The 67,772-nt window shown below is 56.2% G+C and overlaps 2 protein-coding genes across 2 annotated transcripts; one reads left to right on the top strand and one right to left on the bottom strand.

The window, feature by feature from the left end:
- The first annotated feature begins 8,212 nt into the window (after positions 1-8,212).
- SLC1A7 (solute carrier family 1 member 7) lies at positions 8,213-41,049 on the top strand. Its single transcript, XM_056122343.1, has 11 exons — positions 8,213-8,389; positions 18,530-18,609; positions 27,824-28,039; positions 32,527-32,569; positions 33,371-33,590; positions 37,396-37,495; positions 37,937-38,170; positions 38,836-39,030; positions 39,618-39,752; positions 40,065-40,167; positions 40,831-41,049. Exons 1-11 carry the CDS (start codon positions 8,213-8,215, stop codon positions 41,047-41,049), a joined length of 1,722 nt encoding a protein of 573 aa, XP_055978318.1.
- Positions 41,050-42,561: 1,512 nt separating this feature from the next.
- PODN (podocan) lies at positions 42,562-57,535 on the bottom strand. Its single transcript, XM_056122324.1, has 11 exons — positions 57,446-57,535; positions 52,370-52,686; positions 51,584-51,677; positions 50,280-50,344; positions 49,507-49,616; positions 48,399-48,555; positions 48,093-48,208; positions 45,990-46,647; positions 43,832-43,980; positions 43,540-43,721; positions 42,562-43,464 (listed from the first exon to the last, which is right to left on the bottom strand). The coding sequence occupies exons 2-10, from the start codon at positions 52,679-52,681 to the stop codon at positions 43,547-43,549; spliced, it is 1,836 nt and encodes a 611-aa protein (XP_055978299.1). The 5' UTR covers positions 52,682-52,686; positions 57,446-57,535; the 3' UTR covers positions 42,562-43,464; positions 43,540-43,546.
- Positions 57,536-67,772: the final 10,237 nt, after the last annotated feature.

Consider the following 67,772-nt stretch of genomic DNA (forward strand, 5'->3'; position numbering starts at 1 on the left):
TACATGACATTTTTAGCAAAAAAAACCCACCTGGGGCTATGATCTAGCTAAGATGGTAGAAGATGAACTCAGACACAGGTGCAGCAGAAGGATCTACTTCGTTTCCTGTGAAGAGCATAACTTCCTCTCTGATAGAGAAACAATGTTCCCCCCAATTGTGGTTGATAGGGACCAGTCCCCACAGTGTGTAGATCAAGTGTGTTTAAAATTTTATGTTGAGGGTTTTTGGGGGGGGGGCACACCCAGTAATGCTCAGGGCTTACTCCTGACACGTAACTCAGGAATTACTCCTGGCAGTACTCTGGGGACAATATGGGATGCCGAGGATGGAACCGCAACCTACCAACTGTAAACACCCTACCAACTGTACATCTGACCCTTGATGGTCGTTTTAATGAGGCTTGAAGGACTTTAGTGTTCATGCTGTGTAAGACTTTAATCAGTCCTGCCCTACTAGCATGCTCCTTTACTGCTAACTTTGTGGCGAGCCAGCCAGGAGGAGGTTACACTCTATTGCAGCTACTTCTATCTGCTCTGTAACTCTCCTTTGAACTTTCCAACATTGGTTATAATAGCCCAACATGTGGAATCATTGGGTATCAAAAATACTGATATGGTAGAAACATCAAGAAGATATTTTTAAAAAACAAACTGCTGTTTTGGTGAAGCTTTCTTAACCTGCACTGTCGTCCCATAGTTCATCGATTTGCTGGAGCGGGCCCAGTAATGTCTCCATCGTGAGACTTGTTGTTACTGTGTTTGGTATATTGAATACATCTCGGGTAGCTTGCCAGGCTTTGCCATGAGGGTGAGAGACTCTCTGTAGCTTGCCAGGCTCTCCGAGAGGGGCGGAGGAATTGAACCCAGCTCAGCCAGGCTAGCTGCACGCAAGGCAAATGCCTTACCACTGTGCTATCGCTCCAGCCCTTTCTTAATCTATATCTCTATATTACAACTATTTAGAATACAACAAACTCTGTATTGATTCTGTTTTATTAAGAGACCATTTAAACTTCCCCTAAACCTTGTGATTTAGGTATCACTAACACTCTCATTTCATAGATCAGGAAACCAACAATCAAGGGGCAAAAGACTTCAAAGGCACATGCTAATTAGTGGGGGTGGGAGCAGTGCTAAAATCCTGTTGGAATTTTGACTGTGTGACACTGGCACTCAGGCCCTCCTATGTTTGCCTGTCTCCTAGACCCATCAAACCCTTACCAGGGCATCATTTCTGGGCTAGAACACTGGGGCTCAGAGAGGTCAAGGACTTTCCCAAGAGCCTTCAGAGCAACTGAACAAGAACTTGAACATTTGCCCTTCACCTGACTTACTTACCTTCTGTCCAGAGACTTTAGTCACTGGCCCAATCTTGTCTCACCTTTTCCCAAGGCTGAGTTCATTCTTTGTTTATTCCTTAACCTGATTTCTGACATCAGTGGTCCCAACTGTCCGAGATCAAGTCAGTCCCCTATCAAGGGCTTCTCTGTCCACTTTTCCTCTCCATTCAGCAGCCGCCAGCCCTCAGTTGCTTCCAAAAAGAAATGAGCTTCTGGAAACAAGAGAGAGCAGATATAAAGAGAATTGACACAGGTTATATGAGTGGGGGGTGGGAAGGTGCGGGAGGGGGGTTACTCTAAAAGAGAGCTCATGGGAGGATGCTGTGCAGGATCAGAGATGGAGGCAAACGAAATGAAGCTGAGTTTACAAATAGCCAATGGGGAGATAATTCTTTGAGGTTTGTGCCAGGATTTAGGGAGAAACGTAGAATGAGGGAAAGGCCAGGTCTGGTAATGTCTTGGCGTCTGGTTTCCATGTGGCCTCACCAAGTTCTTTTCTAACTCTGGAACTCAGAGAGTGGAGCAGCATAGCTTCTGGGCTCCGTTTGGGTCTTTGGCCTGTTCCTGTTTTTAGGACCACCCCCTGTCACACTCTCAGTAGTACTTGGGGAAAAAAATGATGCCTGGGATCAAACCTGGTTTTCCAGGTGTGCAAAACCTATATTTAGATCCTTTGAACTGTCTCCCTGTCCCTTGTTTTGTTTTCATTTGTTTTAATGTAGTTCATTTCTTTTCTCCTTCAATATTGTTGATGTTATTGCTGCAGAGACTTGGGGCCATAGTACTTGCATCTCATTCCTCTGGGGGTTGCACATCAGATCATGGTGCTCCCTGAGGTTTGCACTCCTTTTAGCTGCCATGTCTTCAGGCATACTCTCCAGGTCTCACACTCTGTAGTGAAAGCACAAGTGTTCTGGTTATAGTGCCTGCTGGGTGGGGCAGAAGTGCTGATCAGGATTATACTCTTTTCCCAATGTTGTCTCATCTTTTCAGAGCTGGAGGAACCACCTCTCTGTGGTGCTTGCCTTGCTGTGGTGTAGTCAGGAACTGCCCTTGGAGCAGGATCACAGGCAACAAAGCTTCCATTATCCTGGGTTGGTTTGAGTTTGCAGTGCCAGGGATAGAATCTGGGGCCTCACGAGTGCAAGGCAAAAGATTTACCACTGAGCTACCCCCCTGGTCCTGAGCCTGGGCATTGAATTCTGGCGCCCTGAATTGGTGGCTGTGTGGGTCCAGCCAAGTGAGAAACAAGGTACCAGGAAGCGTTAGAATCACCTAGGCTGGACAGTGGCTGCAGTCTGTTCTGTGTCCATCGAGGCCAGGACTCAGGTACTTTCTCTATAAAGGGGAGAGGTGGATGTTAAAGAAGGCAAAAAGGTACTTGGAGCCCTGATCTTAATTTCCCACATCTTCATAATCTGTTTATCTGTCCTTGGACACCAAGGTTGGTTCAGTATCTTAGCTATTGTCCTGAGTGTAGCAATGAATAATGTACACGTCTTTTTGCTTTTTATTTTATTTTTTGGGGTCACACCCAGCTTTGCACGGGGGTTACTCCTGGTTCTGCACTCAGAAATTACTCCTGGCGGTGCTCAGGGGACCATATGGGATGCTGGGAGTCGAACCCAGGTTGGACGCATGCAAAGCAAACACCTTACCCACTGTGCTATTGCTCCAGCCCCGCACATGTCTTTTTGAGAGTGTTTTTATGTCCTGGGATAGATGCTCCAAAAGTGAAATTGCTGGGTCATATGAAAGTTTAATTCCAAGTTTACTGAGAATTCTCCATATTGATATCCCATAGTATTTGTACCATACAAAATTCCCACCAGCAGTGGATGAGAATCCCTTTTTTACCACATCCCCGCCAACACAGATTGTTTCTAATAAATGATATGTATCATTCTTGCTGGTGTAAGATGGTATTTCGTTGTCATCTTGATTTGGATTTCTCTGAGGATAGTAATGCTGAGTATGTTTCCATGTGCCTTCTGGCCCTCCAGCCTGGCTTCCTCTAAGGAGTGTCTCTTCATTTTCTCTCCCCATTTTTTTTATTAAAAATTTTTAATAGTGAGACATCATGAGGTCCAGTTGCAGACTTACACATTTTTGTGCTTGGGTTTCAATTATACAATGATCAAATACCCATCTCTCCACCGGTGCCCATTTCCCACCACCACGGATCCCAGTATCCCTCCCACCCCCCCATCCCCCCCCATCCCACCCCGCCTCTGTGGCAGGGCATTCCCTTTTGTTCTCTCTCTCTCTTATTGGGTGTTGTGGTTTGCAAAAGAAGCAATGGGTGACAATCATGTTTGGTCTATAGTCTACTTTCAGCATGCATCTCCCATCCTGGGAGGATCCTCCCAACACCTTTATTTGGTGTTCCCCTCTTTATCTGAGCTCTCTTTTCCCCTAGTACGTGTAATTGGCCTCCAAGCCATGGAGTAAAATTCCTGGTACTAATCTCGGCCACTCTTGGGTGTCAGCCTCCTACTTTGTTACTTTATGTTCCCCAGATGAATGCAATCTTTCTATGTCTATCCCTTTCTTTCTGAGTCATTTCGCTTAACATGACACTTTCCATGGGGCAGACATGGAAAGTCTGCCACTTGTATGTAAATTTCGTGACTTCGTCTTTTCTAACAGCTACATAGTACTCCATTTTGTAAATGTACCAAAGTTTCTTTAACCAGTCACCTGCTCTCGGACACTCAGGTTTTTTCCAGATTCTGGCTATTGTAAAGAGTGCTGCAATAAACAGATAATTGCAGATGTCACTTCGACTATACTTTTTTGCCTCTCTGGGATATATTCCCAGGATTCTCTCCCCATTTTTGATAGGTTTTTAGAATTTCTTTTTGTTGGTCTTTGTGAATACTTTATATATACTGGATGTCAAACCGGTCTGGAGCCATAGCACAGTGATAGGGCATTTGCCTTGCATTCAGCCAGCCCGGCCTAGCCGGGTTCGATTCCTCTGCCCCTCTCGGAGAGCCCAGCAAGCTACCAAGAGTATCTCGCCCGCACGGCAAAGCCTGGTAAGCTACCCGTGATGTATTCGATATGCCAAACAGAGTAACAACAAGTCTCAAAATGGAGACGTTACAGGGCCTGCTCGAGCAAATTGATGAACAACGGGAGGACAGTGTTTGTTGTTTGTTTGGATGTTAAACCATTATCTGATGAGTTGAATGAAAATATTTTTTCCCATTCAATTAGTTGTCTTTTGTTTTAGCCTGTATCTTTTGCCATGTAGTAGCTCTTTAATTTTATGTTGTCCCATTTGCTTTTTTTTTTTTAATTTGTTGTAAGGTGCTTGTCTTGCATGAGACAGACCCTGGCTCAGTTCCTGGCACCAGGTATGGTCCCCAGAGCACTGCCAGAGTGACTGCTGAGTGCAGAATCAGGAGTGAGTCCTGAGCGCCAATGGGTATGCCTCTATCCCTATAAGAACGTAGCTTGAATAAATTGTTATTTCCCCTAGTGAAGACAGTGGTAAACACAGAAAGAAATGCCTAGGAAGCTGGGGCACTCTCGGAGTGGGAGAAAAAGGAGGCAGGAGCAGTAGTGGGGGGGGGGCCTGTGGGGATCAGAGTCAAGGATTTGGAATGGAAATCAAGACTCACCTGCCCCATGGTTTGACCGAAGGCCACGCCTACACTTTGCTTGAAAGATAAATCAAAATCAAGTTATCTCTTCTTGTAACTTATACACTGGTTAAACTGGAAACTGGGGATTTTGTTGGAGTTGAAAGTGTAACAGAAAACTCATGGTTTTAAGTCAAAACTGGAGAGATAGCACAGTGGGTAGGACGTTTGCCTTGCACACGGCCGACCCGGGTTCGATTCCCAGCATCTCATATGGTCCCCTGAGCACTGCCAGGAGTAACTCCTGAGTGCGGAGCCAGGAGTAACCCCTGTGCATCGCCGGGTGTGACCCAAAAAGCAAAAAAAAAAAAAAATTGGAAGTGGAGAAATATCTCAGAAGACCAGGGATGTGTTGAATACAAATATTTTTTCTGTGGAAGTGCTGGGTTCACCCCCCCCCCCATTGCATCATCCCCCAAACACCAATGAGTAAGGGCCTGGAGTCAAACCAAACCAAACAAAAGCAAACCAATCTCTCAGCCTTGCTTTGCCCATCCCCACACTCCCAGACAACAGAGTTGTCTGTTTGTTGATGGGTTATTGTTGAACTTGGAGGGGGTCCTTATCATCTTGCTAATTTTCTTCAAGGAAGGCAAGATTGAGGCCCAGAACTGGTGAAGTTGGTGCCAGAACCAAAGGGTCTGGTGGGGAGTTCTGTCCATGGCCTCAGGGCCTGCGCCCAGCTTCTCCTTCCATACCCCCTATAGGTCCTTGGCCTTTCTATTCCAACCCCCCAGTGTATTTTTGAAGTAAAAACAGAATTTATTTGGAAGTTTTGAGGAAGGGGAGAGGGGGTGAGGAGGGTGGGAGATGGAAGGGAGAGAGAGAGAGAGAGAGAGAGAGAGAGACAGATACATTCAGCAGAGAACAAAACCTTCTTCAGAGTGAGGAGGAAGCGCCAGTATTCATTCCAGCATTAGGTATGAAAGTACACATCTCCAGAGGGCAGATACAGGCGACACACGTGCAGGGGTACCACATGCGCTGGGTAGCAACATGGAAACAGACAGTACAGGGACTTGGGCAGCATATGAGCATGCTACCTTTGTTCAAATCGACTTTTATAAGGTTATCAAAGAAGACCATCAACTTCTCCCAACCACCCTAGCAATGGACTCTGACCTAAGTAGAAACCCCACCTGGGCAGCTTGGGAGAAGACCTATATATATTAAAAAAAAATTTCAGGGGAGGCCCCATCCCTACCACAGGCCTCACTGGGCATGTTCGGGCAGCTGCCTGACTGCCCTAATGAGATTACAGAATCTGGGAGGAATAGCCGGAGCTAATACTCTCTGGCTTTAAAGGGCAGACCAGGCCATGTAGAAAAAAACAAAAAACCCAACTAGCAAAAACAGGTCTTCCTCCCCAGATGCCAACGTGATGCTGATGTTAAGTAGCACCTCCCCTCTCGTGCCTCCTCACTGCTACTCAGAGAACTGGAGAGCAAGCCCTACAGTGGGAGGCCAGGGGCGATGCCAAGCTCAACAGGCTGTTGCTCCCCGGGCACAAGCAGAGTGCAGGATGCCAGAGGAAAGTCAATCTCAGGCAACCGCAGAGGGGAGAGAAGCCCAGTGCTTGCCCCTCAGATGTCCTCAGGTATTTCTGCTCTCCTAGGGAAAGCCCAAGCCAATGCCAGCAACTGCTACGGTCCTCGGCAGTGGGCACAGAAACAGCTGAGCAGTCAGAAGAGTCTCTTCCTGGTCGGACTCCCAGGCTTGAGTCAGGTCCACGGCCTCCCCTGGGTGGAGGCCCACACCCAAGAAGGGGTGATAAACTCGGACAAGAGAAAATACCAGGTCTCTGCTCTGTAATGTTTGCATCTTATTTCTCCATTGAAAGTTTTCTGCCTACAATTCTCTCAGTGAATTCTTTTCATCTCCCATATGTGCTCAAGAGCCACAACATTCTGTTTTGTTTTGTTTGTTTTGGGGTCACACCCAGAGATGCTCAGGTATTACTATTACTTCTGGCAGTGCTCAAGGGACCATATGGAAGGCCGGGGATAGCATTCTTTTCTTTTTCTTTTTTTATTTTTTTTGATTTTGGGACTACACCTGACAATGTTCAGAGGTAATTCCTGGCTCTGTGCACAGGAATCACTTCTGTCAAGGACTGGGGGACCACATGGGATGCCGGGAATAGAACCTGGGATAACCGTGTGCAGAGCAAGCACTACCTGCTGTAGTCTCATTCTGGCCCCCAGTCACAACATTCTTTAGAGGGGAGGAAGTGGCACTAGCCTTGTGAAGTTGTTGCTATTTAGAAATGTTTTATAAATGGGAAAACTGAGGCACTAGACTTGCTCCTCAGGGTGGCACAGGAAGTGGATCCCTTAGACATTGTCATCTTTAAAATAACAGAGAGGACTGAAGAGAGAGCACAGGGGCTGAGGCGCAGACCTTGCAGGCAGCTAACCCCCTTAGAGCCTCAGCACCTTGTTATTCCTCCAGCATTACAGGGTATAGCCCTGGAGGGCCCGACACCACTGTGATGGCCCAGGTGAAGCCCAACACCACAGGGCCTGTGCCTGTTCTTTGTCTCCCAGGCAAATGAGGCGGGGTCTCAGGGTTGCTGGGTGACCCCCAGGAGTCGCTTAGGTAAAACCATGAACATGCTGGACACATTGAAGGCCTCCTGGCCTGTCCCTTCCTGTGAAGTGACAGTCCTGGAGGTACCTGCTTCTGAGGGCTGGCGTGAGGATTTGATGGCTCCCTGCTGCTTCCCCCAGCAGCCCGGGGACCCAGGAACAGCTGAAGGAGTGTCCGCAGGGCCCCGCTGTGCCATTCCCTCTGATACAGCGGGACTCACACTCAAGCCAAGCAGCCAAGTGGGCTGCCTCCCGCCTGCTCTGGTCTCCCCTTCTCAAGAGGGTTTCTTGGGGTGAGATGATGGCTCAGAGGGCTAAAGACTGGGCACTGAATGCAAGAGGCCTGGTTCCAGCCCTGGCACCCATGGTGCCCCTCCAACCACCAGGAGCAACCCTTGAGTGTGAGCCAGGGGTAGGCTGAGTACCCCCGAGGGGTGGCCCCCAAACGAAAATGAAAGCTCTGGGCTCGCAGGCTGGACCCCAGGCCACAAGGCCCGCTCTAATTTCCCAGCCCCTAATCCGCTAGCGCGGCCTGGTGATGCGGCTGTAATAGGATTGTGCGGCCCGGAGACAGGCGGCCGCAGCCCTCGGCTCTGGAGAAGCGGTGCCAAGCGTGTCCCCCACTGCCGGGTGCATGGAATGGTGCTGGGCGCAGTGCCCGCGGGCCGGGCTGGTCACAGCGCTGGGCACTGTGCTGGTGCGTGGCCGGGACGTGTGTCGGCGCAATGGGCTGCTCATCCTGTCCGTGCTCTCCGTGCTGGTGGGCTGCCTCCTCGGATTCTTCCTTAGGACCCGGCGCCTCTCGCCACAGGTCAGCCCCGGGTACCTCGCCGGCTCCGTAGCGGGGAGAGGGCCCTGGGACTCGGTGCTCCCCTCTGAAGCTCCCGGGTAAGGTGGCCGTGGGGAGTCATCTGGCATCTTGGCTAAACTCGGGCCTGAGCCAGAGTGAGACCCTGGAGAAGGGCCCAGAGGTGGCTGCAGAGCAGTGTGAAGGGGTGAAGGAGCCTTGTCAGGAGCACTCGGTGCAGAGCTGCAACCGAGGGAGCAGCCCCCTCACAGCGTAGAGCACCAGGGAGCCGGGCAGGAATCAAGGGCTGGCAATCAGAGGCTGTCAGGCCTGCAGACCCACCAGCAAGTGCAGACTCCGGGCCCAGAAGACACTCGATGGGGCCAGATCTACACCCTGAGATACAATGAGTGTGAAGGGGCAGTGCTGCAGGGGTGAGACTGAAGTTCAGGGCATGGAGAAGGGGGGAGGGGGGCGAACTGTTACTTCGAGATGAAGCCACGGGAGAGGGTATCTGATGGGAAGTGGCTGGGGCAGAGGCAAGCCCCAGGATCCTGAGGAACTGTGGGGGTGAGGATGCCTCATCCAGGGCCCCTAAGCCCTGGACCTGCTCTCCTGCAGGAGGTTTAAGAAATGGTTGCCTGGGGCGAGTTCAAACTTCAGGCTTAATCAAGGAGACCCTAGTGAAGGTGTCAAGACTGATGCGGGCACAGCTGGGTGGCATCTCACACCAGGACCTCTCAGCCCAGATTCTTCAAACCCCCATTTAACAAGATCCTTGCGTGGAGAGCGCAGGGGTGAATCTCATTAAACCGAGTGGCCGGAGTTTTCCTGCCTCTGGGCCAGGCAGGTGGAAGGCAAATTCCAGGGATGAGGCCTCAGGAGGGCCTGTTTTGAGTGAGTCAGGAACAGTGTGTGGGCCAGGGGACTCCCGGAAGGGTCTCTGTTCATAAAATCCCTCATCCTGAGCTCTTTCATGTCGAATACAATCCCTGTGTCCGGGGCTCAGGGCGTTCCATGTCATCTTGCATTCCAGGAAACATCCTGACCCAGTGGTGTGGCCGCAAGGTGGCCAGCCTGTGTGTAAGGTCAGAGGCCAAGAGTTCAATCCCATCCCCACAGCTGTGAGCCCCAGAGACAGAGCAACTCTGCCCAATGCATGTACCATGTACAGCATGTACCCAGTTTGGCACCCCAGATACCACAAGCCCTGCCTAAAAAACCTGTGCCCAGGGGCAGAGCCCAGCATCACTGGCCTCATCCTGAAGAGGATCGGCTTTGGGTGGGTTCTAGGAGGAAGCAGTAACATTGAGCTTTGGCTGTATTGTCCTGGGCAAAATCTCTCCCGGGGCTGGAGCGATCAGACAGTGGGTAGTTCACTTGCCTTGCATGTGGCCGACCGGGGTTTGACCCTAAACACAATATATGATCTCCTGACCCTGCCAGGAGGGATCCTTGAGTGCAGAGCCAGGAGTAAGTAAGCCCTGAACACCACCAGGTATGGCCCCAAAGGAGCAATAACAATAACAACAACAAAAACCTCTCTCCTATCTGGGCCTCCATCTTCTTCAATAGAGAATGGGGTGGGGTACTCGCCTAGAGTTGTTGGGAAGTGCAATAAAAGGCTTTGAGATGCCGGGCAGAGAGCTGGTGCTTGGCCAGTGTTCCTTCACCCCTCCTCCCCTTCCTACCTCCTCTTCAGTCCCAGTCCTGCCAGCATCCAGGATTATCCGTATCTTTTTTTTTTCTTTTTGGGTCACACCTGGCGATGCACAGTGGTTACTCCTGGCTCTGCACTCAGAAATTACTCCTGGAGGTGCTCGAAAGACTATATGGGATGCTGGGAATCAAACCCGGGTTGGTCGCGTGCAAGGCAAACGCCCTACCTGCTGTGCTATTGCGCCAGCTCCAGCGTCTTATCAGAACTCCCAGCCCTGCCCAGTCAGAGCTCTTTCCTCCCACTCTCCCCCATCTCCCCACAAGGGCCCAGCTGCGGGTAGCTTCGCTCCACATCTGTTCGTGTGTCTATTTTCCTCATCAGACTCAAACCTCCTGAGTGTCACCCGGGCTTCCTTGAACCAGACTGTGAGCCTAACTCAGGGGGAGAACCTCCACTATCAGATAAATTAACTTCCTAAAGATAAAAAAAAAATTAAAAATAGAAAACCTAATTTTCCTCAGCAACCAGAAATATATTCACTGCAAGACTGTTTTGTGAAAACAAACCGGAATGCCTCTTATTATAAGCCAAACACATCTGGGAAGTCTTTTGCCAAAGCGGCCTTCTCCATCTGTTTGGAGATGCAAATGTGTCCCAGTTGGGATTAACCTGCCAGATCCATTGAAGAAAGGATGTGGAGTCTTAGAACTGGTTTATTTGGCAGGAAGGGACTGAGAGCATCTTCCTTTGAAATTCAGGAGATATTTGTTTTATCTCTGGCTGTGCCTTAGAAACCAAATCTTTCTTGTTCAGTAAGGTTATGCAATAGGCAAAAAGAGTCTTAAACGGTTTGCAAAATGTCCTATTTGTTAAAACTTCTTGTTTCACATTATTCTGTTTGCTTGCTTGTTTGGGGGCCAGACCCAGTATGTTCAGAGTTGATTCCTGGCTCTGTGCTCACGAATCACTCCTGGCAGAGTTTAGGGTATAGGGATTGAACCTGGGTTGACTGTGTGCAGGGCAAGTGCCCTACCCTCTCTACTATTACTCTGGCTCCTAGATGTGAAAACTTCTTACATCACAGGATGCCTCTTTGGGAATGGACCCTCATTTCAAATGCAACTCATTGTGAAAGCTTAAGTTGAAATTTCAGTGAATTTACAGCAGCATAATCATTTTCCTCCACTTCCTGAAAATTCACTAATATTTGAGTTGAGGATTTTTTTTAAAAAATGAATCTAAATGTCTGAAAATAGAGAGTATAAGAGGTGACCGCTAAGAAGGGAAGCCTTGAACTAGAACACATCAGTCAAGAAGGGAAGTGAAGGGAGAAGGCTGGCCTAGTTAATAGAGCACAGGAAGCTAAAATCTTGTGTGTCTGCAGAAGTAAACACCAAGCCAGTTTATCTTGGAACCTTCCAGAAAGCCCTGGACTTGAAAGTAGAAGATGCTGCCAGTGTGGTTGGAGAGATATAGTACAGCAGGTAGGGCACTTGCCTTGCATGTGACCAACCTGAGTTCGATCCTGGGCATCCCATATGGTCCGCTGAAGATCTAGCAGGAGTAATTCCTGAGTACAGAGCCAGTCAACCCCTGAGCATTGCCAGATGTGGTCCAAAGATAAAAACAAAAATAAATAAAAAAAGAAAGAAACTGATGTTTCAAAATACTTAAAAGAATTTTTTAAAAAGATGCTGCTAAGGATGGGGGTGAAGTTTGGCCTAGAAAGAAAGCAGAGGCAGTGGCTGCAATTTTGTCAGCAAGTAGTTAGATTCCTAGGTCCTTTCTAACTCACAGAAAATCTTCACACATCCAGCTCTACCTCTCCATCTGCCCCAGGGAACCAGAGAACCCTAACTTAGGGCTCTATTGAATGGAGGTGGAGAGGCAAGTGGTTCAAATGAATCAGTGAACGTCTGCTCTCTGAAGGCAGTGTTTCCTTCTGCAAGACTTTATGCAGCTCAGCTCAGCCCATCCGCCATCCAGAGCTGGGAAGAGATTGCTCTGGCTGATGCCTCTGAGGAAACGTCTTCAACTAAACGTTCTGTCATGAAGGCAGTTCCAGCACCATCTTTTCTCTCCAGCATGCCAGACCAACCACCGGCCTTCGGGGAGGGGCCATCAGCCGAGAGTCACACTGAGGCTCTTGGTGGCATAGTGTCTGGCATTGATGTGTTGGCAAAAAGCCAAGTCATCAGAAACTGGAGGCACCCACCTAACATGGAAAACAGATCATGCAACAGAAAAGGGGGTAGCTAATGAAGCAAAGAGAATGCAGGGACTATAGAAAATCATCTAAAATCACAGAGTGACTATAAGACAGAGTGGGGTACAAAAGGAAGGAACACTGAAAACAAGAAAAAGCTGCTGAAGTTAAAGATAAAGGAGCCAACTGAGTACATGCTTTGCACGCAGGAGTGCATGGTCCCTCAAGCACTGTCAGAAGAGCCCCCCCCCCCAGAGCACCAATCTAGGAGTCGCTTCTCAGCATGGACATATGCTCTACCCCTCACCCCCAAGTAGTCAAGCTAAAATAAAAGCACCAATTCCTGGGATAAAGTTTCAGGGTTGTCCCAGTAAGTGAGAACAAACCAACAAACAAACCCCAAGAAAGTTTGAAGGTCCAATATCCAGCTTCTAATAAATTTCACAGTTAAAAGGAAAAAAAAATGGAAAACAAATTTCGCAAGAGAATACACGTGTCTTTCAGATAGGGCTGGAGAGAATGCACAGGAATTAAGGAGCTTGCCCTGAATGCAACTAACCCCAGTTTATTTTATATATATATATTTTGCTTTTGGGGTCACACCCAGCGATGCACAGGGGTTACTCCTGGCTCTGCACTTAGGAGTTACTCCTGGCAGTGCTCAGGGGACCATATGGGATGCTGGGAATCGAATCCGGGTTGGCTGCGTGCAAGGCAAACGCCCTACCCGCTGTGCTATCTCTCCAGTCCCAACTCCAGTTTATTTTTAAATTTAAAAAAAATTTTTTTGGTTGTTGGATCACTTCTGGCAATGCTCAACGGTTAGACCTAGCTCGGTGCTCATGGATAACTCCTGGGGGTGCTTTGCAGACTCTATGGGATGCCAGGGATTGAACCCAGGTTGGATGCATGAAAGGTAAGTACTTTACCCACTGTCCTATCTCTCTGGCCCTGCAACTGATCCCAGGTTAAACCCTTGCATCGTACTGTTTACAAGAGCCAGAATCTGAAAACAACCCGAGTGCCTGAGAACAGACGACTAGTTAAAGAAACTTTGATACATCTACACAATAGAATACTATGCAGTTGTAAGAAAAGATGAAGTTATGAAATTTACTTATAAATGGATGGTCATGGAGAGTATCATGCTAGTGAAATGAGTCAGAAAGAGAGAGACAAAGATAGAATGACTACACTCATTTGTTGTGGAATATAAAATAACATAATCTGATAGTACCAGGAATCTTGCTCCATGACTTGGAGGCCAGTCACACATGCTAGGGGAAAAGGAAGCTTAGATAGAGAAGAGAGCACCAAATAAAGGGTGTTGTGAGGATCCTCCCAGGGTGGGAGAAGCATGCTGAAAGTAGTCTATAGACCAAACATGATTGCGACTCAATGCCTCTCTTGCAAAACACAGTACCCAAAAGAAGAGAGAACAAGGGGGAATGCCTGCCACAGAGGCAGGGTGGGATGGGAGGGGTGGGGGGTGGGAGGGATGCTGGGACCCGTGGTGGTGGAGGATGGGCATTGGTGGAGGGATGGGTACTTGATCATTGTACAACTGAAACCCAAGCACGAAAATTTATAAGTCTATAACTGTACCTTGTGGTGTTTTACTAATAAAAAAAATTTTTTTTTAAAACTTAAAAAAAGTAACACAATCTGAGACTGACACCCAAGGACAGTAGAGACAAAGGCCAGGAATATTGCTCCATAGTTGGAAGCCTGTCTCATGAGCTGGGGGAGAAGGCACTGGAGTAGAGAAGGGATCACTTCGTCAATGATGGTCAGAGGAATCGTTCAGATGGGAGATGTGTGCTGAAAGTAGATAAAGAACCAAACGTGATAGCTTCTCAGTGTCTATATTGCAAACCATAATGCCCAAAAGTAGAGAGATAGCATGGGTGAAACAGTCTGCCACAGAGGCAGGGGGAGGGTTGGATGGGGGGAAATACTGGGGACATTGATAGTGGAGAATGTGCAGTGGTGGAGGGATGGGTGTTTGATCATTGTATGACCGAAACTCAAACATGAAAGTTTTGTGACTGTATCTCATGGTGATTCAATTAAAAAAAGGTAAAGGTAAAGGTAAAGGCCCTCCCGTTGATCGTCGATTTGCTCGAGCGGGCCCAGTAAGGTCTCCATTGGAGACTTTGTTGTTACTGTGTCTGGCATATCGAATACTCTCGGTAGCTTGCTGGGCTCTCCGAGAGGGGCGGAGGAATCGAACTCGGGTTGGCCATGTTGGCCGCTTGTAAGGCGAACACCCTACCTCTGTGCCATCGCTCCAGCCCTTGCTGGAGCTTTGCATCATATGCAACACCTTGCATCATATGTGGTCTCCCTAGCACTTCCAGGAGTGACCCCTGAGCACAAAGCCAAGAGTAAGACCTGAGTACTTGCAGGTATGGCCCCCAAACGAACAATAACAAAAAAAGTCTCTTAGAAACAAAAGGTATCTGATCTTTCAGTGGTTCTGGGGATATGAAACAGATTTCATGTAAGGAGTAGGCAGAAAGAGGGGCCTGAAAGATAGTGCTGTAATGCATTATATGCCTCGCATGTGCAAGCTCCTAACTTTGATCTCCAGCAGGAGGAATACCTTGCCCCCAGCACTGCTGGGCATGGTTCCTATTAAAAAACAAAGCACTGTAGCACTATAGCACTGCCCTCCCGTTGTTCATCAAGTTCTCAAGCGGCCCCAGTAATGTCTCCATTGTGAGACTTGTTGTTACTGTGTTTGGCATATCAGATACATCATGGGTAGCTTGCCAGGTTTTGCCATGCGGGCGAGATGCTCTTGGTAGCTTGTCGGGATCTCCGAAAGGGGCGGAGGAATCGAACCCGGCTCAGCCGGGCCAGCTGCGAGCAAGGCAAACGCCCTACCCCTGTGCTTTCGCTCCAGCCCTCAAAAAACAAAAAGATTATAAAACTGGCACTTGCCTAGTGCACTAAGGAGGCAACTGTATAAAACAAAAAAGAATAGGAAGCGAGGTGTCCAATATTCTCAAGTAACACTGGAACACACAGAGTACACAAAAGGGATAAGTCTTGAAATGTGGAAGAGATTTTTTTTAGAATAGGGGCTGGATTGGGCCATACTGGCAGTGTTCAGGTCTTACTTATGACTCTGTGCTCAGGGATTGCTCCTGGCAGTGCTGGGGAGGGAGGGGAACCATATGTGGTGCCAGAGGATAGAACCAACGCTGCATGTGCAAAGCAAGCATCTACAAAATAGTGTAAAACTTGACGACTAACGAAAACTAGTATAATGGTGATACATGTGGAGCGAAAGCACAGTGGTAGGGTGTTTGCCTTGCAAGCGACGGATCCGGCAGACCCGGGTTCAATCCTTCGCCCTCTCGGAGAGCCCGGCAAGCTACAGAGAGTACTTCATCCGCAGGGCAAAGCCTGGCAAGCTCCTCGTGGCATATCCGATATGCCAATCACAGTAACAATAAGTCTCACAATGGAGACGTTACTGGGCCCGCTCGAGCAAATCGATGAACGAGAGGACAGTGCAGTGCTGCAGTATAATGGTGAAAAGGAAAAAGATAGAAACTAAGCCCTCATGTATTGTGGCAAGAAAGTTAAACTCAGAAAGATAAATTGAGAAATTTGACTGTAGTTGTAGCACTGTCCTCCCGATGTTCATTGATTTGCTCGAGCGGGCACCAGTAACATCTCACAACAAATTGTGAGACTTGTTGTTACTGTGTCTGGCATATCGAATACGTCACAGGTAGCTTGCCAGGCTTTGCCAGTAGCTTTCTGTGCTCTTCGAGAGGGGCAGAGGAATCGAACTTGGGTCGGCCATGTTGGATGCTTGCAAGGCAAATGTCCTACCTGTTGTGCTATAGCTCCAACCCGGATTATAATTATATCTTTAATTTCTTTTTTTTTTTTTTTTTGCTTTTTGGGTCACACCCGGCGATGCACAGGAGTTACACCTGGCTCTGCACTCAAGAGTTACTCCTGGCGGTTACTCCTGGTGCTCAGGGGACCAGATGGGATGCTGGAAATCAAACCCGGGTTGGCAGTGTGCTAGGCAAACGCCCTACCCGCTGTGCTATCGTTCCAGCCCCAGGATTAATTTTTAAACATTAAAGATATAGGGCTGGAGCGATAGCACAGCGGGTAGGGCGTTTGCCTTGCACACGGCCAACCCAGGTTCGATTCCCAGCATCCCATATGGTCCCCTGAGCACCGCCAGGAGTGACTCCTGAGTGCAGAGCCAGGAGTAACCCCTGTGCATCGCCGGGTGTGACCCAAAAAGCAAAAAAAAAAAAAAATTAATCCTATGCTAAGAAAAGCAGGTGGAGAAGTTGAGGCTAATTGTTCTAGGAAGCTGAGAATGGTAGAGGTGGGAAGGGAAGGAGCAGCCTATTTCTCCCTAGAGGGCTATTGAAGGAACATAACATGAATGACAATGAATTAAGACACAGACATGGTAAGTCATCTTTCAAAACAGCGCTTCTGGAGCACTGAAGAGACCCCGCGGGAGGCCTGTTTCCAGTCCAGCGCGGTTGTGACTCCCTCTGTGATCAAATCTCCTCCTTCTACTGGCTCTGCTCCCCCATCTATAAAATGAGTCAGCTGGACGCTTCTTTAAAACATTCTTAGCACCAAAATTCTATGATCTGGGTGCTTTGAAAAGCATGAAACCATTAACCAAGTGTTATGCTTGGCTTTGGCTTGAAAAAAAAAAGTTGCAAATAGAAAAGCTGAAGTTGGACGCTGTGTGCAAGTCCCCACGCTGCCCTCACCCGCAGTCTAACCAGCGGTGCAGAGGGGCCTCAGGCTAGGCTTGCCACAAATAGCAACATTTAATGACATTTCATTTACACATTTTGGTTTTTTTTTTTTTCTGCTTCTTGGGTCACACCCAGCGATGCACAGGGGTTACTCCTGGCTCTGCGCTCAGGAATTACCCCTGGCAGTGCTCAGGGGACCATATGGGATGCTGGGAATCGAACCTGGGTTGGCCGCGTGCAAGGCCAACGCCCTACCCGCTGTGCTATTGCTCCAGCCCCTCATTTACACATTTTAAAACAGCAAATTCGGTTAAATTTGAATTCCAAAAATTTTTAAATAATTGCTTTTTATGTGAAATTCAATTTTTTTTAATTATTATTATTTTTTAATTTTATTGAATCACTGTGAGATAGTTACAAGCTTTCATGTTTGGGTTACAATCACACAGTGATCAAACACCCGCCCCTCCACCAGTGCACATTCCCCACCACCAATATCCCCGGGATAACCCCCTACCCCCCTTTTCCCACCCTCCCCCTGCCTCCATGGCAGACATAATTCCCCATAATCTTTCTCTACTTTTGGGCATTATGTTTGCAATACAGATCCTGAGAAGTTATCGTGTTTGGTCCTTTATCTATTTTCTGCACTAAGAAAATAATGGCTTGAGGAATCAGTCGGGATGGGAGATGTGTGCAGAAATCCAATTTTAACCGACTTTGAGGCTTCGCTGTATGGGGTTAGCAGGCAGGTTCCAGTCATGTGACCCAGCACTCTGGCCACAGCTGATTGGACAAGAATTTGCCACGCTTATCCCACCAACCCCATGATAGGCTGAGCCGACAGCCTATGAGGACCCCAGACCAGAGAACTCTGCCCAATAAGGGCTCATTTTCACCGAGCCACTCTGAGTCTCTCTCCCCAGTATTCAAGAGTGAGACCCTGGGGTCGGAAATAGACAGGCGGTAGAATTGTCCACCCTGGCTCATTTGAGCAGCATATAGGGTCCTTCCCATCACCTCCAGGAGTGATCTCTGAGCACAGAGCTAGGAAGAGTGTGCTCCATCCTCACCCCTCAAAAATAAAAAGCAAGACCCCCAGGGAATGTGAACGACCCTCCCTGGGGAGGTTTGGAAGGGAAGAGAGCCCCCAGAAATCGACCCCAATACAGAAGCGGACGTAGAAGCTTGCCCCGGCCTGTTTATGGGTCAGTCTCTTCATAACCGAGAGCGGGCGCTTGTCCGCGCAAGTTAGGAAGCCAGCCTTGTTCGTTTTGGGGTACCCAATGGGATGCTCGGAGGGTTGAGTGTGACCCCTGCCCTCCTGCCACTGACCATCCTCCAGAGACGCTTCAGTGCTGCCGAGAGTCCGTCTGATATTGCTCAAGGCGGAGGGGAGGCGGGGAGGGCAGGACTGGGCCTCCCCAGCCAGGGCTTGCTCGGCCAGGCGCTGTGCCTCTGGGCCGCCCAAGAGTGTGGGTGACGGGATGCCGGGAAGCTGACCGCACTCACTGTAACCGCACCTCTCGCTGTGTTTGCAGGAGATCAGCTACTTCCAGTTCCCAGGCGAGCTCCTGATGAGGATGTTGAAGATGCTCATCCTGCCTCTGGTGGTCTCAAGGTGAGGCTGGGGGCGGGCTGGGACCTCTGGGCGTGCTCCTGTTATGGGAGGGGGGTGCTGAGCGGCAGCTGCAGGAGTCGTTGCGGGGTCTCCCTGGGCAGTGAACTGCAGCCCCAGATGTCCTAATCCTACTCATGGTCTCAATAAGAGACTTGGATCATCACATGTGGCTCGACTCCACAGGAGATCAGGCCCCAGAGTTGGGGGGCTGCTTCCTAGAGAAGGGACTTTGGTGGGTAAAGGCAGCAAGGTCTGGGGAGAAGACGGCTTTGGGGACCTGTGTGAAGTGATAGTTTTGAGGTCCTCTGAGTGACAGCACCCACCCCAGCGTTGAGAGAACTGTGTGAGGGGATTAGCGTGCAGGGGCTTGGCACTCAGGGACTTGGGCCACAGGGCCTAAGGGGGCATTGGGAGAGGACGTTGGAGGAATCGGGCCTTTTTGCCTCTGGGTGGGGCCGGGGTGAGGGCCCAGGAAGGCAGCGCTGCCTCACTCGGAGCTGCTCCCGGCCAGGCCTCACTGTGCTTTGCTCTGAGGCCGTGGGTGCCAGGACTCAACTCTAGGCCTTCTCTGCAGGCTCCGGGCCTGGGGGTGGGTCTGGGCTGCCCCTGGGGCAGGGTACCACCTCCTGGGCCCCTGCTGCCGAGGAGTGGGGCAAGGCCAGTACTATGTCCCCCAGACCCATGCTCGGTTCTCCCGCTGTGGCCAGGGCTGCCTAGTCTCAGGCTCAGCTCCCACGGGCAGCATTTGGACCTCCCAGCTTGGCCTTCAAGGCTCTGACAGATCACCTCCTTCCAGAACTTTCTTGATCCTCGGTCCCAACTGGTTGTTGTCTCCTCTTCGAGGCCCCCTTGAGCCTTTCCTGAGCAGTAACTCTTTGGCCCTTGACCCCAGCCCATGTTGTGAATGCAGGGGATGCTCTTGGTTCTTGTCCTGCGCAGCTCTCTATGGCAGCTCATTGGCTCGGTCACCTCCCCCCGGCCCTGCCCTGGCCCCTCGATCACCTTCCCCGGACCTGCCCTGGCCCCTGATCACTCTTCCCTCTGGACAGTCTCTGGCCTCCTGGCTCCTGCTTCTGCACCCCTCTGCCTCCATCCCTGCTTCTCCCCCGCTCCTTCCCCCTCTGACCGTGGTTTGGGCCCTTTCTCATCCAACCTCTTGGCTTTGCTGCCCCCCAAAGCCTAGCATGCCCAGATATGGCCCTCCACGCCCCTCCAGCCTGCCTCTGAGCCTCCTGCTCTCAACCTGTATCTGCCATGGACCATTCCTAAGCTTCCAAGGGCAGCTCGGCCAGCCTGAGATCTCACCCAGCCAACTGGTTCCTCGGTTTCCCGCTCATTGGCACACCCAGCTCCTACTTAGTTGCTTACATCTCCCTACTTCCTCCCTCCTGCCGGTCCATCAGCAGTTCCATGTGGTTCCAGGCCCTAACAAGAACCAGCATCCTCCCCAGCACCCGTGCCCCGATCAGTCAACCCATCTCGCTCTCTGCCTTTGCTCCCCTCCCCTCTGCTCTCTGCCCAGTGGCCAGCGTGGGAGCTGTGGGAGATTGGACTGGGCCATTCACGGACCTCAGACCCGTCCAAGTAGAGTCAACTCATCTCCTGAGCCTGTCCCATGCCCCACTCTCCACCCCAGCCTCCCGAACACAGCTCACCAGCTCTGCCTCTCCTGCCCCTCTCCTTTCAATCCTGGCTTCCAGGTCATTCTTTAGGAAGCCCCCCCTAGCCCCCAGCCCACTTGCTGTCCTCATAGGTGCCTCTTTCCCTGCACAGCACCCATTTATTGTTATGTTTTGCACTCAGGGTGCTGCTTACATATTCTCCCTGGACCTAAACTCGGGAAAGGCAGGCGGTCCCCGGCCGACCCGGCCACACGCCTGGCACAGACTCAGCCCTTCTCCCTGGCCTGTGGCTCACGCACTGAGATGCCTTATCTGAGAAGAAGATGAATGAGGCTCTGCCCAAGGGCCCCTTAGCAAGGGGCTCCGGGCTGTGGGGGAGACCAAGCCAGTGATGTGTCGGCTGAGGCAGCACACGGAAGGGGGAAACCAGGACTCCTGCCGGGCAGCTCTGCCCTCCTTTACTCCTGCCTGCTAAGTGGAAACACCTCAAAGACAGAAAGCTTCGCGTGTGAACCTGGAATTAGACCGGCCCACCCTGACCTTGTCCATTTAATGTAAACCAAATCCAGGTCAATGGCCCGAGGCCCGGGTCCTAGCACTGCTGCCCCCACTAATGCTCACGTGGTCATGTAGGGCGCCACTCTGCAGCCCCCAGAGCCCTGTGAGAAGGGCCACTGCATCTCCTGGCCCTCCACCAGCTGTGGTGCGTCTTCTTGGCGGGGAATGGAATGTGGTATTAACTTGAGAGAAGCCAGTGTGTGTTTCGTTTCGTTTGTTTATTGTACTGTTTGGGCTAGCACAGAGCAACCATGTCACTGAGAAATGGAAGCAGCTTCAAATTTTCCTACTGTGGAGAGTCACACCATCATAGTGGGAGGGGGGAATGCACATTTCTCAGTCCCAAATCTTCCATCCCCAATGCTCCTTCCTTTATATGCATATTGGTCTATAATCTACCAACCCTCCGATCCATCATCCATCAACCCACTCATTCATACATCTACCACCCTTCTCCCCCATCCACCCATCCACCCATCTATCCACCCATCCACCCACCATAGACCCATCCATCCATCCATCCATCCATCCATCCATCCATACATCCATCCATCCTCTCTCCATCCATCCACTCCCCCAGATCTCTGAGCTCTTGTCCCTGGGAAGACCAAGGTTTGCTCTGTTCTCCAGGAGAGCCATGCCTGTGGTGGGTGGGTGGGGGGGGGGGGGAGTCACTCCCATAGGGCAAATCACCAAAGCTGCTTGAGGAAATTGAGAATCCAGGCATCCCCCTGGTCTTACCAAACCAGAACCCAATGGGACTTCAGTGCTCCCCAGGCCCCAGGGATGTGGTTCAGTGGGAGAGAGCCTGCTTTTCTTAGTGGCTAATTCTCCAGGCCCAGGGGATGGACGTTAGACTGTGAGAGTCCACCACGTTAACCTAATGCCACTGTTCACCGCAGTAAAGGCAGGCACAGGGGGCATGGGTGGGCAGGGGTCGTGACAGGCACAGAGTGACAGAGCGTTTCTCCTTATAGATGTACATACCATTTAGGGACCCACTGGTTAAATGTAGTTGCTGGCAGGCAATTGAACTATTTAATTGTACGACTTTCGTAGAGCCCCATCAAGATGGATTTACCTACAGAGCCTTTGATCGCATCTACTCTGAGTATGACAAAGCGACGAAGCAGGAGGCTCCCTCTCTCTGTACCCCTGAGTTAGCCTCTCCTGGGCCGAGACCAGCTACTGCAGCTCCGAGGGGAAGGGAGGATGGCTTTTGTGCGGCTTGTCTTCAGATCGTGCTCTCTAGACTCTGTTCACCTAAAGAGAGAGCAGCTCTTTCGCAAACTAGGAGGAACCTATCTGGAATGAACGTGATCACCCGAAACTCTACCTCCCGAACCTTATGCCTGACTTCGGGGATCCTCGGGGGCATATTTATTTGGGTGTTGCTTTATGTGCTGCCTTGCTGAGTCCTTTGTCTTACTGTCTTACTTGTCCGGACAAACAGAAAACCTGGCGTCTTCCTTTTGAGACTTGCCTCACACTGGCTAAAGGCAGTTGATTTCATTCCGTGGAAGCTTCTGGCCAGCTAGATAAATTTGGGGGAGGTGGCATGAGGGGTGGGGTGGCATCAGATGTGCATTAACCCTGTGGCTCTACCTCCTTCCACCGGGTGTCGCTGTGGAACATAGGTCCTGCCTGATCTGCCCAGGGTCCGTCTACCAGCTCAGGCTTCCAGGTGGCACCAAGTGCTTTACCATCATGCCCCAAAGCAGCTTCAGTTGTGCCCTGAGCTAGCCCCATGGAGTTGAACCCTGAGTCCCTTTTCCCTCCTGTTGGACCTTGGTGCCAGCGGGCATGGGTAGCCTGACATGACCTTCAAGAAAGAAACAAGGGTTGGGGAGCTCTGTCTGGGTTCTGTCTGAGGTCCCCTGAGCCTCTTACAAAGCCCGTTTCCATGACCTGAGACCCCCAGGGTCTGGGTGGTGTGGGGGCTCTCCCTTCCCTGGACAGCGTGTGCCTTCTCACAGGCAACTTGAAATCTTTTTCTGTTTGTTTTTGGGCCACACCCAGTGATGCTCAGAGGTCACTCCTGGCTCTGCACTCAGGGGTTACTCCCGGTGGTGCTCAAGGAACCAGATGGGGTGCCGGGGATCTAGCCCAGGTTGGCCATTGCAGGGCAAGCGCCCTCCCTGCTGTGCCAGCGCTCTGGCCCTCAGCCACTTGAAGTCTCTGCCAGAGACTTGCTGCTTTTGCCCATGGACACAGATACAGATATCTCCGACAAGTGCGGCAGCTTCTTCCCCGTCTGGCAACTGTGCGTGTGGTGAGCACCAGCCCCGCGGAGGCTGGAGGCTGCGCTCATGCCAGGCCAGCGAGCAAACGGGCCTTGTTCTCCCACATTCCCAGACAAGAACCACACAAGGAACCAGGGGCGGTCAGACCAGCCTCCCGGCCCAGACTGTGCCTCCGAATCCCCACTTGCTCCCTGCCAAACCCTCCTCTCCCCTCTTGCTTCAGCTTCTCCAACAAGCGTCACTCAGCCACGTGTTTGTGATTCTCCAGGCTGGCCAGGACAGCGTCTCGGAAGTGCCACATCACGGCAGAGAAATCCAAGTGCAGGCGTGGGTTTGTGTGTGAGTGCGTCTTTCCTGACGCGCGTGGTCCAGCGTCTGCATTGTTTCCCTTTCCCTTTTCTTCTAAGAATCCTAAGCTGATTTTTCTGAGAATCGGGAAATCGTATTTGGCCAGAGAAACCTCGCACCCCTTTCTCCCCCTTCCTGAGGAACTCTCATTTGGCAGAAATCTCCCCAACACCCACGTTTGGACTTACTGGAACTGGTCCTGGGCCAAACAGCCATCTGAGTCTGGCTGGAGAGCCGGGGTGCTGGGGGCGGCTGACGGGGCGTTGGAGAGGTCTTGCTCTCTCCTCTCGGCTGCCGGCCCTATTCTGAGCACTGCTTTTGATGGGAGCCTGGGGACCTGCCTTTGGCCCTTGTGCCCGGCCAGCTGAGCGCCTTACTCATCCAGAGGGGAAATGTGGCCCAGCTGTGTGTGGACTGCGGGTGGGGTCACACCCTCAGCCTAGTGACTGAGCATCTCCCCAGCTCCATCCTCGTGAGAGACTCCTGTCTGGGACCCCTTGAAAAGGCACCTCCTCCAGGAAGCCTGCCCGGGATGCTCTCTCCCTCAGGGTTTTGTGGGGTCGAGCTGCAGAGGCCCACTTGGAGAGCTCCTTGGGCTCCACAAGCCTATCTCCATGTTCTTGGAACCCCATAGCACCCTCAGCCAGGGTTCCCTGTGGGGTGGGTTGTGGGTGTAACTGAGTCTGGGGATGGCAAGGAGTTGGAAGTTTCCGTGGCCACTGAGAAGCATTGTGCTGGCGGGGTCACCTTCTGCCTGTGGGGGCCATATCTGGCAGGTACAGGCTTGGGGACCAGGCGACTGAATGGGCAGAGGGGGGCTGTGTTCATATGCACCAGGGACCCGTGGGCAGGTGACGGGCTTTCGGGGGGGCACTGCTCCAGCCTGCAACCCTCTCAGGGTCTGCACCCCCGATGGCACCCACCTGGTGGGAAGGGAAAGGAAGCTCGAGGCCCAGCAGGTAGGTTAAGCATGGGTGGGGGTGAGGGCTGGGCTCTCCCTGCCCTGGGGGGCACACGTGCCTAGCAGGAAGTGCTTAGGAAGGAGGGGGCATCAGGAACCAGAGGTCTGTGACCACCCCTAGCACTGGCTTCTAATCATTGTAAGCTGGCCGATGTCCATTCTCATGGAGCACTGGCCCAGAGTTCAGGGGCCTGGGCAGCGGCCTCCTCTGCTCCCTAAGCTGATCCACGTGATGGTCAGTATGGCAGGAGGGCGGGGCTGGTTCTGGGGAGTATTTCTGTGGGGATGGATTCTTTCTGAGCCCTTCAGGGCTTCCTGATAAGCGTGGCTCGCCCTGCGGAGAGCTGGGTCTTCCGCCTGCGAGGGGCCCTCAAGCTGTGAAGGACGTCTGCCCACTGGAGAGGGGTGTGGGCACCAACGGCTATCCCAGGATCTGGCATCTGCCTCGGTCTGAGTGGAGTTGGCTTGGGGACAGGGGTGTGGCCGGGCCGTCTGGGGACAGTTCAGCGGCACTGATGCAGCAGTGGCCATCAGCGGCAGGCGGGATGCTTGGCAGGGCTGTACAGCCCCCACAGGCCTCCAGGCCAGCCCGCCACCTCCCCGGCCCTCCTTGTGCCAGCCTGTGGCGACGGTGAGTGCTGTCAGGCGAGGGTCCAGGATTCAAATTCCACTCACTGCTGCTCCTTGCCTGGTGCGTGCACCCTCCAGGGTCCAAAAGTACTGAGCACTGTGGGGCAGGGCAGCTGGCAACTAAAAGTTGCAGGTCCGGAACTGCGCTCTGCTCCTTTGGTTTCCTCCATCTGCACCCACGGTGCCCAGCCCTCCACCTCGCCCTGGACAGGCAACTCTCCTCCCTCCCCGATGGTTCGTCCCCGTAGGTGGCAAGGTCAGCACCGGCTCCATGAATGCCCCGGGGTCTCCTGGCCCCAGATGATGCAGCAACTGACAGGGACCAAACCCCCAAGTCCCAGCCCCACGTACAGCTGCTGCACCCAGGGAGCTGCCGCCCGAGCCACTTTCCTCACACGTGTCCCCGCGGGACTCGTGTCAGAGCTGGCCCATGCACCCAGCCGCTTGGGTTCCGCTTTGTCCCGACGCCCTCATCCTGCACATCAGCTGTTGCAGCTTCCGGTCCTCCACAAATCAGATCCACATGTTCGCCAGGGCCCGGCCAAGCCATTGATGAAAAGGGCCGGAGGCGAGGAGAGGCTGGAGACGCCCCCCGAGACCCGCTCCTGTCTTCCTCCACTCACACAAGAGTGTGGGCCCGGAGCCACCGCAGAGGCTCCCTGTCCCCGACAGCTCTGGCGCTGACAGCCTGCTGTCCCCCTAGAGCTAGCGAGAGCCTCACAGCTGGCCCAGGAGACTGGCCCCGGGGTGCCCTGGGTGGGGGGCCCTGGTCGTAGAGAGCACACTCATCCTTCCAACATGTGCTGGGGGATGAGCCGCTTGGTAAGAGCTGGTGCTGCTCCCCCGCTCTGCAGTGGAGCACTTGAACCGGGGCTCTCTGCCCCCCCAAGCCCAGGGACTCCCCCAGCCATCATGGTCTCAGGCTTTACAGTTGTTCAACCTGGCTGCTGGCCAGAGGGCTGGGGAGGGGGTCCCAGGCTTTGGAGCTCCCGGAGTCTCTCTGGGGCACCCAGCCAGGTTAAATGGCCTCACTCCCCACCCTTCCCATCCCTAGTCCCCCCCCGCGCCTTCCCCCAGACCTCCATTGCCAACTGCACATCCACCCACCTCCTAATCCTTTTCATCTTCCCAGAACCAACTCAAATGCCCTCTCCTCCAGGAAGCCCTCCCTGACTCTCCAGGCTAGAAGTGACCCCTCACTCCCCTGAGGAAAGAGAGCATTTCTTGACCCCTTCCGGCAGGGACTGAGGCATCCCCTTCATCCACTGGTTCCTTGAGTCCATCTGTGTCCTGAGCATCCACGTTCTTCCCCGCACCCTCGCCAAACCAGAAGCGTGGTGAGGTTTTCTGTCTGCAGACACAGGGCAGGGCCCAGAGGGTCTGAGGAAACCTGTGAAGGGCAGGAGATAGCTTGGGGTGGGGGCCATGGCCGCCAGCAGCCCCTCCTCGCAGGACTTGCCTGGCAGTTCTGGGTGGGTTGGGGGATTGTGCAGCCTGGGCTGCCCACTGCGGATAATCCCCCTCAGGGACAGTGAACGCAGGGCAGCCCATTTTGCCCTGGCCACACAGGCCCGTTACCCCTCCAGGATGTACACTGGCGCCCTCTTCCCACCCCCAGCCACTGAGAATGGGTCGAGTCCTGGCAGAGAAGGTGCAGAGATGATCAGTGCTGGCTCAGCCCTTCCTCCCGCCCGCATGGCAGTGTGGACCCCGCACTGAAGTCAGGCCGGGCTCAGGCCTGCAGGCTCCTGAGACGTGGCTGAGGAATCCAGGGTGGTGGTCAAGGAAGGCTTCCAGGAGGAGGGGACCTTGACACTGCGTCTCAGCAGAGGCTGTGGCCAGCAGGAGTGGGGCGGGCTCCTGTGCTCAGCCTGATGTGTCCCGCCAGCCGTGTCCATGTGAACGGGACTGGGAGGCAACGTCTGCTCCTGTCTACTGAAACGAAACGGTTCATGAAGAGAAATGAAGGGCTTTGGGGGAAGCCCCTCTTATCAGCAAAGCACAACACGGCATCTCCTTCACTAACCGTGCCCCCACCCACCCATGGAGCTGGCTGGCTCTGGGGGGCTGCAAGGCGGCAAGCCTAGAGGGGAGAAGCCCACGAACCCCTCATGCACTTCTCATAAGGGCAGTCTGGGTCCAGACACTCAGCGACCCAGAATTCAGCTGGTAGCATCTCTCAGGGGCAAGCGGAATCTGAGGCCTGAAGCCAGGGATGGGCTGTGTGGGCAGGGCCGGGACTACGCCCGAGGTCTCTGGTGCCTAGTCCAGTGCCCGCCTGCCCTCCCTCCCTCCCCCCCATCCCCGCGGCCCTGCCTCTGGCAGCCTCTGCCATCACCTGCATGGTGGCCGCTGAGCTGGGCCCCGCAGGGAGCCAGGTATGTCCATCTCCGTGTCCCCAGTCTGGTGAGAGACAGGCTGGAAGGCAGGCTGCTACCAGGCTTTGGCAAGGAGTCCGGCTAATCTGCGAGGCCCAGCATGAGGGCCTGACTCAGAGGGAGAGGTAGCTCATTTGAAACAGTGCTCCCCAAAGAGATGACAGTGAGTGTGGCTTTCCCCCACGAGTGTGTGGTAGGCAAGACGGTGACTGAGAAGAGGATGCCAGGGGAAGCAGCACATGCAAAGGCCCAGAGGTCTGAAGATGGAGCTGGTGACTGCATCCGGGAAGGGCAGAGCCGAGGGGAGGGAAGGAGCAGGAATACAGGGATGCTGGTGGGGGAAGAGGGTGTCCTGTGATAACCCATACCCTGGAGCCCCCCAGGGGAGTTCTGGGAAAGCTGGTCAGGCCTGATAGGAGGTCTGCCTGAGGCCTAGACCCCCAGCACGGAACCTGACCCACACCAATCTCTCAGCCTGATGTCTGGTCTCGCCTCCCTGGACGCTAAGACCTCCAGCCGCCTGGGCCTCCTCACCGTGGCCTACTACCTGTGGACCACCTTCATGGCCGTCATCGTGGGCATCGTCATGGTCTCTGTCATCCACCCCGGGGGCGCGGCCCAGAAGGAGGCCACGGAACACAGTGGCAAGCCTGTCCTGAGCTCCGCCGACGCCCTCCTGGACCTCGTCCGGTAAGCCTCACCACACGCCCACCTCGGCGGCACTGGCTCAGCCTGCACCGCCCCGGGACTCTCGGTGGTGGTGGTGGTGGGCTCAAGCTGTGTGCTTGGTGGTTGGTGGCAAGGATGGGGGCCTGTGGGCACCCACAGCTGCCCTCTGCTCTTCAGCCCCGTGCTTCTCACAGTACCACCCCAGGAGCCAGGAGGCTCTAAGGGATGAGGTGACTTTAGGGGGCCCAGAGCTGTGCCTTCTGCCTGGAAGGGCCCTCCTTGATCCCCTACTCGGCATGCATGGCACAGACGCAGCTGGCCCCCAGAGGCCACAGCCCCACCCCACAGGCCCGTGGCCCACTCCCCATCTGCTGCGTGTCCCCTTCTGCCTCCCGGAAACTCAAACCCGACTCGAGCCCTGGAGGAGGGAGAGAGATCTCCCTGAATCACTAGGCACAGCATAGACGGGGGGTGGTGGGGGGCAGGCGAGGGCAGCACAGAGCACAGTGGGGGGGGGGGGGGTTGGGCTAAGCTGGCTCTGCAGTGAAGGACACTGGGACGGGACCACTCCTGGTGAGCAACAGCTGTGCCCAGGTGTTGGCTGCAGTGGACGGTGGCGTGGCCACCACACCCAGAAGCGGTGCTGGAGCAGGGGGGATGTGGGGGAAACACGGCAGACTGAGCAGTGGGTCTGACTCGTGGGAAATGAGCAAGTGGAGGCGCAGGGGGCTGGGGGGGCGGGGGGCGAGGCATTAGATCTGAAGACACAGGAGCGAGCAGGACCGTAGCCCGGCGGGGCCTGTGGGGGTGATCGAGAGCAGAGAGAGGCCCGGACCTGGGGACCTGGAAGCAGCGAGTCTCAGACCTTTCACTTCTAAGGTTCGTGATTATGATTCATCGTTTCTTGGACTCTGATTGGAAACAGCCTTTTCCCTGCGGTGAAAGGGCTTTCGGCACTCGGGGAGCCGCCCCTCCCCCGCTGCCACGCAGAGCTCAGCACTGACAGCACAGGACAGGACGCAAGTCGGGGCAGAGTCAGATGTTCCAGAAGCTTCTTGTTGCTTCCACGTGGCGGAATAGATGCTTCTGGTTTGAGGTCCCCCCCTCCCCCGCCACACACACACACCCAAGCCCCTCCCTGCCCTTCCCTTGTTCTCAACCCTGAGGAAAGTTGTTCTGCAAGGCGGGTGGTCAGCCCGAGTCTGGTGGGAGTGGTGCTGCAGAGATCGTGTGCCCCTGGGGAGACGCCCCTCCTCGTGCTGGCAGGTCTCAGCCCTGCCCCCTGCGGGAGTCGTGTCCACTCCCCGGGTCCTCTCTAGCCTGTGCCCCTGGGAGCAGCGCCAGCAGGAGCATCCCCGGTGGGTTCTGGGAGAGGAGGTGGCGGGTGCAAAGCTGAGGCCCACCTCACGGGCAAACAGGAGATGCTGCTGTGTCTGGGAGACAGAAGCCACTGGGACCACGGGGTGTGACTGGACATCGGAAGAAACCCTGGTGGGGGTGTGGTCACCCGCTTTGATAAACACCTGCTCTGGCCAAGACGCCATGGAAGAGCAAGGGGACGGGCTGCCAGCCCGCCCCGCTCTGCGTCCGCTTCTAGATCTAGTGGCTAGGTGGGCATGGTGGGTAGGGGGCTCCCGGGGCCCCTTATCCTGCCTCTGCCCCCAGCAGGCATCTCCCGAGGGGCAGTACTGTGGGGGAGCTTGGTGGGGGGACAGGGGAAGGGTCGGGTGTGACAAGTGAAACGGGAAGGTGGGGGCTGCTGAGCCCATGACCCACTTCGGGGGCAAAGTCTGTCTCCCCACACCAAGCCTCCCCAAGGACTCCCCAAGGCACCAGGGCAGCACCACAGCCAGAGGCATGTAAGCACCATGGGAAAATCAATGGGCCCCCACTCACCACAACTGAGAAGACCCACGAGCACCACAGGCAGGAAGCACCGGCCTGGCCAGTGTGTGTGTGTGTGTGTGTGTGTGTGTATGTGTGCATGTGTGTGTGTGCAAGTGTATGCCAGTGTGTGTGCGAGTGTGTCTGTGTGTATGTGTGTGTGAGAGTGAGTGTGTGTGAATGTGTGAGTGTGTGTGTGAGTGTGTGTGTATGTGTGTGTGTCTGTGTGAGTATGTGTGTGTGAGAGTGAGTGTGTGTGAATGTGTGAGTGTGTGTGTGAGTATATGTATGTGTATGTGAGTCTGTGTGTGTGTGTGTGAGAGAGTGAGTGTGTGTGAATGTGTGAGTGTGTGTGTGAGTGAGTATATGTATGTGTATGTGAGTCTGTGTGTGTGTGTGTGTGTGTGAGAGAGAGAGAGAGAGAGAGAGAGAGAGAGAGAGAGAGAGAGAGAGAGATCGTCGCAGCGGGAGGAGTAGAAAGTCAGGCCAGAGAGGAAGGCACACAGTGCTGGCATGCAGGTGGCACTGGCAGGAGACCTGGGCTTGAAGCTGGCCTGAGTGCCAACCAGGAGTCGCCCTGAGCACTGACAGGTGTGCCTCCCCCAGATAAAACATAAGCAAGAGGTGTAAAGCTCAGCGAGCACTGAGTGTGTGAGCACCACAGCCCGGCGAGTGTGTGACCCCCATGACCGCAGCCCTGTCAACAAGTGTCCACGAAGAGACAGGAAAGACGGAAGACAGCTGAGGAAGAGTGTGGAAGGGCCCCTCTGAGTGCGCGTCTGCACAGGGTTTCCCAGGACCCAGCAGCTCCTGCAGGAGCTGGGGCAGCCGGGAGCCGTCCCTGCCACAGGCGTTCCAGCTTCCAAGCATCAGTCAGTCTGCCAGTCAGCACTGGCTGTGAGTTCTGTGGTCCCCACCCCCACCACCGCGTTTTGAATATCCAGCGTTTCTTCTCATGCTAACTAATGCAGCCTTCCCTCTGGGTTCCCTCTAGGAATCCACCGTATAAGCCATTCGCCAAACCTCTTGGCGCTGTCCCCAGGTGAGGAGAGATTTCAGAACCATGTAACAGTCGGCAGTGCCGACAGCCCCCGTTCTGGCCCCTCGCACCCAGGGCTGAGGCTGGGAGCAGCAGGGATGCGGAGCCCCAGAGCTCAGTGGGTTTCCGTGCTGTGGGTCTGCTCCACGTCAGAGTCCATGCAGGGAGTTTCTCTTCCAGCCTCAGGAATCTTGTAACCTACTGAGAAGCCAACACCTCTTTGGAGTCTTGATGACCTCGGTTTCCAGCCCTGCTGCCTGGGCCCTCGTTTCAGCACTGGAAGCCGTGGGGAGCCAAGGCCATCCTTTCAGCTTCCTGCCTTGTTCACTCACTCTAGCCTCTTCCTCCTGCCACCACGGACCTGGTATTCAGCAGCAGTGAGAAAAATGACCAGTTCAGCTCTCCGGGTGTGGCTGCTGGGGTGTCTTTAGGAGCCAGACACCCTCACTTCCATATATACAGCTGCATGGATGTGAGGGTTGAGTCTTGGAAGAGAAGCGACTTTGAAGAACTGGGTGGAAAGGAGGAGGCAGCACCAGTACGCCCAGTGTGTGGATTAGGCCGGGATGTGCCAACCCAGTCCAGTCCAGTCCTTACATGTGGCTAACCCCAGTTCAAACCACCAACACCACAGACGGTCCTCAGAGCACCCCAGAGACCTAAGCACAGAGCTGGGAGTAATTCCTGGGCACACAAGGTGTGATCCCAACCTCACAATAGAAATTAGCCTACATTTTCTTCTTTTTGTACTTCCATCTTTTAAATCACTTTCCCCCCATATAGAATTCATTTGCGTTCAGAACACGATGTAGGATGTGACTTTAATGTTTTCTGGGAGCAGGAGGGCGCTTCCCACAGGCCCTTCTGTCCTGGCTGGCCTGGACACAGCTGGCTGGACTCTGAAGGTGCAGCTTCACTTGGTTGTTTTGGGGCTGTCACTTCTGTTACATTGATTTTCTTTCTTTTGGAGGAGGTGCTCCCAAGTAGTGCTCAGGGGGCCCATCTTGGAGGTTCTCAACCAATCTGGCCCGAGGTTCGATGCAGGAACCCGAGGGTGCCGTGCTGCTCCGGCCCTGTTGTCCCAGGGGTACCCAGGCCACCCCAGTGGTGCCATCGGTGATGCTCAGGGAGGTCTGGGATTGCCCCTGGGTGTCGCGCAGTCGGTGTCTGGCCATGCTGGCCCTGACACCCTTCTGTCTGGGAGGACAAGCCCCCTCTTCCTGTAGCTGTATGACTGGAAAGAGGGACCCCACTTAAGTGCCACAGGTACAACACGAACTCCTGAGTCCTGCCTTCTAGGGGCCACCATGGCCGCCTGCAGGAGAAGGGTCTGAGCAAAACAGGGCCGTCATTCTCGGCTGCAGGGACACAGGCCAGGAGCTGCAAGTGGACACAGCTTATTTCAGGAAAATCCAGCGTTGGTGTTGGAGCTTTAAGGACTGAGAGTGGGGAGGGCAGGTCTGCAGAGGGAGGGAAGTGGGGCAGGAGATAGCCTCGACCCCTTAAGGAGGGAGGACCCCTGCCATGACCCTGCTGTGACCTTGCTGTGACACTGGCATTCTTCACCTACTGGCTCTCTCCCCAGGAACATGTTCCCAGCCAACCTGGTAGAGGCCACTTTCAAGCAGGTGAGTGGGGTCCCTGGATGACGCAGGGGGGCGGGGAGAAGGGACCAGTCTTGGAGGTCTGTGGGCGAGTTTGACAGATGGAGCAGAGATTCCGTGGACGGCTAGGAAAGTCAGGGTTCCCACGAGCCCAGCAGGCCCCGCTTCAGGTAAGGAGCCCCCCAGAGCCATGGAGGAGGCCTTGGTGGGCATCACTGGGGTCTTTGACAGGCATCAAAGACTTACAGAGTAAGTGCCGCTGTCCTAGATTTTGTTTTGCGATGTGGAAGGCTGAGACTATGTCTGGGGTGGGGACTGATATCAGGGGAACCCTTTCAAGTCCCCTCTTGGAGGTATGGATGAATATTTAAGGCGTTCGATCCACTCAGAGCTCCCACTTCCTGTGGGAGTTGGAGCAGGTGGGATTTCTGACCAGAAACTAGGCCAGGTCCCTGGGCTGGCCAGACACCAGTCCCTGAGTCCACCAGGCAGGTTGACTGTTTAGGCAGGGTAGCGGGGTAGGAAGGGACAGCAGGTAGATGCAGGTCCTCTCAGGTCAGTGAGGACATGGCCAGCCGGAAGGTGTGACACTGAGAAGGAAGAAGATGGCAGGGGAGTGTGGCCCATGGCTGGGGAGCGTAGAGATGGAGAAAGGACCCTCCATGTTCTTCGTGGCAGAGCACTGATAAGGAGCCTGTCCTAGCTGCCTCTCAGCACTGGGTCAGCCCTGGCGCTCCTGGGACAAACACTTCCCCGGGCTTGGATTGTGTTGGTGTTAACGCACCCTTGGCCCTGACTCCTTCCCCGTGGGGTGTCACCCTCCAGTACCGCACCAAGACCACTGCCATTGTCAAGTCCCCCAAAGTGCCGTCGGAGGGGGCTTCCCGGAGGCCCCTCATCTACGGACTCCAGGAGGAGAACAGCTCCCGGGTGCACAGTTTCGCCCTGGACCTCACCCCACCGCCCGAGGTCGTCTACAGGTCGGAGCCCGGCACCAGCGACGGCATGAACGTGCTGGGGATCGTCATCTTCTCGGCCACCATGGGTGAGTGCCACCCCCATGCCCCACAGAGCCCGGGCCAACTCTCCAGCAGCCCCGTTGTCTGTGTGTTCCTACTCACCCCATCCTCCAGGCGCTTCCTGCCTTTGCTGTCCAGTAGAGGACAGTCTCCACTCCATGGCAGAGGGGTCCCCCCAAGCCTCCCCTATTGTAATTAGAGGTTCCTCACTCGGATCTTCCTGCCCCCCCCCATTCTCTCTCCCCTTGGGGCCCTCCCAGGGTCTCTCCTGGCGAGGACAGAACAGAACATGCTGAAACTCAAGCGCTGAGATCGACATGCCCACACCCCAGCCTTGGGCTTCTCCCTGGACCTCCATCCTCTAGGCATTTCTTGGGGAGCGCAGCTGGCCTCCCTGACCACCCCCTTCATACTCTGCCCCAGTTCCAAGCCCCCAGCCACAGGTTTCTAAGCCTGATGCTGGGAGAGGCGAGACCGCAGCGCGTCACTGCACAGGCCTGTCCGAGAGCTCCGGACGTGAACGTGTTTCCTTCTCCTTTGTGCTGCCCCAAACTGTGTAAGCTTCCTGTCCTGTAAGGCTCAGAGATACGCTTCTCTCTGAAGATATCCACATACGCTGGGCACGCGCGCGCGCACACACACACACACACACACACCAGTACCACCACACACATATACAACCATCACACATACCCCACACACACTCCACCACACATGCACACACAACACATGGTCACCACACATGGCACACACATACACACTCACATCACACACACCAGTACCACCACACACACCTAAGCCAGTACCACTGCACACACATACCTACTTGTACACACAAATATTACTACACACAGACATATGCACACCAGTCCCACTACACACACTCATGCACACACCAACACACACAACACACACACCAGTTCCACCACACACACATACACATACACACACGCACATACCAGTACCTCCGCACACACACACCAGTACCACCACACACACGTGCGCACACACATACCCAGTCCCACACCACTCACACCAATCACCCCCACACACACACCAGTACCACCACACACATACATACAAACAGCTTCTTTTCTTCTTGGCGCATCTCCAAGCCCTTCCAGAGCAACAGGGCTTGGCAGTCCTGACCCTGCCATTCTAGTCTGTGCCAGTTGCTGGGGGCCTTATTCTAAAACTGGTCCCAACCTCGCCCACCTAGAAGGTTCCCTACTTCCTGACTTCTCCACAGGCTTTCCTTTCACGTAGGAAGCCTCCCGTCCCCCAGGCAGGAGAGCTGAGGGTCAGTTTCGACTCCCCCCTCAGCTCGGGTCCACCTCTCTTTAGTCAGCCAGAACCTTCCCCCAGTCTCGCTTGCCTTCCGCCCCCTCCGCCCGGCCAGGCAGCCTCACTGGTTTCTGCCGAAGCTGCCGACAGGTCCGTGCTCTGCTGTGTCCTCCGAGGGGACATGGAGTTCCTGCAGAAGCCCATGGGGCTCTCGGGGCGCCTGGAAACGGGTTCGAGGTGAGACAGGCATGCAGCTGCTTCCTTCTCCGCCCACTGCGCTCCCTTCCTCTCTCCCGCATGTCCTCGTTCTGGAGGGGCCTAGGCCATGTCCTCTGGGTGCCCCCGGACCCATGTACTGGTCAGATGTCCTGAGCTCCACCATCGCTGCCTGACTTAAACGTTTGACCCCTGGCTGTTATGTAATCGCCTGAGTAATGTTTCATGTCTGCCCAGCAGCTGGGGCCTGGCCCCTCTCCCTCGGCCCTGGCCACAGTGGGGCTGGCGTCCTGCCCACCTGCACAGAGGAATGACTACATGACCGGAGAGATGCTCTTTTTTTATCAGTACATATATTTTTCATTTATTCAGGGGCCCCATCCAGAGGTATTCAGGGAACCATGTGGTACCAGGGATCAAACCTGGGGTGCCCACGTGCCAAGCATGTGCCCCGCCCTTTGGGCTCTCTCCCCAGCCCTGGAGCTTTTGTTTTCTTGGCCAGCTGCTGGGGCAGCGAGTCCCCAGTCCAGAGTCCTTCCTCCCAGCAGTGCCTCCAAGAGCATCCTTAGGCAGAGACCCTGGGGCCCCTGGCTCAGTCACTCAGTGCCCGGGCACTGTCTGGCTTGTGTCCACCTGATATGCACCCACATCAGCTGGTGCCTGTGCCTCCGTGTGCCCTCTTCTCTGCACGGGCATCAGAACCTGCCTGTGTCTGTGTGTGCCCACACCAGTGCTGCTCACATCAGTGCATGCCCACATCCACTGTGTGCCCACATTGTTGTATGCCCACAGCAGTGTGTGGCCGCATCAGTATATGCCCACATCTGTGCCTGCCCATATCAATGTGTGTCTGCACACTGGCACATGCCCACATTGGCCCATGCCCACATTGGTGTGTACCCACATTGGTGTGTGCTCACATTGGTGCATGCCCACCTTGGTACATGCTTACATTGATATGTACCCATATTGGTGCTTGCCCACATTGATGTTTGCCTACAACTGTGCTTGGCCACATTGGTGTATGCCAGTATAGGTGCATGGCCATGTCAGTGTGTGCCCACATCTGTGTATGCCCACGTTGGTGCGTGCCCACGTTGGTGTGTGGCCCATCAGTGCATGCCCATGTCTGGGTGACTGAGCATGCAGGCACAGTGGTCCTACTCGTGCTCTTTGGGCTCCTCACCTGCCTTTTTCCACCTCCCTGGTGTGGAGCCTACAGTCCCTCTGGCCCCGCCAGCAGCCCTGGTTTGCCCCTGGAAAGTCCTGATGGAGCCGATGAGCTGCAGGAACCGCCTGGGAGGAAGAGAGCTGGAGGGGCCCTGGGCCCAAGAGCAGCCAGGCTGCCCTCGGTCACATTGACCAGGCTGGGAGAAGGCTGCCCCAAACCAGGGCCTCCTTCATCCCAGCTGGGCACTGGGAATGCCCAGCCACCCTGCCACCACATGGACAGTGTGGGCTCGGGGAGCCCTTCTCTGGGGTCCCCTCGGCAGGGGTCCAGCTCTCTGCCCCTCCCTGACTGGACAAGAGCCCAGGGATAATGGCCTCATGAGGGCAGCTCCAAGGGGTGTTGCTCGGCACGTCTGTGACCAGAAGGGTGGCCGGCCACTGTCACTGCAGGAGGCAGACCTGGCGGTGCTCACTTCCATGCACAGTGCTCACTTCCCGAAGCACAGAGGGCAGAGCGGCCGTGACAGAAAGCCAGAACCTTAGGGAGCGGGAGCGGGTCTCGGGGTCTCCAGGAGAGATTCCAGGTAACTGTGTGCCCTCTCTCTGGAGACTGTTCTCGCCCTGCGGAGCTGACCGCTGGAGGAGACACAGAAGCGAGACTCGGGGAGGTGCAGGGTGAGCGGTCATAGAGGTCTGGTCCAGAGGCAGATGCTGCAAGAGCGGAGTGGGGCGCTGGCCGCGGGTGCGGTGGTCTCCAGCCCACACAGAGAGCAGGGTGGCTGGTGTTCCAGGAGCCTGAGCCCTGTGGATTGTCGAAGCCTAAAGAGGCCGGGAGTGATGTCGGGGCTGGAGAAGGCCAGAACAGGTGGGACAGGTCAAGAGGGGTCTGGAGGCGGAGGAGCTTGCGAGCCTAGTGTGGCAGAGGCAGGGAAGTGAGTTTACCTGAAGCATACAGGGACGGTGGGAGGAGAGAGATGGCAGCTGGTTCGAAGGCCACCGTGCAGGGCCGTGGAGAGAGTCGGGCATGAGGGCCTGGAGGCTGCTGGGAAATCAGCCCAGAGCTGGTCTCCACATGCCCCCGGGTGCCCCCCTGCCTCTGCCCCCTTCCTGCTGCAAGCCGCAGTGTCCATGGGCAACAGTAATGACCCTCCTGCCCCTCAGGCATCATGCTGGGCCGCATGGGTGACAGCGGGGCCCCCCTGCTCAGCTTCTGCCAGTGTCTCAATGAGTCCGTCATGAAGATCGTGGCCGTGGCCGTGTGGTAAGCCTCACAGAGGGGCCACCGCAGAGAACGGAGGGTGGGAACAGAAAGTTGCCAGGAGGCCCCACGTGTCCTTCGGGTGCCCCCTGCCCTGTCAGGAGGACAGCTAAGAGCTAAGCCTGGCCTGACTGTACCCGCCTCAGTTTCCCCATGGCCTTCTTCAGCTCAGCTTTAGGAGGAAGGGAGCCCTGAACTCGTGCCCCTCCTGGGTCAGAGGTCAGGCCTGGGGAATATTCTAGGCCAACCTTGTGGGGTTCAGCAGGGAGGACACAGAGGTCTCTCCAGAGCTGCTGGCCTCGGGCGTGGGGGGGGCGGGTACACGTGTGTTCTCTGGTCCAGAGCCCTGGGGGTGACTGGCTGAGGTGGCGGCTATGTTGTAGGGGTCCAGCCAGGCCCAGACTCTCAATCCTCATGGGCCTGAGCCTGTGGCCACTGCCCCAGGTACTTCCCCTTCGGCATCGTGTTCCTCATCGCCGGCAAGATCCTGGAGATGGACGACCCCGCGGCCGTCCGGAAGAAGCTGGGCTTCTACGCCATCACAGTGGTGTGTGGCCTGGTGGCCCACGGCCTCTTCCTCCTGCCCCTGCTCTACTTCCTCATCACCAAGAAGAACCCCATCGTCTTCATCCGCGGCGTCCTCCAGGCCCTTCTCATCGCGCTGGCCACCTCCTCCAGGTGGGGCACCAGCAGGACAGGGGTTGCCACGCTCTGTCCCCTAGAACCATCGCTGGCCCTAGGGCAGGGGGAGCCTCTGTACAGTCCGGGTCACAGGTCAGGAGTCGTCAGGGGAACGAGCCTGGTCTTTGACATACAGTGCCCAGGGGGCCGGGGACAGGATGGGCTTGGGGGCCTCTCCAGGGCCAGTACTGCCTGGAGCTGCAGGAGTCACATGGCCACCACAGTGGCAGTGGCAGCCAGTGATGGGGCGCTGGCCTTAGGCCCCCCTCTCCATGGGCCCTTCACAGCTCTGCAGTCCAGGGGTCTCTCGGGACAAGGGGACCAGGCTAGGAGGAGGCTGCCCCAAACTAGGGCCGCCTTCATCCCAGCTGGGCACTGGGAATGCCCGTGTCTGGCCCTCAGAGATGGATCGAAGCCCCATTCTCTTGGGAGTGAGGCCCAGAGGCTCCCGTGTGCCCCCTCTGGAGGTCCCTCTGGTCTCGGCCCCCCAACTGGCTCAGCTGCCCTCTCTATGAGCCAGCACGGACAAGGCACCAGAACCCCACTCCCCTGTTGGCCCACGCGTGGCAGGAGTTGAAGGAAGGCCCTGCTGGCCACCATGCCAAGGCCCCAAGGCAGCCCTGAGGGAGCGAGATGGGCACTCTTGGCCCCTCTGCCCGCAGTTCGGCCACGCTGCCCATCACCTTCAAGTGTCTGCTAGAGAACAACCACATCGACCGGCGCATCGCCCGCTTCGTGCTGCCCGTGGGCGCCACCATCAACATGGATGGGACCGCGCTCTACGAGGCTGTGGCTGCCATTTTCATCGCCCAGGTCAACAACCACGAGTTGGACTTTGGGCAGATCGTCACCATCAGGTGTGCCCAGCCCTGACCCTGGTGCGGAGGAAGAGGGACGGGGGGCTGGCGTGCTGAGAGGGGGCTCCTGACCTGCAGGTACGGGGTGGGGAGGTCTCAGAGCGGGGAGGTCTCGTTCCAGGCCACCCCTGACCTGGCCTTCGGGAACGGGGTTCTGCTCCTTGCCCGTTCTGACTCACAGAGAGGGGGTCCTAGCCAGCTGGGGGGCCCAGACTGGAGGGGCCTCCAGGGTAGCCATGAGGCAGCTCAGGGCAAAGAGAGGCCAGGGCAAGCTGAGGGCCACCCAGAGAAGGCTACGAGGGAGGGCAGAGGCCAGCGGGAGGCCTCTCATACCATACAGGGGATTCCAGGATCATTCTGGGACCAGGCTCCAGCCCCTGGGCCCCGCCAGAGGCAGCAGCTCAGACACTAGCTTTCCCAGGATTTCTTGGTGACTTTCACCCAGGCAAAGACAGGCCCATGGAGCCCCAGGACCCCAAGCAGGGGTGTGCCCACACCCACACCTACCTCCGTGGCAGGTCTGAGGTCCCGAATGGTACTCCTACAGGGAGCACTAACAGCAGCCTCCCCATTCCCCTCCACCCCAGCATCACGGCCACTGCAGCTAGCATCGGGGCTGCTGGCATTCCCCAAGCTGGGCTTGTCACCATGGTCATCGTGCTCACATCCGTGGGGCTGCCCACGGACGACATCACCCTTATCATCGCTGTCGACTGGGCTCTGTGAGTAGGGGATGGCCTCCGTGACTGGGGGGGTGGGGGGCAGCATGGGGTGCCAAACCCGCCCACACCAGCCTGACACAGGGCGCGTTCCCACCCGCGTTCACGATGTCCCTTACTTGGAGACACACTGCGGCCGCTGGGCGGCACCTACCTCCCCCTGTCTGCATGTCCACCCAAAGCACCACAGAGCGGGGATACGGGGACCAAAAAGCACCCGGCAGCCAGACCCGGGCCTGCTGGGGTGGGCTTTGTCACCCTGTCCCAGCATCCCTGGCTGTAAGGTGCCCCCCATGCCACCCATTGGCTCCCCAGGGACCGTTTCCGCACCATGATCAACGTGCTGGGGGACGCGCTGGCTGCAGGGATCATGGCTCACATCTGCCGGAAGGACTTTGCGCAGAGTGTGGGCTCTGAGGTGAGGCGGTCCTGCTCAGCCCGGCCACACCAAGGCAGCGGGCGGGTGGGAGGTGGTGTAGACTGGGGAAAGGGGTGCAGAATCCCAGTTCTTCCACCCACCAGCGGGACAGCTCAGCCTCCCTGCCTCTGCACCCCAAATCCTCTGGTTTGGGGTAACTGCGTTACCTGCTACGGTTGAGCTACCCCTGACCCCGTCCTAATCCAGATCCCAGAGCTCATATATTAGGGGTCTTGCTGACCACGCCTCTTCTTTAGTTGTTGTTGCAGGGACCACACCAGATAAAGGTCAGGGGTCATCAGGGAGCACACTTTTGGATCATGAGATGCAGCGGTTTGAATCTAGGACCTCAAATGCTGGCAAAGATGTGGGCATTTGCACTGCACATGCTTTTGTGGGCTGTGGGGCTCCTTAATGCCCATAGGAGCAAGCTGCTGCCCCCACTGCTGGAAACTACACCTGGACTGGGGTCCCCTCTATGCTAAGACAACCTAGGAGGGGAAGCAGGTTGGCACGAGAGCTCAGGGGCCCTGTGATCTCGGGGCCCCACAGGCATGTGGGAGACCACCCGTGGCACAGCCTGGCCCTTTGCTCCTTCAGTGCCCCTAGCATGTAACCTCTGCCCCCAGCCTGCCGCCACTGAGGCCTGTCTCTCTGCCTCAGAAACTGCCACCCCCTGACACCAAGCCCGTGAGCCTCCAAGAGATCCTGGCAACGCAGCAGAACGGCTGTGTGAAGATCGTGGCCGCAGCCTCGGAGCTGACCCTGGGCACCGCCTGCCCCCACCACGTTCCCGTCCAGGCAGAGACGGAGGAGGAGCTGGCCAGGGCTAGTCCTGACCACTGCACCATCGAGATCAACGAGCTGGAGACCAACGTCTGAGCCCACCACTGGGGCCTCATGCTGTCCCACCCACTCAAGGCCGGAAGTAGCTGTACTTGGTGGGAAACAGAGTTCAGAGAGATGGCGGGGGTCTGGCAGAGCCCAGCCTGGAAGCAGGGAGCATGTCGCGGGATGACAGACTCGAGACTCTGCGAGCTCAGCACACTTGCCCCTGGTCTCAGGCTCCAACGTTGGGGCCAGGAGGCTCGGCAGGACAGGGGTGGCGGCCGTGCACTTCCAGTTTGTGAAGACAGAACACCTGCTTGGACCAGCCCAGACCACTGTCTCTGCCCCAGAAAACGTTCCTCAGAGGTCCGGGGGAGTCCAACTGGTGGGAGGCAGGGGCGGGGGGCACGCTGGTCCCAGTCCTCCGCAGGTCCTGGGCAGGTTTCCCCACCGGGAGTCTTCTGGCCAGGCTGGCCTCCCACTGGGCAGGTGCCCACCAGGCCCCTTGGGGACAGCCGCCCTGGATGCTTTGGCCAGAACTCCCCCACACCTGCATGCAGAAGTGAGATGGATTTCCATTCTGGTTCAGTTTGGTTCTATTGGGCCGGACTGGGGTTCTACCACAATGGCCTGTGCTGCCCCAAGAGCAGCAGCCCTGCCCCTTCCCTCCCTCCTGTACTTGCAAACTCAGAGTTAGTCTGGTAAAGTTCATCTGTTGTCCAAGCTCCGCGGGCTTTGTGACTGCCCCGGGCTGAGGACACAGTCCATCTCCAGAGCGGACGGGCCTGTGAGTGCAGTCAGCGGGTGGACGCATCCGTCTGGGTAGCCAGCGGGCAGACACAGCTCCCCCAGTGACCGGGTTCTTTGGGTAGCGGCTTTGCTTCCAGGAGTGGGGCTGCTGAGGGTATTTCCAGGCTGTCTCCTGGCTCCTCCCTCCCTGGGTGTCTCCAGGAGGCTGGAGGGGATGTGGGGGACTCCAACATGCAGCCTATTCTAGACACACTTTGCCAAGCAATGCAGCACAGGGGCCTGAAAGCTGAGGCCAAGGGACAGAGCCCCCCACTGAGGTCATTCAGGCTGGAAGGCACCTGACTCCAGCCCCCACTCCTGAGCACTGCCCCTCCTCCCAGGCCAGTGTATGGGGTCCAGCGAGGGCCTGACCCCAGAGTGCCTGCAGGGGCCAAAGAGACGGGACGGAGGGTCACATGCAGACATACTCCATCATACCTCACGCCTGTGAGCACTGGAGTCCAGCTGCCACCGAGCTCAGCCTGCTCCTTCCTGGGCTGGACCCAAGCATGCTCCCATGGGGCCAATACGGAAGGGGCCCCACTTGCTGGGCCCCATCCACTGGGCAGCGCTGTGTGCCACTGGCATGGCTTTGCTCTGGGCTGGGGCTGCCCCCAGTGCTGGCCTTGGCCTGATTGTCCCCTCTGTGGCATCGACCTGGGACCATGTCAGCTTCGGGCCTCACACAGACCAGCCCGGTGAGCTGCTCAGGGCAGAGACCCCCCAGGAGAGCTGGGGCAGTGGCAGCCTTTGCTCACCCCGAGGTGCTGCCCGAAGCTGGTGTGCAGGGGGCTGCCGAGAGAACCGCAGGCCCTGCTGGCCAACTCCCAGCTCTCACCCAGACCCGCAGCACACACACACAGACTCTGCCAGACAGGGTGATGCTTTATATTAGCTTTTCTGTGACAAGTAACATCTTCCACATTTTTATCTTTTTTTTTCTTTTCTTAAAAAAGAGTTTAAAAAAAAAAAGGAAGGCAAAAGGAAATAGACACACAAACAAAAACACCCAGAGGTTCCCAGAATCTCCCCACAGGCCCTAAGAATACTAATAGGTATCTCACGGGTCCAGGTGGATGCTCACCTGTCCCCACTGGCCTCTGCCTCCCCCACTGGCTGCCCCCATGAATGTCCCGCCAAGTCACCCTGAGTGGCCATCACAGATGTTCTGGGCAAAGTGGGCAAGACCGTCCACCAAGGGATGGTCCTCGCAGTTGGAGGGAGAGCGGGTGGACATCCTGGTCGGGGCCAGGTGGGGGTCCTGGGCCCCAAGCGAGGGAAGGAACAAAACCCAGCTCCTCTGAGTCTGAGGGTGGTGGCCCTGGGCCACAGACCTTGGAGGTAACTGTCATTTTGGGGGGTCAGGTAGCAACTGGTGAGGGGTTTTGCCTGCCTCCAGCTGGGACAAGAGGCACCGGTGACCCCGACCATGTCACGGAGGGCTTTGACCAGTGACTGGTGTGCCCGCTGGCCCGTGGGGAAGGAGCAGCACTGTATGTGCACAGGCAGGCTCAGGGCCCTCCATCCCGCAGGCTCCGATGGACCGCTGCTGGGAGGTGTGGGTGGTGGCCGTGCAGTCAGCTGGGGAGGGTCTGGGCGTGTTGCCAGGTCTGACCGTGAGAAACACTGCAGGCAGGGGAGAGCTGAGGCCCCAGCAAGGGTGTCCAGCTGTCCATCCATCTGCAGAGCAGGGGGGGGGGGGAGAGTCAGGAGGCGGCCCCCCGTCGTGACCAATCTCGCTGGGGTCCGCCTCACCTGGTCCTTATCGTGACTCCTCATCCTCTTCGTCCTCCTCGTCCTCCTCTGCTTCCTGCTCCTGCCGGCCCGGCTCCTTGGAAGTCCCAGGCTCGAAGTTGCCTTCGATGTCCAGGACCTGCAGGTGCCTCAGCCTGCGGAAGGCGCTTTCCTCCACTGAGCCCACTGCCAGTTTGTTAAACCTGTGCCCACCATGTGGTTAGGGCTGGGGCCGCACCCGGTGTCCCAGCTCACCTCCCACAAAAGCCAGGGGAGCACAAACCCTCCCAGGTGGCCTCCCGGTGCCTCCTACCTGAGAAAGACCCCCTTGAGGTTGGGCGTGGACTGGAAGGCATCGGCTGGCACGGTGCTGATCTTGTTGTTCTGCAGGTACAGGTACTCGAGCGACTCTGGGAGCCCGCTGGGGATGTCCGTGAGCTGATTCCCCGCAATGTCCAGCAGCTGCAGGAGGGTCCAGGGGTGAAAGCTCCCCACAGCCCACGGGGCCCCTGTGAGCGCCCAGCCCACGGAAACCTCACCGTCACCCTGTGAGGTGGAGCTGGGCCCCATCACACCCTGCTGATGGGGACATGGCTCAGCACCGTGCCTGAACCCCACTATCTGTGAGAGGGGGGACACCCCCTGAGGATGGTGCCCCTCAGCTCCCTGTGAATGCACAGCCAAGGCATCTGCCCAGAGGCCTGATCCCTCACCTTCACATACTCGGCACCTCCCAGGCAGCACCTGGACTCTCTCTCAGAATCAGCCTGCAGGCCCTGGAGTAGGTGGGCAGGGGGCCTGGGGCCAGGAGTGGGAGCAGGGACCATGCCAGGAGGCAGGGCCATAGGGGCACCTCTCCAGGTGGGGACACGTCTGCAGTCCCCATATCAGCATACCCCACCCCACCCCAACACAGCTGGGTGACTTCGAGCTTTCTCTCTGCCCTGCCATGCTGGGGCCCATGAGCCCAGCACCAGGCAGTGAGTGAGGCTGTCCACGGTCCAGGAGGACACGGAGCCCCACGCCTCCTCCCACAGGCTTCTGCGCCCTCTGCTCTGTCCCCGGCTCCTGTGCTCCTCCTTAGAGCATCCTCATGGCCCAGAGGCTGGGGACTGGAGTCCAGGAGATGCTGGCATCCTGCTTTGGGGGTGCCACACACAGGAGCAGCTACACACAGAAAGATCTAGCAACAAGAGTCTCCCCCACACCCCGAATACCGCATCCCTGACTAAAGTGGCCCTGGTCCAGGACGTATCATGGGTGGCCTCCAGGAGGAAGTGAGCCCCAAGCTGATCCTAGAGACAAGCTCCAGGAAGGCGGGCAACCCTCTGTGCATCTCATTCCTCACTGGGCCTGGCACCCTAGGGGCAGCTCACTGAGGGCATCCAGCAGAGGGACCTGAGGTGCTCCCAGGACAGGGTTCGGCCTGCCCTACATCCTGTGCGGATACAGGCCTGCTTCTCGGGCACTGGGGGCTATGGAAGGTTCCATCCGGACAGGAGTGGGTGGTGGCCACATGCTTCCCACTGTTCCCTGATTGTACGGAGCAGGGATGTTAGGGCTCCTTGGAGGCTAGTGCCCAGGCCAGAAATGGCAGGAGCACAGCTGGACATGGGCAGCAGGGATGGGGAGAACAGGCAGGTTTAGTCATGGCGGGTGTTAGTGCAGTCAGAGGCCTGTGAAAGGAGAGTCGAGTCAGGGGTGCCGGTGAGCCAGGATGGCAGCAGAAACAGGTGCGGGGGCAGGGAGAGAGGGATCCAGAGTCAGCTCCCGAGGCGCCCCCAGAAGGGTGGGACCCAGGGGGCTCCCCAGGTCTGGCAGCGGGCAGGACCACCCAGTGGGAAAGCCCCTCAGCAGCGCCTGCAGGCCAGCGGCTCCTCCTGAACCCCCCTAGTGCTCCGCACACCCTCCTCTGCTCTGGGCCTATCTCAGACCCCCAATGCCGACAGCTCCCACAGCGTCATAAGCTGAGGCCCCAGGAAGGGACTCAAATACCCGCCTCTGTCCTAGGGGAGGAGCCGGTCGCCAGCCAGCCAGTAATGACCTCATGCCCAGGAGATGCTGGGGTGTGGAACCCCGCCCCTGCAAGTGACATTGGGGGGAGGGTCCCAAGGGCATGGTGGGGGGGGTCTGTAGCGGCCAGGCAGGGGAGGGCAGCCTCTGTCTCATAGTCCGGCCACTTTGTCTAAGGCAGTTCCCCTCTGGAGACCCACCGAGTGCGTATGTGTGTGTGTGTGTGTGTGTGTGTTGGGGGGAGTCTCAAACCTGAGGCCTCTTCCCCTGACCAGACATCCCTGGGCCCCTCTCCTAGCAGACGGGGCACCCCTTCTCCCCACAGCATGCCTCAGGCTGGGGTCCAGCGGTCTGGTCACACCAGCAGGGGTGGCCCAGCGTGCCTGGACCCTCTGCGTGACCCAGCTCCCCAGCAGACGGTGGGCTCCGGGTGGTGATGCCCCCGCCTCTGCCCGTACCTGCAGTCGCTCCAGGTCTGTCCAGGCCCGGGAGCCCAGGGCGCGACTGCGCAGCCGGTTGCCGGTGAGGTAGAGCTCGCGCAGCTGGGCCATGCCAGCCAGCGCCCCACGCGCCAGGGCGGCCAGCTCATTGCGCTTGACCTTCAGCACGTGCACGTTGCGCGGCAGCCCGGCGGGCAGCGTCTGCAGCCGGTTGCCCGACAGGTCCAGTGAGCGCAGCTGGCGCAGCTTGCGGAAGGCGTCGCGGTGCACCTGCGGGCTGGTGATGTGGTTGTAGCTGAGGTTGAGCTCCTCCAGGAAGTAGGTGGTGGCGAAGTCGTCGCGGCCAATGCCCGAGATCTGGTTGTGCAGGATCATGAGGGTGCGCACGCGGCGGGGCAGGCCGCTGGGCACACGCTCCAGCGCGTTGTTGTACAGGTGCACCGTGTGCAGCCGCTTGAGGCCCTGGAAGGCCAGCGGGTGGATGCCGGGCGCCCGCAGCTGGTTGCTGTGCAGCAGCAGGTACTCGAGGCTGCGGATGGGGCTCAGCACGTCGGCGTCCACGCTCCGGATGGCGTTCTTCTCCAGGTGCAGCAGCACCAGGCTCCGGGGCAGCCCCGCCGGCACCCGCGACAGGTTGTTACTGGACAGGTCCAGGTACTCCAGGCTGGAGAGCTTCCTGGGGGACCCGGGGAGCGGGGGCGCTAAGGGGGGGCGGGAGACCACGGGCATTCCTCTCACCATTATTCCCACGGACGCAGCAGGGGTCTGCCCCTGGTTCATCGCAGTGCCGGAGAGACACTGCATGGGGCTGGGTGGGGGTCCTGACCTCAGGGAGCCCCAAGCACAGGAGTTGCTCCTGGGCTGTATGGAGTGACACCCCCCCACCCCCCCGCCAACCAAAACCAAAAGAGAATAAAAATAAAGACAACGAAGGCTGGAGTGATAGGACAGCGGGTAAGGCACTTGCCTTGCACATGGCTGACCTGGGTTTGATCCCTGACACCCCATACGGTCCCCCAAGCCCTCCAGGAGTAATTCCTGAGCCCAGAGCCAGGAATAATCCCTGAGCTCAGTTGGGTGCGCCTCCCCCCCCCCCCAAAAAAAAAACAACCAACAAAAGAAAAGACAAAATTTGTGTCAGCCCTGCCATCTTCCAGCTGGAGGCCAGGCTATCCCGTCTCTCCATGACACGGTGGCTGACACGGATCAGGCCTCTGACTGACACTCAGAGAACTGGTTCTCAGTTCTGGAGAACCAACCGAGGCCTGGTGTATCTGCCCCATTCTGAAAAGTGACCACTTCTCATCCCTCAATGGGAAGACCTGAGGTTCCCTCGAGCAGGGAGTGAACCTCTACAGACCGTCCTCAGCTGTGGAACCAGGGCAGGCCATCTCCAGGCCTGACACGTGTTCTGAGGCCCTGATACGCCAAGAGGCACAGCCATGGGGAGGGATGTGGCCAGGTCAGGGAGAGGTGTGGAGGGTGGAGGAGGTCGTGGCCAGTTGGGGAGGGGTGTGGAGGGTGGGGGTGGCTGTGGCTGGGTGGGGAGGGGTGTGGCGGGGAGGGGGAGGCCATGGCCGGGTGGGGAGGGGTGGGATGGGGTGGGAAGACCATGGCTGGGTCAGGGAGAGGTGTGGAGGGTGGAGGAGGCTGTGGCCAGGTGGGGAGGGGTGTGATGGGGTGGGGAGGCTATGGCTGGGTCAGGGAGGGGTGTGGAGGGTGGTGGAGGCCATGGCCAGGTGGTGAGGGGTGTGGAGGGTGGGGTAGGCCATGGCCAGGTGGGGAGGGGTGTGATGGGGTGGGGAGGCTATGGCTGGGTCAGGGAGGGGTGTGGAGGGTGGTGGAGGCCATGGCCAGGTGGTGAGGGGTGTGGAGGGTGGGGTAGGCCATGGCCGGGTGGGGAGGGGTGGGATGGGGTGGGAAGACCCTGGCTGGGTCAGGGAGAGGTGTGGAGGGTGAAGGAGGCTGTGGCCAGGTGGGGAGGGGTGTGGAGGGTGGGGGAGGCCATGGCGGGTGGGGAGGGGTGGGATGGCTGGGAAGGCTTTGGCTGGGTCAGGGAGGTGTGTGGCGGGGTGGGGGCGTGGTGTGGCTGGGAGGGCAGGGGTGTGGCGGGCGGCTCACCAGAAGGTCTCGTTGTCCAGGCCCTCGTCGGTCAGGTAGTTGTTCTGCAGGTAGAGCTCACGCAGGTTGCTCAGCTCGCTGAAGGCACCCGGTGGGATCTTCTCCAGCTTGTTGTTCTGGAGGTTGGGGGTCATGGGGGTGGGGGTTGAGGGCAGCCCAGAGGCCAGGGCGGAGCTGCAGGAGAGGGGCCTGGGTGTGGGGTGGGCTGGGGTGCCAGCAGGTGCCCAGGCTCTGCCTGCTTCTCCACTTGCCCCTGCGCCTGTGTGCAGGCCGCCCCCCCCCCCCCCGCAGCCCCAGACCCCATACCTTGAGGTGCAGCTTGTAGAGGGCGGGCGGCAGGTGTCTGGGCACGTGGCGCAGGAAGTTGCTGGACAGGATGAGGATCTCGACGTTGCTGGAGCCGTTGAACATGTTGTCGGGCAGCCCGGCGTCCGCCAGCTTGTTGTTGTGCAGGTACACGGACCTGGGGGCAGGGGGCGGGTCCCCATAGGATGCACCCCTGCGCCCCTCCCCGCATGTCTCCCGCTGCTTCTTGGGGGAGCCTCCAAGCCTGACCCGAGTTGGGCCTGGGGCTCAGGGCCCTTCGCTCCACCCAGCCCCACAAGGGTGGAATAGGAGGCCCTTCTCGGGGGTCCTTGACAGGCTAAGCTGGGCCCTTGCAGGCCCTCCCCGACCACCGCAGCTGCCGTCCCGGCCTCCCCACCCCACAGGGGCGCAGGCACGCGGGGTTTGCTCAAGGCCCAGCTGGGGAATCGAGGCTATTGGTAGCTGCCCCGGGTCCCAAACAGGAAAACCTTCACTCTCACAAAAACTTGGCTGGACTGTCCTTCAGGCCAGTGGCCTCTACCTTGGGCGCCTGCTAGACAACTCCAGGCTCCAGGAAGGTAGGCCTCACTCAGCCACGGAGGGAGCCCTGATGTGCCCGGCTGTTCTAGGCCCTGGAGCTGGCTGTGGACATGACCCGGACCCAACCCCATGGAGCTCAGCTGCTACAGGAGAGAGAGCAGGCAGAGACACAGGTGCCGGGGCATCTCCTTCTGCTGTCTGGGCCTCAGTCTTCCCATCTGTGGGATGGGCAGTGCACCGAGAGCCTGCCCCTGGTTGGGGAATCGAAGCGGGGACAAGAACCCACCTCGTCCTGGAATAAGGCCCGGCCCCCCACACTCTTACTAGACTCTGCCTGTTGGACAGTGCCACCTGGCCCACCCCCGCTGCTCACCCCTCTGTCCCTCCCCTGGACGCTCTCCTTCCTCTGGGAGTACCCCCGCCACGGGCCCTTCAGCTGGGACTTCAGCCCACTCACCCCACAGTCTGCCTCTCCTCAGGGTTCCCTCCCGCCTGTGCCTCATTGGGGACCACCCGGCGACTCCTCACCATCCCCCAACCTGAGCCCAGGACCCCTCTGACCTCTGACCTCAAATTCGGCTTCTGGCCAAACGTGAGCCCATAGATCTTCGTGAGATAGTTGGCAGCAAAGTCCACACTGACGAGGGTGCTGGGCAGGAATCGGGGTGCCAGGGTCAGCTAGAAAGGGAAGGGTTGGCACAGGGAGTCGGGGACGGTCCCTCCTACGTCCATCTGTCCCCTCCTTCCACCCCCTCCCTTCCCTCTCTCAGTCATCAAATGGGAGCCAGTCATCCAAATGCAGACAGGACCCTCTGAGTCCCAGGGCCACCTTGTCTGGGGTCACCGGCTTCACCCTCTGCAGACCCCCATCACTCTTCCCTCGGCAGCCACGAGTCTGCCAGCTTCCAGGGGGACAGAGGCCCCTGCCCGCCCACGGCTGGTAGCTGAAACATGGTTGCAGAGATGAGCAGCGGGGGGGGGGGGAGGGGAAGGGGCATGTGACTGGCACGGGGTGCAGGCACTGAGGCCTGGGCTGGAGGGAGAGGAGGAGGGGGGGCAGCAGAGACGGGGCACGGCAGGGGGTATGGGCTCCTCTCGGTGGAGGGAGAAGCTCTGAAAGGTCCGTGATTCACTGGGGGGAGGTACTCCCAGCTCAGTGCTCGGGGGCCCCCAGCAGTGCTCAGGGTGTGACCCCTGTGCAGGGGATCATCTCCTAGGTTGGCTGGAGATCCGGTACTAGAGATGGAATCTGGGCTTCATGTGTACAGAGCGTGTGCACCCCTCTGAGCTCTCTGCATGGCAGTGTGACTTCAGAGGCCAGGCCCTGCTGGAACCCCTCACCTTGTTGTTGGCCAGGTACAGGTAATTGAGATTGTTCAGGTGTTCAAACGCCTCCTCAGGTAGCCCTTCAAAGCACAGGAACAGTGAGAGCCAGGGATGGAAAAGACGCAATAGGGACCAGGCCAACGGGACCCTGTTCCCTGCCCCGATGAGGCCAGTACGGAGACTGCCCCGCCCCACGCGTCCATCTGATCTGCTGCCGCGGGTGCCTGGGTCGGGCCCGTCTCCAGCCTGCGTGGCCTCTGACACTGCTCCCAGGCTCCTCTGAGCAGGAACAGTTACATAAACCCGAGCGTCCCTCCCGGAATGCCCTGCGCAGCCTGGAGGATGGCCAAGGAGCCTTCCTCGCAGCTGGAGGAAGGCTGGAGTGGACAAACAGCTGGACAGGGGCCTCACAGTGGATTCAGGTACCCTCTGGGGCCCAGAGGGGGCTCAGCAGTTGAGCTCATACCCATGGGGGAGTCCCTGGGTTCGATTCTTGTGCCACAACACACACACACACACACACACACACACACACACTCACTCACTCACTCACTCACTCACTGCCGGATTGAGTCATGGAGGTGGTTCAGTCACTGAAACTAAGGAAAAGCACATCAAATGATGCCTTTACAGTGAACCAATCATATGGCACACAGAGGACACTTCGTGGGAAAGAAACGCACCCGATGACCAGCTCCAAGTGGCCGGATTACGGGAGGGAGTTGTTTTTGTTTTTTTTCCTTTTCTGCTGTTCCAAGTTTTCTGCTCTAATTATAAATGATTTTCATTGTCAGAGAAAATGGTTTTCAAAGACGAGGACTCAGCTCTTTGACCCAGAGGTCTTCTGGGACTGTAGCTTCTGGGCGGCTTCTGGCTCCCCGCTGCTGGCCCCCAGCTCTCTCGCACACAGCGGGAGCCCCCACAGGGCCCGGGTGGGCGGCCCCCCACCAGGCCTCTCCTGTGTGGGCCCTCCTGTGTGTCCCAGCCCTGGCTGTGCGTCATCCTGGACTCTGCTGCCCCCATCTCGGCTGACCCCCACCTCAGCTGGTCCCGCCCTCAGCTGTCCCCCCTTAGCCACCCCCAACCCCTCCCCCCAGTTGCCCCTCTCACTGTCCCTCACCTCAGCTGCCGCAGGTTCCCCCCACTGGCCCCTGGGTGCTCCCCCTCTGTCTCTCTGGCTCCCTCCTGAGCTACCTTGCCCGCTGCCTGCCAATGTCCCTGTTGGCCCCCAGCTGATCCCCCCCATCCCAGCGACTTCCCCCTCCACTGTCTGCGCCCCAGCTGCCCCCATGCCCTCGGCTTCCCTCCACTGCCCCCACCTCGGGACGTCAGGCGGTTGTTCTGCAGGTTGAGGGTTTCCAGGGCGTGCAGCCGCGAGAGGTCCTCGGGGTAGATCTTCTCCAGCTGGTTGTTCTGGGGAGGGGAGGCACAAAAGCTGCTGGGACACCTGCTCCCGCTCATCAGGAGCCAGTGCCCCCGCAGGGCACCCTCCCGGGGTCCGCCTGCGAGGGGTCACCCCACACAGTGCATCCCCCATGTGTCACTCCCGCTGTTCCCCGCCTGGGGACAGGTGTCTGCAGCCCATTCCCCTCTCTCCCCGCCAAGGTGGGTTCCCTTTCCTGGCCCTGAGATCCCTTTCTCCTTAAGAGCTGCGAGCCCTGTGCAGGGGGCCATCTCCTTCGGCAGCCCTCCTGGGTTGGCTGGGGGGTCTGGGTCAGGAGCACTGTGTCCCCGCAACAGATCCACCCCCCTCTGTCTCCCCTGCAGACCACGAGCTCAGGGACGGGACATGTTGCGTCCTTCCTCCCTGCCCAGCCCTTCACATGGCACAGGGGCCGGAGCACAGCAGGAACCCAGCTGGGTGACTGTGGGCCAGGCCCTGCCCTCTCTGGACCCGACTCAGGGAGGGGGCACCTCTCCTGCCCCCCAGGCTACCGTGTCACCTGGAGTGACCTGGGGACACCAGCGTCCAGAATCCAGCCTGTGCTGGGGGGGCTGAGGGGGATGCTCTCTTGGAGGGCACCTCGGGCGTCTGTGCTCTCAGGCCCCTGGTCCCTTCCTCTGCCCTCCTCAGGCCAGGCTGTCCCAGGAGAGGCCTCGCTCACCTGCAGGGACAGGTGGTTAGTGCGCTGGGGCAGGTCTCCTGGGAACTCGCGCAGGTCGATGCCGCCGCAGTCCACGACCCCCTCCTGGGAGCAGGAGCACTCCCGGGGACAGTCGGCCTCAGGGGACCCGGCCACAGGCTCCTCGGGGCTCAGCACGAGCACAGGTTCCTCCTCCACCAGCTCCTTCTCCTCGGGGCTCAGCTCAGGGCCGCTGCTCCGGCCAGTCCCCTGGGCCCTGGCCACCAGCGCCCGTGCCAGCTGCAGATGCGGCGGCAAGAGCAGCAGGAGCAGCAGCACCCCACTCCGGGCCATGGTGCCTTTCGGGGACAGAGGGAGGTCTCAGAGGGTCTCCCATACTGGGTCTGCCCGCCAGCGCTCCCTTCAGAGGGGCGGGGAAGCTTGGCCGCATCCTTAAGCCCATCTGTGAACCCCCCACCCCGCCCCTGAGGCCGGGCCCGAGGAAATCAGTATCCCCATCTTAGAGAAGGGGAAACTGAGGCCCAGGATCAGCTATGAGACCTGGACTTCCTGTGGCACGGGCTGGGTAAGGCCCCCTCCACACACACACTGCCTCCAGCAGCCACAGGCCATGGTGGCCAGCCCAGTGGGGGTCTCATAGCCCCCCACTCCCCTGTGAGGATCCTGAGTTCTCTCAGCCCCTCTCACAGCCCCCTGCCCACTGCTTGCTCTAGACTGTGCTTTGGACCTTCGTGCACATGAATCCTGCTCCTGGGCCCCCTCTGGGCCTCTCAGAGCTCTCCATGCTGGTCCTTTGTGGACACTGGTACCCCAAGCTCTCCACTTCTGTGCCCCCACATCTGGCATGGCACTGGCAAGCTGAGAGCCACGTGCCTGGGTGGAGACGCAGCCCAGGCCAGCACCGGTGTGGGCAGGAGCCAGGTCCAGTCCGGTTTTGGCCTATGCCCTTCCTGTGCTCCCAGAGCCAGGCTGGGCCGGATCCCTGGCATGAGAGGCACGGGGGTCCTCTAACCATGAGGAGGAGGCTGGGGTCCCATCTTCCCTGCAGCCCTAAACCTGTGGGTTCTGGGAACACACTGAGGAAACATCTGTGTGGTCTGTAGTGGTCCATGGGCCCAAGTGCCTAGACTCTCATGGGAGTCCATTCGCCTCCTGGTGACTGACCCAGCTATTGAGGACAGTACCGCAAGCCTCCAGCCCCAAGGCACAGCCGGGACCCAGGAAGCCACCACAGGTACAGGCCCGTCCCTGCTCAGCCCAGCCCCTCCTTGAGTAGCTCCCTAGGAATTGCTGCTTCTTGTGGTCACAGTGTCTCTCAGGTACCACTCAGCCCTGGGGCTGGGATGGGGGCCACAGGGGAGCTAGATAAGGCCTTCGTCTCAGTCTGCTGGCATTTAGCTGGTCTGTGCAACAACCCAGGGCCAGGCCAGAGGGGGAGCTCAGAATGCTGAGTGCAGCCTTTACAGCCAGGTCCAATCCTCAGAACCTCGAAGTTCCCTGAACACCTCCTGGAACAGCCCTGAATTGGGTCCCAGCAGATGTGCCCTGAGACCCAACAGATGTGACACCAAACAGAACTAAATAGAATGGCAGACTGGGTGAGTCCAAAGTGTCCTGAGGAACACAAGGGCCCCCCAGAACTCCTGAGAGAAGAGGGTCAGTGGCCAGGCTTGCTCAGACCACATCTCACACACACATGCATACACATGCTGGCACACACATGACCATACCTACAAGCAAAGACACATAGTGCACACGCATGGCTGTACATGCATACACATGCACACACAATTACATTTGCATGTGCACACACACATGCATGCAAACGCATGATCGGATATGCATGTAGACAAGGGCATGATTGTATGTGCCTGTGCACACGCATGCACATACATGATTCTACCTGCATGTACACACACACCCAGGTGGCCAGGAAAAGGGGCTTCCCAGCTAACCGCTCTGACCATGTCTGGCACACACATGCACCCAAAGCATCCATACACAGGTACATGCTCACAGACCCAGGTGACCAAAAGGGACCACCCTGCTTGCCTTGCCAATTTCTCTTTCTGCCTCAGCTTCCATTTTGGACATGTAAGTGGCACCTCTACAAACATTCGCGTCCTGCTCTCATCACCACCCGCCCAAATGGACGTGTGTCAGACGCATCACCGCTCCACAGACAGGGAGCTGGGCTGGAGGGAGCAGCCAAGTGACCGCCAGTATACAGGAGGGAGTTCCCAGCTCAGGCCTTAACTACTGAGCGCTGGGCGGCCAGCCAGGCTGAAGACAGAGCACGGGCCCCAGCCCCTCAGGACCGCACACCTGCGCCGTCCAGGGTAGTGACCACACGCAGAGACTGCGGTTCATCTAAGGGAGACTGCTGTTAGCGTAGACAGCAGGAAGTGGGGGCGGTGACGGGAAGTAGGTCACATGGCACAGCACATGCCTGGCTTAGTGGAGGTCCTGGGGCTCCATCCCCTGCACTGCATGGCCCGCTGAGCAGGGGGTGACCCCCACAACCACAAGGAAAACATAGGTTTCAACAGCAACACTCAGAAGAATCTAAAATATCTTGGACATAGTATTAAGACCTCAGAAACACCTTTATATTTGTTTCGCTTACACACTAGTTTGCCTATATTGGGTTAAATATAAGTTAAAATTGATTTCAGCTGTCTCATTTTACTTTCTAACCCAGTTCCAGGAGCATGTATGCTATAAACGTGACTTGCATTTTTTATGATAGGGGCCACGCCCAGCTGTGCTCTGGGGGCCCAGGCCACGCCCTGACAGTGTCAGTCTGACAGTCTAATGCTCAGGGGCTGCCATGGCCGCCACCTGGGGGGAGGTGTGGGAGGGGGAGCAGACGGTGCTGGAGGTTGAGTGCCCAGCCTGGAAGATGGCTTGTGATTTACTACCTGAGCAAGCTCCTGAGCCCCCTGACCTGCCTTGGTGGCCTCCATTTCCAAAGCCCGTGCTGGCCTAGATACCGCATGGAACATGACCATCTCCATCCCAGTATCCTCCGCGAGATGGCAGAAGTAGGGATCGAATGGAGTCCAGAGAGGCTGAAGGTGCCGGGGGCCAAGGCTTCGGGAAGGAGTTGCCTCGTCCAACCACAAAGGTGAACCCCAGGCAGTGGGAAACAGGCCAGACAAGCGGGGGAGAGCACCTGTGTGGCCTCCTCCATGCAGCCCACTGGGGCTGGGGTGGGAGCCTTATCCACAGGCAATGAAGGGGCTTGAAACCCAGCTTACAAAGTTTCAGGGCGCTGAGGGGGCGAAACAGCATCTGCCCCATGGACGGGCACTTGCCAGGGGCTCCCCAAGGGAGGGCCGAATAGGGACACTGAGCCTGGTCTGGACAGTGGGAATTGGCTGCAGGGGTGCAGGGCAGGAGCTGGACTCTGGGTGAGGGAGGAAGGCCAGGACTGAGGCTGTCCCGTGCACTTCTCCCCTGCAAGCTGGGATGAGCAGACTGTCAATGTGCCAGTCCCTCCTGCCCCATCCGAACCCCGGTGAACCCAGCCTCCTAGAGCCGGGTATGGAAGGCGAGTGGGGGGCTGACACCTGGTCCCTGGGGCAGCCTCTTGGGAGGAGTCCCCCCAGGGGAGTAACAGCTCTCGGGGGTGTCCACCCCTGCCTGGTTAGGCCTGACAATCCCTCTGGCTATGTGTGAACCAGGGGTTTCCCCTCTGGCAGCTGTTGGCCTGGGGACCACTCTGGCTGTCCCCCTGGCTGTGGTGTCACCCCAGAGGTCACTCTTCACTGAGCCTCAGGACGGTGAAATGCAGGGGCCAGTCCAGCCAGTACCACAGGCCCTGGTGTCCAGGAAGGCCTGGCAGGCCCTGCCCACTGGGAGGAAATCTCAGGGCCCAGGAGGGTCTCCCTGGAGGCTTAAAAAAGGGGGCAGAAAGGGGATCCTTTGGAGGAGATCCCTTCCAATCCACCCACCCCACCTCCCACCTGCCCCCCTCCTCCATTCAAATACCGTGGCAGCGGCTGGGGCTGGCTCTGTGCTGGGCTCTCGCAGGCCCCGGGGCTGAGACCCCTTCTCTCCAGAGGGGGACTGAATGCCCACAGGGCCCAAACTGCTGCCTGCCTGCCCCATTCCTGCCAAAAGCTCTTGCTCCAGAGAACCTGTGGCTGGGGTATGAGGTCCCTTGGTGCTGCCTCGGCTCTCCTGGCCTCCAGGTAGGGCGCAGGGTTCAGAAATGCAGAAATGGCAGAAGGAGGAACACCTGGGAAAGGCCGCTAGAAAAGTCTGCAGCACTAGGTGGTCCGCATCAGGGCAGGGCTCAGCTCACGTCTAGCCTGGAGCCGCTTTCTGGCGACTCTCCAGGCTGATGATGGAGGAAGGGCCGGGCAGAGGGACGCGGAGAGGGGCCGGCACCCAAGGCAGAGGGCTGGAGCCAGGGGCCAGGGCCATCCGCCACGGGAGCTCAGGGTTCCCAGCGGTCCCGAGACTCCTGGGAATCCCCGCCTAGAGGCGGCACCCCTAGTCTCCCTAGTCTGCATTCAGAAGGGAGCAGCGGACTCCCACAGAGCTCGGGAGCCCCCCGGACCCTCCCCCCTGCTTCACTCCGGACTAGAGTGGGTGCGCCCGGACCCTAAGGATGGCCACGACCACACGGAGCTTCCCGTCGGTCTCCCCATGGACAAGAAGAAGCGTCGCTGTTTGTCCCGACCTCCGGCGGCACCGTCTGCGCCCCCTCCTGCACCTGCCCGGCGGGCGCCTGGCAGCCCCCAGCTCCCTGCAAGGACCGCGGTGGTCGCAGAGGATTGGCGGGGCGGGCAGCGGGCCGCCGCGGGGGTCTCGGACCGGCCCCTCTCTGACCTCAGGACCCCCAAGGGCTGGGCTTGCCAAAGCCGCAAAACGGGCGTTGGGGCGCACGGGCTCGGGGCGGCGGCTCCACGCCCCTGCCCGGTCCACCTGCCCCCCACATTCCAGCCCCGCCGCAGATTCTTTCCAGATGTGCGCGGCGGGGTGCGGGGCGGGGGGCGCGGGGGCGCCGCGGGCCGGAGACGAGCCGGCCCGGCTCTCGTCCGCGCCCCCTGGCCGCCCCCGCCCACCCTCGCCCCGCCGCGCCCCTACCTGCTGCGCCCCGCGCCGCGCCCCGCCGGCCCCGCGCGCTCCCCGACTCCCGGCTGCGCTCCGCGGGCGCGGGCTCCTTCCATGCGAGTCGGGCCGCCGCTGGGCGACGCCGGTTTTGTTTGTGGGGTTTCTCCTCCCCGCCTCTCCCCCGCCCCCGCCCCGTGCAGCCGCTGGACGCCGGCCTCCTCCGGACACGGAGGGTCCCCGCAGGGCGGCAGGGAGGGCCGGCCCGCGCCCCGCGCCCGACTTGGCGGGGGGCAGAGTCGCCACCCGAGCCCCCTCCGTCCTGGCGGGGCCCCGGCACCACGCCCCCCACCACCAGGAGACTGGAAAGGCGGGGTGTCTAGCCTAGTTCCAGCCTCCCCAGCCTCGCGCCTCGCTCCCCGGGGGGCACTGGCCTCCCGGGGGCCTCGCCACCTGAAAGGAGGCTCGGGAGGGGCCGTGCCCAGGGCGTCCCCCGCAAGGATTTGCAGCCGCTCCCCCACCACTGCCTTGCACTCCCTCTCGCACCCTGCGCTCTGCAGCCGGGCCTGCCAAGACCTTGCGGCGGCGCGGGGAGGGGGGCCTTCCCGGAAAAGTGTCCCGCCCGCCCCCTCCCCCTTCCTCCCATGCTGGCCCCGCGCCCACGCCCACGGCCTGGTGAGCCCGGGAGGATGGTGAGCCGCGTGGGCGTAGGGTGCAGACAGGCGGGGGAGTGAGGTCTGCGCCCTTGGGTACCGCACTCCCAGGGAAGGTGGTGGAGCGGTATTGGGTGGTACTTGGCACCTGCACTTCCCCATACTTGCTCTGTGGGCAGGGCACCCCAGTTACCTCACCAGCTGCGCTCCTGCAGGACAGGAAGAGAAGAAAGAATGGGATGGGGAGTTTTGCGCAGCCTCAGGGAATGGACAGCTGGACAAAGGCCCCAGCCATCCCCTGCCGCTGCAGCGACTGGCATCCTGGAGTTCCCCGGGCATCACCTGCCCTCCATCACCCACCTGGGCTGCACTGGTCTCCATGCCCAGAGGGGAAGAGCTGGAGGAAGGCCATGTAGAGTCACCAGGCTTATGGTTCCCTACATTCCAGGTCCTTTTCCTTGGTGGACACAGGCAGGGGACCCGCGAAGTCTGGCTCCACATGTGGACCTCACCCCAGGACTGTGTTTCCAAGACACCCATCCTAGTAAGAATGGCCAGGGGTAACCGTCCGCCCTGTGGACTCAATTCCAGTTCTTTGGTTTCAAACTTTGGAGCATTGGTGTGATTTACAGGGTTGGACAGCACCGCATACAGTGGCCTGTGTCATCGTTTTGAACATTGATCTTGGATCCACGTGGTGATACACAGATATCTACAGTGAACTAAGGAAACCTCCTAGAAGGCCAGCACATACCAAGGACCTACTAAGTGCAAACACCATGTCAAATCTTGAGCATCTTAGTCCCCCACCCTGTGGGAGCATCTTGTTACCTGTAGCTGCCTGACCAGCTGCCACCAGAATGCCACATCAGTCCCCACCCACCCCTCTCGGTGTCCCCACCAGCCCCAGCTCTGTGGTTGTTCTACAGAAACAAGCTCCACTGACCAGTGTGAATCTGGTTCTAATGAATCACAGGGAATGTCGGGTGAGAAAATGGTGGCAGTCCTGTATTCTCGAAGCAATCCTCTTGATAGCAGAAGAGCTGTAAAAACCACAGTTGAACTCAAGATATCAGTTTCCGAAACCTGCTTGTGCTGCCTTGGCCCCTGCGGGCTTGCCCCCCACCTTCCACTCCTGTTTCACATTCCTGCAGTGCACAATGCCAAGGTCGGGCTTTGGACTTGGGTGGGAGCTCAGATCCCAGCTGAATTCAAGGGGAAATAGAAGCGGCTACATCTCACAGCATCTGGGTTCACTGACACAACGCAAGTGCAGGCACATGGGGAAGAGCTCGATAAAGAGCAGCTGTGTCATCATCAAGCTATTGTTAAGACCCAGCAAAACGTCAGAGACATGTGAGTAAGAGGACAATCGGCAAGTGTGAAAGAGTCCTGCACGGTGCCTGGGGTTTGTGCCTGCTAGTTCAGAATTCAGCCAGAGAATCCTGATGGAGACAAGAATTATCACAATAGCACAAAAACAGCGATCGGAGAGAGAGTAGAGAGGGTAGGGCACTTGTTTTGCGTGTGGCTGACTCTGGTTCCAACCCGCTGTACCTGGTCCCCTGAGCATGGCCAGGAGTAAGTGATCTCTGAGCCCCGCAGGGTGTGGGCCAACCTCTGTGCCCCTCCCCACCAAATTATATGAAACAAAACTCAAATGTGAAAGGAATAAAGATACACAATGGTTAGAGACACCTAGGAGAGAAGGACTCTTGTTTTTGTTTTGGGGTCACACTGATGGTGCTCAGAGCCTACTCCTGGCTTACTCCTGACTCTGTGTTCAGGGATCAGTACTGGCTGTGTTGGGGGACCATATGGGGAGCCCTGGATCAAAACCCAGGTTGACCATGTGTAAGACACATGCCTTAACCACTGTACTATCGTTCCAACCCCAGAGAAGGACTCTTAGAACTCAAGGGCCAGTGGTAGCGCATTTTGCCTTGTATGTGTGAGGTCCTGGGTTAGATCCTAGGTGCCTGCGTGTGCACGCGCGTGCACACACACACGACTCTCAAAGGGATTAAAGATGAAAAGAGAGGCATGGAGAGAGAAGTTATCCTTCATCATCAGAGAGGAAATGCTTTCTTTGGGTACTGAGGACTTAAAATCTTTCCTTGCTAAGTGGAAACGTTCCACAGAGCCATGGAAGCAGCTGGCTATGCGGCATCTATAGAAAGCAAACCACGTGGCACTGTTTTGCTGTGGATTCCAGCCAGGGATCTTGATGGAAGATAGAGTTATCAAGGAACAAGCAGGTGCAACAGAAAATCCATATCCCAGTGAGGCCCAAAGTCTTGCCACTCGCTCAGCCCCCAGCCCGCCAACGCCGCCTTTCCCTGCTGCCCTTGATTTTTCTCACTTCTTCCCCTGACTGGGCTGTAAACCTTGCAGGGCTGGGTTCTCATCTCCTGTCTGGCTGGTCTCTCTAGCTCTAAAATAACACTGTATTGGCAGAGAGAATCCCCAAACCTGCTGGAACTCTCTAATCCCTGGAGCTTGTGTATTGCATTCTATGGCAAAGGGACTGAGTCCCAGTCTGGTTCTGGTATTGAGCCTTAAAAGCAGAGATTAGCCTGGATCATCCAAGGAGGCCTAACCTTATCGGAAGAATTCTTAATAGGCCAGAGAGCTAGAACCGGGGTTAAGGCACTTGCCTGGCACACGTTTGATACAAGTTCAATCTCCGACACTGCATATGGTCCCCTCAGCACCACTAGGAGTGACCCCTGAACCTAGAGCCAGAAATACACCCAGCACTACTCCTATATTCGCCCCACCACCACCACCAAAAAAAAACCCAACCCCCAAATGGGATTATCTCTGGCGGAGGGAGGAGATAGGAAGCAGAAGGGAAAATCAGGGACATGAAATACGAGGACTTGACTCGCTTTCCAGAGGAAGGCGATGCAGGTGGGTTCTAGAACCTGAAAACTTGTGGCTGGAGGGACGCTCCCAGACTCCATCCCACAGCAATGGAACTGGATTCTGCAATCTCTGGTGGGCTGGCCACACACAGAACCCTCAGGTAAGAGCCCAGGGGGACCAGCCCTGGACTCAGGCCTCGGGGGACGTGAGCAGAGCGCCCCAGACTGCTCAGCTCCAGCAAGAAAATGCACGGCCTGGGAAGCGGTGACGTTTGCTCTAGCTTGTCAGGGCAGCACTAGAAAATGAATACAAAGAATAATGTCTAAAACAGGTCCAGCGGCATTTTCCCACACATTCTCTTACCTCTTCCTCTCCCCCAGCGTGCAAGCAGTAGTGCTCCCTTATTTTAGAAACCGGTGCTCAGGGAGAGTCAGGAATTGTACAGATGATCAACTAACTAGTGCTGAGCCAGAACTCAAACACTCATGTCCAGGGTCCGATCTGCAAACCTTGTCGCCTACATGGCAGCTAGTGTTCTGGGGTCTAAGGATCTAATCCCTAAAGCTAAATCAGATTGGCCTTAAAGGGCTGGGAAAAGGGTTCAAAGGAATGGAAGTGCATAGTTTGTATGTGGGAGTCCTGGGTTCTATCCCTGGAACCAAATGACGCTCTGGTTTGTCCCCCCGCCCCTCCCCGAACCATTGTTGTGGCCTCAAATAAAATGCAAAGCAAATAAAACTGGACTTCAAAAGAGACAGAGGCTAGGCAGATCGTTAAAAGGGCTGGAGCTCATGCCTTGGCTCTGTGAGTTTGAACCCTGGCACTGAATGACCCCTGCCTTGGTGGGCCCCAGCACCTCCAGGCCTGAGGAATAAATACCCAGTCACTGAGCCCAGGCACAGCTGGGAAAAAGAGAAAAACTCAAGCTGCTTTCAGACAGTAAAAACCTAAAAGCTTTGGAAATGTTTTTAGCTTATGTCTGAAGCTCATGTCTTTCTGGTCCTTCCAAAGGTATCGAGTAAGTCCTGAGCAAGCCAGGATAAAGCACAGTTAAAGTGAAAAGACAGTGAGTCCTTATTTTCTGGCACAGAGGAGGAAAAAAAATTTTGTTTTGGTAAATAGCAAAAGGAGAAACTTTTAAAAGAGCAGCCATCAATGAACTCGTTTCCTCCCATTCAGATGTTTTAGGCCATGGGGAGATGTTTGTGGCCGTCGGCTCAGTTAACTTCACCCGCTGGGTTAGGAACTCTCTGTGATGAGAGATTCAGTTCGCTCAGGATCAGCTTTTATGGTCAGGAAATTCCATGGGTCCTCTCCCTCTCTGTTCTATCTCTCAAATATTTGTGAGCAGTTATCACACCCTGCCCTGGGTGTCCTCCTGCCAAGCTGAAGCTTTCCTCCGGACAGCTGACCAAACCTTTCTCATCTGAACTGCTTGTTCGCATGGTTTCTGTTTTGTAGGTCACACCCAGAGGTGCTTGGGGCTTGCTCCTAGCCCTGCACTCAGGGATCACTCCTGGAGGTGCTTGCAGGGAGCAGATAGATTGCTGGGAATTGAACCTGGGTCAGCTGTATGCAAAGCAAATGTCCTACCCAATGTACTATAGCCCCCAGTCCACATATTTCTGTCTTAATGAGTTATCTCTCCTGAACCAGCGTTCTGCACAGTACAGAAAGTGCCATGGTCTAGAAGGTGACATCTGTGATAGTTTTCAAAAAAGAGAAAAATTTCCATTGTTTGGTAGTTGGTTAGAAAACTGTATACTTAGTGCATCTCTGCCTGCATTTTAAATAAATAGTGGGCTACAGAATTTCTCCCCATTTTATATAAAAGTGTATGGTCACAAATTCAGGAGCTAAGAGGTCAAGTACTTGCTATATACTGCTGAAAACAACACTCTAAGTATTTATAGCTTCAATGACTGTTAGGAGAATAGATAAGACTAAACGGACATCACTTTTTACAAGTTTTGGATGTGAAACATTTTTTTTTAAAAAAAACATTCCTCCAAGAAGTCTGGCTAGAATTCCACACCAGATTAAAATTCCTGCCAAATGGAATCAGACGCCGCATTTCTTTAAGGGCCAGAAATCTGGCCCAACGTTCTGTTCTTACCAAGAACTAAAGAACTATTTGTTTGCAGCAGTCTCCAGATAGATATTAATATCGAACCTTTCCAGTAGATTTTATAACTCTATTGAGAAAAATTCTAAAATTTGGCCAGAATTGGCTGTGGTTCCTGATACTACATAAATCTCTCAGGGCCCTCATTAAATGTTTAGTACTACACCCTGTATTCCTAATTCATAGCAGCATGGTCTCTAAACAAATGCAACCCCACAGAGTAATTTACCCAGACGGACAATCTGGCTGATTACCTTCTCCCTCCCTCACTACTCAATAATAGCAGCAACTTTGTGCTCAAAAACCAACCCTACTCTGGGCAGTTAGAACTGTAATTTTTGGCTGACAAGCAAACCCTTAGAGTCAAACTAACTTCTATACCTGTTCACTTAGTTACAAAGACTATTAAACTTTAATGATTCTTGTGGAAACTGTAAGGATGAAAACAGGCCATTAAAAATATGGTTTGTCCCCAAGCCCAAAGTCAACTGATTATCTGAATTCAAGGGTTGTCAAAAAATGTTCCAGTGAATAAATATCTTCATGGTGTGATTCTCAAATAACACTATGCACCATCTATGAAGGGTTTGCTATGTACTTTGACATTTTATAGCTACAATTGCTAATCCAAGGTAGACATTACTAGTCCCTTTTAAATACGGATCAAACAGTCTTTGTTACTAGCTCAAGCTCCCAAAACATCAGAGTGCGGACCAAATCCCTAGCTCAGATTTTCTCATTTAAAAAAAAAATTGGATTGGGGGGCCCAAGTGATAGTACAGCAGGTCGGGCATTTGCCTTGCATGCAGCCAATATGGGTTCAATCCCCAGTACCATATGGTCTCCCAATCCTTGCCAGGAGTGATCCCTGAGTACAGAGCCAGATGTAAGCCCAGCACCACTGTGTGTAGCCCCTCCAAATAAAATAATATTGATAATAATAATTGGGTTGGGCCAGGGGGAAATCATACCTGGCTCAGTTCCTGGTACCACACAGTTCCAAGTGTGACTGGGTGCACTGTGGGGTGTTGACCTGGAGCCCCCTAAGCACAGCCTGGGTGGTGAGAATAATCCCCAGCTCTACAGGGTACATGCAGCACCGCATCCCCAGACCTTCCTATTGGTGGGTCCTATTGGTCCAGTATGATTGGGCCCTGCTCCCTTGAGCTCTGCTTGGGACCTCCCACCTCAGTATCTCAGGAGACAGTACAAAGGTATAGAACACATGCTCCACACGCAGGAGCCCAGGATTTAAGCCCCTGAGCAATCCCCAAGCAAAGCGCTGGGAGTAGCCCCCAACCAACACTGGGTATGGCCCCAAAACAAAAAAATAAGAAAAATCAGATGGGAGAGATGTCTCCAGATGCCTGCCAGGTTAATCCTCATTTCTGGGGCACCCAGAGCGGGGCAGGGGAGCCTAGCACCAGCCCCATTAGAGCCCTGGCAGCTGAAACCTCCGGAACCCAATCACAGCCATGCTCATGGCTGATCTCCACAGGCTTGGGATGAACCCTCATGCATGAGAATGAATCTGCTGAAAAAAAAAAAAAACAGGTATGTGGCTTTTGTGACCAAAATTTTCAGGCTCTCGCAGAGTGGGAATGGGTGAACTCCCCCCATTTCCCTGTCTTCCCAGGAGCCCGGCGGCCACACCCACAAACTACCTCTGGCACCATATAAGCTCAATCATGGCCATGATCCAGAGATCACAGATAAATCTCGGAAAAGAGCCACAAGCTGTGGAGATGTTTCTGGACCCCTTCATCTCAAGTTGTATCACCCTATTTAAAATTTTAGAATCCCTGGAGCACATGAATTCTACTCCATTGATGTGCTATGATTAGCACACCACATTTCATAGGGTTAAGGTAGAAGGCAATCCATCTCAATCAAAAAATAAATATTAGCACACACATTAAAAAAAGAAAGAAAAATCATATGGGGTTCAATGGTTAAATTTCAGCTTTAACAGTTTCAGAAAACAATGCTATTGAAGTTGAAGTGCTATGATTAGGGATTAAGGTGGTCTCCACTCTGAGCTGATCCGGGCTTGATTTCAGACACTGAAGATGGTTCCCTGAGCACTGTCAGGAGAGATCTTGGAGCATGAGCCAGGAGGAAGCCCTGGGCATGGCTGGGTGTGGTCACTTCCTCCTCAAAAAAAAAAAGAAAGAAAGAAAATGATGCTATTATAGGATATATTTTCATGTTAATTCTTTTAAGGCAACATGGGGGAAACAGGACTTTATATGTGACTGAAGCTTTTTCAAGTCAGTTTACAATTTAAAAAGAACTTGACTGACTCTGGTCTCAACCCCATTTATTGGAAAATCTTTACTGATATCCATTCTGGCAGACAGCATGTTAATACTAGAGGCACAAAGAGAAATAACTGTTTCTACCTTGAAGGTAGAAATTCGCTGTAAAAAATGAGACTTCAAACAGCAAATTAACTGTCCCCTCTGCCTGGTCTTTTTCCTCTCCCAGGTCAGTCAGTGCTCAAACCTGGGACTTCGGTTTCTCTGCATACGCGCCCCAGGCATCCTCTAGGACCCTGGGACGCTCATCAACCCTGAGCCTCTTCCTGTTTGTCCAGCGCTGTGCCTGGTCTTCTTCCTCCTCCAGGTTGCACCCCCCACCCACACACACACACACACACACACACACATACCAGGTACCCGTAGGGGGCTTGGCCTCTTCAGAAGTGGGCATGGCCTGTGTAGAAGTGGGCGTGGCCTAATTTTGGGCTGGCAGCTGCAGGTAGTTTACCCATACCCAGCAATCTCAGTCTCCATACCTCCACACCAACATGAAGAAACAACGTAAATCCCCACCAAGAGAGGAGGACAATGAAAAGAGTCCAGAAGCCTCAGTAGGTGCTACTCACCTAAGGGACCTCTCTGAGAAAGAATTCAGATATGAAGTAATGAAGATGTTCAATGAACTCAATGAAACAGTGAGACAAATATCTAGTAAATTAAAGGAGGACATGAAAGAAACAATCGAAAAATTATGGGAAGAAATGAGAGCAGAAATTGGAAAGCTACACACAGAAATGTCATGAATAAAAGATTCCGTAGCTGAAATAAAAAACTGTCTGTGCCCTCAAAAGTAGAATGGCCACAGCTGAAGACAGAATCAGTGAGCTGGAAGATCAGCTGCACCAAGCCTACAGGCAACAACGAACAATGGCAAGAGACCTCAAAATAGCTCTAGAGCAAATCAGGGTCCTAGGAGACGATTCCAAGAGGAACAACATTAGAATCATTGGAAACAATCCCAATGAAAACTGTCCCCTTCTTGTGGAGAAAGAGAACAAGCAGGACAGCAGGGCTTTGACACGACAGTGCTTCTCAATGGCAGAAGAACGTGTGCCACGTGGGCTCCAGCACCCCCACTGGCTCCTCTGCCCACCCACACACTCTGTTTCCTTGCCAGGCTCTCTCCATGACTGCTGCTCTGCTTATTGGACAAGAATTGTAGAAACCTGTGTTCTAATCCGTGTGGACAGGCCCCACCTGTGTCTTGCAATTTTATTATTTTTATTTTTAATCAATTTTTATTAATTTATTTATTTTGCTTTTTGGGTCACACCTGGCGATGCTCAGGGGTTACTCCTGGCTTTGCACTCAGGAATTACTCCTGGCAGTGCTCAGGGGAGCATATGGGATTCTGGGAATTGAACTCAGGTCGGCTGCGTGCAAGGCAAACACTCTACCCGCTGTGCTATCACTCCAGCCCCCAATTTTTAAAATTATTTGATTTGGGGGCCATACCCAAATGGGTGATGCTCAGGTGTTACTCCTGATTCTAACACTCAGGAATCACTGCTGGTGATGCTGTGGGGACCATAGGAGGTGCCAGGAATTAAACCCGGGTCAGCCATATGCAAGGCAAGTGCTTTACCTGCTGTACTATCTCTTCGGCCTTTTCTTAAAACTTTAACGCACACAGACCTCACTAGGCTCTTAAAAAAATGTGATAAACCTCCAGATTCCTGAAGACAGAGCCAGGGTTAAGCCCTGAGCCCCAGCCGGTGTGGCCCAAACACAGACACACACAGATACACAGACACAGACACACAGTCACAGCCACACACACAGCCACACAGACAGACAGACAGACAGACAGACAGACAGACACACACACACACACACACACACACACACACACACACACAGAGGTAATCAAATAAATGGCCTTTCCTTATCATTTCAAATCGAAAGGCTGCTTCCCAAGGGGCAGAGGCAGTGAGTGGAAGCTGAATTTTGAATGTTCTCTTTCAACATTAGGGCAAGCAGAGGTCACTGGGCCCGTGGCCATGATCCGGAGGAGTGTCCTCTCCCCTGAGATGCTCCTGTGATTAGACAATTATTAGCCAGTTTATCGCATTCATTCACTTCTTGAATAAAAGAGCCAAGTCTTCGGGCTGGAGGATCAACATGGATGCCTGAGCAAAAGATGTTTGGTGGGGACACAAAGAAAGGACGACAAAGGAAGCTGCTTGCAGCAAGCAGGGAAGCTTCTGGAAAGCTCAGGGGTGACAGGAAATTTGTTAAGAGGCTAAGGGGGGAGGGCAGGGAGTGGATGGTGAGGCATGCAGCAGCAACGTGACCCGGCTGAGAAGTACTAGCATGTGTGCTCTGAATTGCTCACTTGACACGGAACAAATCACAACCCAGTGGAACTTTCCTGAAGTCATTATTCATGGCTCCAT

The sequence above is a fragment of the Sorex fumeus genome, unplaced genomic scaffold, assembly GCF_029834395.1.
Source record: "Sorex fumeus unplaced genomic scaffold, SorFum_2.1 ptg000045l, whole genome shotgun sequence".
In the NCBI taxonomy this organism is placed as follows: Eukaryota; Metazoa; Chordata; class Mammalia; order Eulipotyphla; family Soricidae; genus Sorex; species Sorex fumeus.

Bases quoted from the DNA above. Each gene is read 5' to 3' on its own strand.
- SLC1A7 (XM_056122343.1), top strand. From the start codon at position 8,213: ATGGAATGGTGCTGGGCGCAGTGCCCGCGGGCCGGGCTGGTCACAGCG. The intron at 38,171-38,835 runs GTGGGGCACCAG...CTCTGCCCGCAG, and splicing joins GCGCTGGCCACCTCCTCCAG to TTCGGCCACGCTGCCCATCA. The intron at 39,031-39,617 runs GTGTGCCCAGCC...CCTCCACCCCAG, and splicing joins GGGCAGATCGTCACCATCAG to CATCACGGCCACTGCAGCTA.
- PODN (XM_056122324.1), bottom strand. From the start codon at position 52,681: ATGGCCCGGAGTGGGGTGCTGCTGCTCCTGCTGCTCTTGCCGCCGCAT. The intron at 48,556-49,506 runs GTCAGAGGTCAG...CCCTGCCCCCAG, and splicing joins GGCCAGAAGCCGAATTTGAG to GTCCGTGTACCTGCACAACA. The intron at 43,722-43,831 runs GTAGGAGGCACC...TGGTGGGCACAG, and splicing joins CTCAAGGGGGTCTTTCTCAG to GTTTAACAAACTGGCAGTGG.